Raw genomic sequence first — 72089 nt, forward strand, 5'->3', positions numbered from 1 at the left:
TGTTGCACGTCGTTGGCATTTGTAACGTTGCACGATGTACCACAAGTGCCCAATAATTATTGATGCTGATTTAGTGTGTGAAAATATGCACATTTAAGTTTCTCTGCGCACTGAAACCCTTTTCCCTACACCTGAAGATAGGCTTCCTCTAGCCTTTTTATGAGCAACTTTACAAATATTTCTAGTGTGGGACAGGCCATTCAACATGTTTGTGAACACCCTCAAACACATACGTGAGAGGGCTTCACTGTATTGTGGTTGGCCATCGGCACCCAAAACTCACATTTTCCCATCTCAACTTTAAAGTTATTATAGTGTAAAATCCACCGACTGGCAGATTATCTGTAAAATAGGTGCACATTAAAATGCAAAAATTCCACAAAACGTATCAAGATATGGAAATAAGACGCTTTTTTGTAAGCACAGGGAGATACTCAAAAGCCTTTGTGGTCTCGTCCTTAGTCATTTTATCTTCAAATAAAATACAAATTGACTGTGAATTGAGAACTCTGTCACTGAAAGTAAAAAAGTTGTATTTTTGCAATGGATACTTTTATGATTATGCACTGTAATAAATTATTATTGATTACCCAGTCAGACCCAAGTCGTATTCATTACTTCTCATTTTCCGAGTTTAACCGAAGACTTGATTGTCTGCCACAGCTCACTTCACTGCTTCTTAATTTTAATTTGTTCCGATTGGTCACAGCAGTAGCACCTGGAGCAAGCGAAGAACTGGAGAAGCAGCATTCCGCGTGTCTCCTTGGCAACGAGAGACGTGGCCCCACGTGAGGTGATTAATGGCCTGCAGACTGCTGGAGAGGAGACCGTGGAAAGCATCATATTCTCAATACATAAGAGCTTATAACTCATAGAATTGCATACTCTATATATGCAACACACATAATTCGGGCATTTTGGTTTCTCTGTATTAAGCAATCGGTGACGAAAAACGTAAGGTAGAGGGCCCTCCTTACAAGACACGGCGAGGAGTCACTGGGATTCCTGTCCGACTATAGGCATGCAATTACTTCCTCTAATCTCCTCCCACAAATGACCCTCGGTTGTCATAACACCATGCTTTCTAAAAGCATTTGTTACACTGTTAAAAGCTTGCTAAGATTTAAAGCGCCTTTAACGGGAGACACCGTCAAACTCGGTCATTGCCAGATTCCATTGACTCGATAATGCACGTTACCGGTTTCGCAGTTATGTATTTATTTGTTTATGCCCGTGTTTTTATAAGCACGAAAGTGGCGTGGGACAATAGAGCGCTGTGCAGTGAAGATATCAAGCTGCTTAATTACTGCAGTCAAACATCGATACATATATAGAGAAAGTCACAAAACTGCAAAAATGTTATCATATATGCAAATAGCAATGGAATGGGCTTCAATGGTGACGGGTACAAAAAAACAAAGAGACTTGGCCGGAATGTAACAACGATACATGCATACGAAGGACAATTACAGAAATTATGAGCATATACAGCTGACAAGGGAATGGAGCTACACCAGGGACATATAGAAGATAGAAGGCCATAGCTGGATTGACAGATAAATGTTGGTTAGTCGAAACACAAAAGACAGAGATCAGAAATTATAAGGATGTCATAACAGGACATATTAGCTAAGAACAAGATAAAATCATCAATAAGAGAAGAGAAATAAGTATCAAAGGGAAGGGCAGCATGGTTGATGAAAGGGACAGACTAGGATGTACCCCATAAGTAATAATTGAGCCGAGAGGTTGATTAAAAACACAGACTTATCTTCTCTCATTCTTACTCATTGCAGTATATTTCCTATGAGGGCAAGTCTCACCCTGGAGACAGGCACCTACTTTGCTACACCACAAAAAAAATGCTCTGCCTCCTATGGTTACATAAGGGAACCCCGCCACTTACTCTCCTCTCCGTTTCCATCGGAGGTGGGTAACTTCTTCCCCAAAGTGCCTAGTGCAAAGCAGTTTGAGTGTGAGAAGTGCATGTAAGTGGGGTTTGCTTGGGAAAGTAGGATTTGAAAGAGGAAATGAAATGTGTTTATGTATTTGTGAGAGCAGCATTTCATTGATGGATGAGGGTGAGCCAGTGTATGAGTGAAAGTGGGAGGGTGTGTGAGAGAAATTAAGTCCTTTGAGAAAATGGTGAGAAAAGAAGGTTAGACTAGAGAATATATGTGAAAGTAAGATGTGAGAAAGGAGTGCATGCGATTTGATAGTGAGATGACAGTCAAAAAGAGTAGTGTGTTTGTGTTTCGTATCCTTAAACAACTATTAAATATCGCTAGTTTGTGGTGGCTCTTGGTGGATCGTCGGTTCACATGGTGCAGGAGAGTGGTGAAATGCTGTGAGGTTTGTGAAATAGTATCCAGCGGAACAAATTTACAAAAACATGGCAAATTTGTTCGAACAAGTGAAATGTTTCTGTGGGTGAATTTACCGATTTCGCATTTCAGTGAAGTGTTTTGCCCATCACTACTGCTGCCTTGCACAGTCAAATAGCGCAAGAAGCCATGCTCTCTCAAGCAATTAATAGATACACTGCTGCTCGCAACCTGGGTTTGATACATATTAACATCTGCAAGCAAGCTTCAGGAATGTAGACGTGGAACAAATAAATATTTGAAGATGGCTTCCTGTTGCAGATCGAGCATCTCTCGGTTCATGCGCTATTTGTCAATCTTTTTCTGTCACTGAAGAAGTCTGTCATTGTTTTCCGTCATGTGCCTAATTATGTAAAATAAAAGATACACTGTTATACTGTCTCTAAATAGATGCAATAAAAGCAAGTGTTCACTTCATATTCTTTATGGGACTCCAATCGCATAGTCGTGCAGCGGGTAGCTCCTAGAAAAGCACCACCCTGCAGCATGATTCCAAGTTTCAAAACCTGAGGCCACGCTGCTGGTAGCTGCGAGCCGCACGCGGCAATAGACCCTGCAATTCCAGGTGCTAAATAATACTCTCCATTCTGGCCCGGAAATACATGATAGCCATGAACTGGGAAGGTGATACTGGGCTGGAATGGGTAATTCAGGCCTGTAGCATCCCATCCAGGGACCTGGAAATTAGGGCGTTTGTAGCTAAATTGTCACAAGCTGGGGCATGGTAGTTGCAATAGTTCAACACAAGTGTTGCAAAAAAAAAAAAGTGGAATAAGAAGAAGTACACAAAATAAACAAGGTCTCTGTAAAAGATTTGACAGGCTAATTGCCAAATGCCCTAATTGAATAGTAACCCACAAGAGCGTAGGCTGGTGTACATTTCGGCCACAGCATCTCATTGCAAACATTCACAAACATCAGGCCACTAACATCCACTATGAGTTTGTTTTTACAATAGTGGGCCATTTTTATTTTTTACTTATGTGATGAGTAGTTGTAATTTATTTTTTATTGTATTTTTTGTGTTTCATTAGTTGATTTTGGCTTCCGAATGGCAGTATTTCTGTTTATAATATGATATGTTTTGATGTGCATAAATATACATGCTTTAAACTCTTGTGGTAACTCACCAAAGCTTGCAAGTTGTATGTTCCTTTCGGAAGCATGCACGCCTTGCTGGTGAGGTTTTGAGCCTTAGATTGGACTTTTTATACTTTTTTTGTAGCTAATTGCATATCTGTTTGGCACTTTATTGCAATGCCACTTGTATGTATCTTTATTTACGATTCTTCTTTTTCTGATTAAATACTTTAAGTAGCTTTTAAACTGTTATCAATCCAATTTGTGATCAGCTGCACTTTAATAAATTCCGCTATGGTTTCATGCGCATGTTGTTTGTTAGATTTCATGATGCATGTTGTGTGTTGCAACATACAACATGTCGCATTCCACTTGGAATACGTTCCATGTTGCACTGAACTATATAAAAATGTTGCAGCATTTTTCACTGCATGTTGTCTGTTAAACGGAGGATGTTACTTGTTATGTGGGATATCTTTATGTTGCATGTACCTCATTACACTTCATGTTGCCTATCATTTTACAACCTTCACCTTTCTTACTTGCTTTTGTGCTACTTTTTAGGTCGAGCCTAGCATTGCAGCGCGTGGGCTGCTTGCTTTGCGAGGCATGCAGTATTCAGTATAGCATAGAAGCTTCTTGGAAGCTCTGCCCACTCTCCGCCCATCTTTTTCATTGGCTTAGGTCCTAAATGCTGCCTTCCAATTGGTTTTAGGCTTGTTAGTCCCTCCTCATGACAGCCATGTCATCATTAGTATCCTTCCATGGCTACTGGCCCCTTTACTCCAAATACTATTTTCTTCCCTGTCTCCCCCCTGCCTCCTCCAGCAGTTTGTGACTTCTCAGAACCCCCACCCCCCCAACTCCCTTTCGAGCCATCTCACCATCTCACCTGCCCGCACTCCCATTTCAATGCAATAGGTCTCGCGTAAATGGGAGTCCTATTGCATTGCAAATGCTTGTTTTTTTTTTTGTCCCAGCACGAAGAAAAGAACAGCTGCTGCCTACTTCCGGGTCAGGGGAAATAGAAATAGCACAAGCAAACTGTTTGTATCAGTCATCTATTTCCTGGACAAGGAGCAAAGTCGCTCTAGCGCTCTCTTCTCTCTCTCTATCGTTATTCTCGATTTTGCCCTCCTCCTCGAGCAACCTATTCGAATACCAAAGGGCTGAACAGTAACCCGATCAGAGGGCCACCTGAACCCACTGTCTGTAGTGTGCCGGACGTGGCGGAGTTTTTCATGTGTACGTGAATGTCCACGTGATGCTAGTGCTGTTGTATTACTGCCAGTATCCTGTGATGGGAAGAAACGGCTGCTGTAATCATGACCCAGGTGAAGAAGGGAGACTTGGAGAACAGGAAGGAGAAGGAGCGAGACACAGAGCAGCGCGTTGGAGTGAAGAGCCCAATTGTGCCGGCCGTTGTGCAGGAGTCTATGCAAGAGGTGAGCACAGTCCTGTGTACCTAAAGTGCAAGCCCCACCGAGAGAGTGTGATCCCAGTTTACTTTAGCATTCTTTTATGCAAATTTGTGCTGTTACATGTATGGCTTCTTTTCAAAATCACACGGTATAGTGGAGTGCCATCTTCTCATAAGCTTGAGGTTTAAAATCCCAGAGTTTCTATAAAGAAGAGTGGCTGTAACCTGTGCTTAAACAAGCAGGTACTGTTCGGTACCGAGTATTTGCAATTCTTTAATTAGGGCGGGAGAATACCTGCACTTCTCAGCACTGCATCGATACATTTAATTAATGAGAGTGCCAGCACTTCTCAGGAGCAAAGAGATACTCTGAAGAGTAGATGCCCACACTCCGATATTTCCATTTAAAGCATTGGATTGTATAAATGTTGAAGCAGGTTTTGACTGTCAAAAAGGAGAACAGGATCTAACCCTGAGCATATGTAGATATGCGAGATAATCTCTCTCTGGTGCCAATAAATATTTAGATGATATCCTATTTTTTTCAGATGAATCAGAAGAATTGCTTCTTTATACAGTACACGCATAGCATTCGTAAGTTCACAAAACCTTGTGGAAAGAAGGTGACAGACCTCTTAGCCTGGATTATATTTTCAGAAACACAAGGATGCCCTAATGGGTCCTGATGGATGTTATACAACAACAACAATAATCATACTCGTCAGAGTAATTGTAACCTGCCCCTTCACCCCTGACTTTTGGCCTTCAATGAGGCTTGTTAATGTCATGAAGAATGCTTTGTCAGATGGCCCTTCATAGCTCTTAGTGTGTGGGGCTAGCAAGCAGCATAGTTTCAGATCTATTTGTCCTATCTAGAGGTGGGAGAACCTCAGAAGTAATGCCCTTGACGAGAATGATTAGACTAAAGATAATGAAGATTACCAGTAAATCATTAGGGCAGTAAGGATTGTCTTTAATTTGTGGCCATTGCTGCGAATAAAGGAGCTCCACATTTTTATTCACAAATCTCAATTTTGCCTTAAATAGTTTTTGCAGTTGCTGAGCACAGACAAAAAGATTCCACACAGCAGACATCCTGAAACCAAAAACACCTATAAAAATGTGTTGTCTCGGTTATAATCTGAGCTGTTGTTTCTTTTACAAGTGTCCCCTGGCAAAATATTAGCTGGCATGGCGCTGTACAGCCTAGCCCTTGCACTCTCACCTGAGCCTCTTCTCAAATGCCAGCTTTTTTATTGAGAATGTTAGACCGGACAGCCTTAGGGTGGTCTTTTCCTCAACTTTTTGCCTGCCTTCCTTCATTTTTCTGATCTTGTTTCACTGATATTAGGACCCTACACTTTACCACTGCTTACCAATGCTAAAGTGCTTGTGCTCCCTCCCCTCCTAAACATGATAATATTGGTTTATCCCCAGTTGGCATATTTAATTTACTTATAAGTCCCTAGTAAAGTGGTAACCCTGTACCAGGGCATGCAAATTAAATGCTACAAGTGGGCATGCAGTACTGATTGTGCCACCCACTTAAGTAGGCCTCAAGGCTCTGTGCATACATGTTAGGGCCCGATGGCACCATGTTCAGACGTTATGTCTCCTGGCTACACTTCAGGTCTGGTCAAGGATTCAGCGGTGTGTGCACACGTGTCCAACCTCCACGAAACACTATACAGGAATCTTTGGTGGTGTCCGATTTCAAGAGGAATATTGACTCTAGAGCATTTTAGATGCCACAAAGCACTCTGGGTTACATTCCAGGCAGTTCCCCAAAGCAGGGCTTCAAGCACTATGTTTGAGTTCCGCCTGTGCTCAGATCCTGCAATAATTAAACATCAACTTTGAAACGCATACCGGACGGGCCATATGTTCACGTCTTTAGGCAGCACGCTGATCCATTTCTAAACATGACTGTAAAAACCATTAAGAACAAGCATTTGCAATGCAATAGGTCTCGCATTTACACGAGTTTGAGCAATGCCTTTTATTTTGTTTTCATTTTTAAAACATAAATAAAAGGCATTGTCATTTACAATGCCAATAGCTTAAACTCACGTAAATGCGAGACCTAGTGCATTGCATTTCGTGTACGTTTATACCATTTTACTTTTTTTTTGCTTTGAATTATTTCAGTGTGCTTTTTATTGCATTACTCCTTAATGGTTGACCTGATTTAAGAAAGATTCTCTTATTTTTCTTTTCTTGAGAAGCCTAACTAATAATAACAAAAGAATCGCTACATTTTCTAGCCGACATTTGGAGTTATTATAGTTGCGACCTTGGTTTTTGAACCACGCCAATTTAATCCTAACATCGGCTAATAAGGTTATGCTAACACGGGTATTTGGAATACAATTTGTAACAAGGTTATGCTAATAAGGGCATACAGAATTCAGTTGGTAATAAAATTATGCAAATACAATTGGTAATTCGGTTATGCAGAATACAATTGTGAATAAAAGTAAATCAATATAAACCATTACATGGCATGCTGAAGATTGTAGACAATGTTGGTATTACTTAAACTGAAGAATTAAGAAAAAGGTAATAAAGGCTAATGGCTCATAAGAAGCATCACTGATAGAGATGAGTCTGACACAAATACAATAAGACTTGGCAAACTCAGTAGGTTTGACCTTTGCATCAGAAGTACGCATGCTGGACAAACCTCTGGCGCATTAACTTTGGCTATTCTTGTTTTTGTACTGGGGAGCAATCTTAGACAAAAGTAGCTAAGAAATGGATGATTGAAAAAAATTTGCTGTTATAATAAATTTGGCATTTATTGTTTAGACACTCTTGTCAGTGTTTTTTCTCTTAACCGCTCCAGGACCACTTGCCAACTGATCATAAACTGCTACTAACCCTCTCACTGATTCATTTCTAATGAAAAATAGTCCCTCATGGATTCCACTAGAGGCAGAAACACACACCCAAAAAGCCCACTGAAATACAGTGAGCATAAAATTCTCCTGTACGCCAACCCAAGATGAGATTGACAAGGAATCAAGCCAACAGCTGTAGTATCCAGAGCAAAAGAAGACGGTGGCTTATGGAGGCTGACTCAAAGCCCCTTAAAGTAAATATGCAATGTGTTTAACATGAATTGTAGAAGTGCCATACACATCACATCAAATCAAAAAGCAAGCACTTATACTTAAGGACTTGAGCAGCATTGAGTGTCTTTGAGGTGTAAATTGATCCAAAGAGTATTTTGTGTGTAAATAACACCTACCATTATTTTTCAAGGACACGGTATAAGCATATTTAGTAAAATATAGAGGCAATATGATTTCAAAATTGTTCCGTAATGATTCTTCCTTGTGGTAAGTTCTAGGAATGGGCTTGGTTCCTTATTCATTTACATACCCTCTGTTTCCGGATCATTGGATTCTGTCACGTCTGTATTCAATGTCAAAAGATTTCTTCCTACATAAGAAAGATGTAGCATCATATTTGTATCGCTCTAAGAACTAGATAGAAGGGAATATACTAATGACCAGTTTGTGAAAAGCTCACATTTCTCCTAATGATACTTGCCTTCCTCCTTCAACAAGATAACCCCCCAGGATCTGAATGCAGGGCATATTCCTACAGTGCTGCAACATCGTAAACCACTGGGTTAGATGAAGGTGATCGCGTCGGTGGCCATGGTGCCTGGAGGGGATCCATCCTGGTCGACCCCATAGGAAATAGAAGTACCATGGTGGCAGCATAGAGGGTCCCGAACGGGGCAACCCTTGGTCTGATCGTGCCCCCTTGTTACATGGGGAGCGGCGGGACCGATTGGGATCGAAAGTATCTGAAGGGTACTACCACAGCATTCGCTGGCTCAGTGGACACTAGACTGGACCTGCCTTATCTTCCCCTGCTCCAGCACATGGAACAAATCAATGCTGCTCAATAGATTTGGGGGGCCTTTTAGCCGGCCTCACCCCGAATGGTGCCCATTGCGGTCCTGTTGCACTTTACCTGGTTGGGGACCCGGCAGTGGTGACTAGGGGCCCGGCATGGGGAAGCATGATCCCAGTGATGCAAAACTAATATATAACTAGGACGCCGACTGATGCAGAATCGGGGAGCGACTTGCCCAGTAGTGAAGTCACATAGTCTGACTCAGATCTGGATGTTAAGACACTACTGACAGAGATGCAACACAGCCTATGTACTATTGTTATGATTACTTACTGGAAATCCTCATTACTCTTAGTCCTACTCGTCCTTGACCCAGTCATAACACATGAGGTATATTCCACTGCTAGAAAACGAAACAGGAAATGCTTTTTTTTGGCTCAACCCTCCTGTCAGGGAATATAATAGCGCAAAGCATTTCCTGACATACCAAGTACAACAAAGGCCTGACACATGCAGGGTGGATGGGAAACATGACTGGGTCGAGGACGAGTAGGACTAAGAGTAATGAGGATTACCATTAGTAATCAGGACATTACCTCTACGTCCCTCGTCCTCGACCCAGTCATAACACATGAGGCATACCAAAGCAAACACCCAAGTGAAGGCCTTTGGAACACTGAGAGAAAACAAATCAGGCAGCACATAGGAGATAAGCGCACCACAGTGAAACATTTAATGGCATGACAGAATCAACGGGAGCAACAGGCTTCACTGCACGCAAAACACCACACCCAAAATTCAAACATTCATTCAGAGCGCAATTCAACTTGTAATGCCTTCAGAAAGGTAGACTCAAAAGCCCAAGTCCCTGCGTGACAGATCTCATGCAAAGACAACTCATGAAAGGCAGTCGAGGAAGCTGAGACACCCCTCGTGGAACGGGCCTGCACACCTAAAGGACAAGGCAAACCAGAGTCTTGATAAGCCAAGGAAATAACGGACTTGATCCAATGACCCAGGGTAAGCCGAGAGGCAGCCTTCCCACCGCAAGCCAGCCCAAAAGTCACAAACAGACTGTCAGAAGAGCAAAAAGCCACTGACCGGTCCACATACACGGTCAAAGCATGCTTAATCAAGAGTGGGCAACAACTGATCTTCAGGTGAAGGATAAAAAGAAGGTAAGACCAACTTCTGAGAAGCATGACTCTTAGAATGCACTTCAGGCAGAAAACCAGTATCCAAACGTAAAATGACAGCGTTGTCCACAAACCTCAAAAAGGGTGGGGAACAACGCAAAGCAGAAAAATCACCAAACCTCCGAGCCGAGGTGACAGACACCAGAAAAGCCACCTTAAAAGACAAGGATTTGAGATCAACAGATAACAAAGATTTAAAAGGAGAGGACTGCAGAGCATGCAGGACCAGAGAAAGATCCCACACTGGCACGAAGAACGAACAACAGGAGAGGAGAGAGAAAAGATCTGGAACAACCGAGACTCCAACAGCCCGCCTGAAAAAGGGCAAGGAATCTGGATCTCAGAAAGCCTCAACAGCCGCCCACTGGCCCCGGAGGCTCAGAGAAAGTATAACCCGTACGGAACCCGTCCAATAAGAACTGTAGAATCTCAGGGACAGAGCAAGAAGTAGAGTACAGACCACGACCAGCACACCAGGAGTTGAAAGAAGACCAATGTTCAGAATAAGAAGACAAAGTAGACCTCCAACAATGACTACAGATGCAGGATCCGTGAAGGAGGCAGGAACACCTTGCCCAGAATAGAATAGAAATCTGCCCTTATAAACGACCTCCGGGTGGCAGCAAGAAGATAGCATTTCAGAAAATTCAGGAGAAAGGCGTGCCTTCTTGCGTACAAACTGTCAAATCCAGATGCTGAGACATCACCTGAGCAGAAGGGGCCTGCAGAAGCCAGTAGTCCAGGTAGGGAAACACAGACACCCCCAGGAGGTGAATGTGAGCCACAAGGGAAGCCCCCACCTTGGTAAAGAACCTGGGAGATGAACGCAGACTGAAAGGGAGGACACAAAATTGCCAATGATGGCCCTTCAGGCAAAACCTCAGAAACCGCTGGAACCCCAAGGCCACAGGAACATGCAGATACGCATCTTGAAGATCTAAGGTTGACATCCCCCAGCCAGACTGAATCAACGGCATCACAAGCTGTAGGGTCTCCATCTTGAAGGGAATCTTCCTGAAAAACTCGTTCAGAGGCCTGAGATTTATCCTGATCCGGAAGCAACCCATGGCTTTCGGCACAAGAAAGATGACAGAATACGTCCCTTGACCCCACTCCGACCGGGGGAAGGGAAAGAAACTCGATCTGGTAACCCCGCTCCAGAACATCCAGGACCAACTGTTCCATCGTCGAGAGATGCCATGTCGCCAGAAATAGGTGTAACCTCCCACCAACCTTTGGTATCACCCCAGCAGGTTCTCAACGACAGGCAGCATAGTCAGAAATGCTGTTTACCAGGACCGTATCGGGAGGAGGCTTCTTCTGAAACTTCTGCTGGAAAAGGCAGTCGAAAAGACTTAGCTGTAGAAAAGAATGTCTCCTTACACCACTGTTGATGCCGGAGAACAAGGAATGTTTCCATTCATTGAACACCCTTTGTAACTTCTCCTCAAGGTCTTTACCAAAAAGACGAGGACCAGTAAACCAAAATCGCAAAAAAGCCATGGATCGTTGAGCCGCATCAGTGTTCCAACCTTTCAGCAATAAGTTACTCCTGGCAGCAATGGACGCACCACAGCACAAAACCGAAGCACAAACAGAGTCAAATGCAATGTCAGAGAGGAACTCAGGCTGAAATTCCATGGACTCCAACAACTCAGATCACTGACCACCTTCCTGCATAGTGGCGAACAAGGTCTGGAAGTTGGACAACAAAGATTGTGCGACATATGCACCGTACACTCCAGAACGGATGGGAGATGTGACCTGCATAGACCTTTTTCAAAGAAGAATTGATCTTCTTATCCACACCATTCTTCAGGGCATTATCTTCAGCCATGGATGGACACCCCACCAGACTGGACACAATAGTGTCAACATGAACAGACTCCAGAATGGTATCCTCCATGTCCTGCAAGGGGTTTTGACATGAAGCAAGGCATCATAATGTGGTCAGGATCTTTCCATTCCTTCAAAAGCACGTCTATCACGAAAGGATGAATGGGCAAAGCCTTCTTGGCCTTATCCTTAGATGTGCTGGCAACCTCCTTATCTGGGAAACCCATATTATCACTGGCATGGGAAAGAAGGCCTGGCAGGATTTCCTTAGAGATACACTTTCCCTTAAGGTCCACTGAACCCAAGGAGGAACCATCGGAGGACTAAGAGCTGGAAATATCTGAGTAGAGGTCATGGCCCCCTCCAGAGCAAACACCAGCCATCTTTTTGTATGACTTCAGGAAAAAATGCTGGCACCCCCATAGAGTGAAGAAACATCATCGCGGGAGGTGCCGGGCCAAAGATCAGCAACAGCCCGCTGATCCCTTGGCGGGCTCCCTTCAAGGAAACCACATCCCGGCAACCCTATGCTGACTTGTGAGCATGCAAGGAGGGAAACAGGGCGGAAATGTTTGCAACACACTGGAACGCTGCAAAGCAAGTGTCCCAGAAACAGCACGACCCAAGGAAGGAAATGAGAAGGTAACCGATGCCCAACCAAGCTCAGCAAGACAGGCACACAGATCCACTAACCAAGTCCAGGAGGCCACCAACTGCGTCCCGACCCCAGCTGCTCCCAACGAAGGTTCAAAGGCACCCCAAGAGCCCAGCAAAAGAGGCAACCAGAAGACATCAAGAAGAAGGTAAGAGCCCTGCAATTTCCTAAGCGCCACCCCCCCGTCATGTCCACTGACAGGAAACAAAACAGGAAGTGCTTTGTGCTGGCTTATATTATATTATATTATATTATTTTATATTATATTATATCATAGCCCCTGGCAGTAGGATGGGTAGAGCCAAAAAGTATTTCCTGTTTTGTTTCCTGTCAGTGGAATCTACCTCATGAGTTCGGACTGGGTCGAGGAAGAGGGACGTAGAGGTAATGGCTCTATAACTGACACACTCATTAATTGGCTGAACAAAATAAGTGATAAATTGGAGAAACATGAGGGCCTCCTGGATAGAGTCAAGCAGAAAGTATCTGATATTAAAGATAATGGTGCAACTTTAAATGAACAACTGCTGCTGATGGGGAGGTTGATTGAGTTCATCAAAGTAAAAACATTATTACCTGGAGGCCCACTCCAGAAAAAATAACATCAGAATGTGGGGCTTACCGGAGTCCACTGACAGGGGGAAAATTGAGATCTAAATAGAGGACCTGCACCACTCACTCTTCAGCAGACACCTCATTACTCTCTTTTCAGCCAAGTGAGCACATTGCTTGCTTGGCCCCCAATCGTCACCTAGAGCACCTCGGGCACCCAATTATTGCCAGATTTCTCCAATTTAGAGACCATGAGACAATTCTGTGTGCTCTCCAGGGAGATGGAAGATATACAAAATAAGGGAAACAAGCTTTCTATATATTCAGACTTCATACTGGCAGTCCAGAGTGCCTTAAGAGACATTCTTCCTGCAAAAGAAAGGCTTATGAAAGCAGGGCTATCTTGCACCTTCGTGTATCCAACTGGGCTGCGGGTAATAGCCCAGGGGAAAATACACTTCTTCATGGATCTCAAGCTGAAATACGTGCACAAACACATCCAAAAATTCACAGCAGGTGGCAGACAAAATGTAGATGATCAAGACAGTCTCCTTTGCGACAATGATTAGCACTACTGGAATGATGCTGCTACTAATTAACACCCTCTACTACTGGCACAACCCTACATTGTAAGCTAGATGCCTCCTGCACTCACACATTTACACATGCCTCTTGAGTCCCGAGGCATGCCTTCCCTAGTAGACTGCATGGGTTGCCTTCTAAAATCTCATGCAATATGAGATACAAGCGCTCACAATTGCCAGTTTTCTGGAGAGTACGCCATCTTGCCCCCTTTCTTATAACAATTGCAACCCCTCTAGCATAAGCAGAGTATGTGGCGATATGCGCCTCTCCAATCCAAGAAGAAGCTCTACTTTGTGTCTTCTAAACTAAGCAAAGTTCTAACAGATCTTGCGAGGATCTCCTATACCTCGTACATTCCATGACATTAGTAAAATCTTGGCCATTCCTTCACTTGCAGTATTAGGGACAAGCCTCTCACCCAGCAGAGCAGTCAACACAGTTGCTCTAGCCCCACACCATAAAATATAAGAGTCTTGGCGGCTGCACGGTGACATCACAGTAAAAACAAGAACTGAATCGGTTCCTCCCCCACCAGTTTCAACTCCCCCAGCATGTTGATGGAACTTCCCATCCTTTGCACCCCAAAAGAGAAGTCAAGACTGTCTCACAGTGTAATAGGTTGTGCACGAACAGGAACCATCCCAGAGTCGCACAGGGTCACGCTAGATCCCCATCTCACAGAGGGGACGGTCCAGCATTGCCACCTTACAAAGCAGTGACGTAGTGTTCAAAGAGGAGGGGGGGCAGGTCGCATGTGAAGGTGATTTACCTTGAGTGTAATCCTGTATAATGTGATATTTCTGCAGTAATGTCCTCAGGTTACCATTTTGGCTATCACCCATTTGGCTTGGACATGTTTGTTATAAAAGTTGCAACTGTACTATAAAATCTCAGTACTGTGACCATACCTAAATATTACAAGCATCAGTAGAGCATTTGATTATGGTGTGCGAAGAGCTACTATATATATATACATATATATATATATATATATATATATATATATATATATATATATATATATATATATATATATATATATATATATATATATATATATATATATATATATATATATATATAGATATAGATATATATATATATATATTAGTATAAGTTAGGGGCAATGTGATTGTTTACCCATATGGAAACAGAAACATTAATTTCAAGAAATTTTGGAACTCAACTATCCCACCAATAGTCATCCTGAAGCTAATTAATTAATTTTGAATAGTTTCTAAAAACAATACAGGTGCCCACTGGGGCGTGATTAGCGATGCTTACTTGTTTTTCTTTAAGATCAGTAATTGCAATACAATTTTAATGAACACTGTAGCCAAAAGTGTTTCACCATAAAAAAGTGAATTTATTTGAACCACAATTCATAAGTAAAAGATCTTGTAAAAGAATGAATTATTCTGAGGCTGTTTAAATATTTTTTCTATTTTCACTTGGGTAAACAATCACCAAGTAAACTTAACATGGATTCCGCTATCATAACTAAGACTATTGTACAGCAGACCTCAGCGATGTCATGCACCGTCCCCGATCAGGTGTCCGAGTGCATCTGCCAAAAACACAGGAGTGATATATATATGTACGTATACATATATAATGCAGTATTACAGAGTAGTGGTAGTCACACTGTGGTTATATTTAGGGTTCCTAGAGATAGGAAGTCCTTGGATTTTGCCCGTTAATAACTCTGCACTCATTTGACAAATCTGCACTAAAATTCTCAGACCTATAACTTTTTCTACACTGGCAGATAATGCAAAGTTTCACAGTGATTTGTCAAGCTGGTGCACAGACAAAAGGGGGAATCCAAAACGTGTCTTTAACTCAATGTATTTCCCATAGACATTGTCCTCACATGTAGCAGCCAAACTGCCAGTAGGATTTCCATTAAACTTGGCAGGATTAAAGACTTTGGTGTGCAGATGATCCTTTTTGGCAGGAGAGGTAAGTAGGGCAAGAATTTTGAAAGTTATAAGGCATTTAAATTTGGTGATATATGTGGCCGCTGTAGCTTTATAAACTTTTGTGCTATTATGCAAAATGACCATGGTACATAGCGATGACAAGGCATTATGTGATTGGCCAAGGATTGCCTTTACAAAAGTCAAAGGCAGCTTAGTTGTTTTTAGTACACTTTGGCTGTATTCTGTGCTAGGTAAATATTAGGCTTATATTGTTTGCCTACATATAACCACTTAATTCTAGAGGTAATGGGTAGGGAACATCATCTAAAGTTTCCTATATACTTAAAAAAAAATGTATATGGAGTACCACAGTACTTCTTAGGACTTAAGAAAAATTATATATATATATATATATATATCCTCCAACAAACCGTCCAAGCTTTCAGGGGCGCACTCCCAGCAAACTGCACCATCCGGTGTGCCTCACATTGACATAAGCTCGCATTGCTGCTCCCGTTCACTCTCCACAGACCTGACGCGTTTTGAGGCTTCCTGCCTCTTTCTCGAAGGTCATTAGCATATTGAATCGCACAGGCGGTTCTCTTTCAAACATTTTATTTGCGCTGATTGGTTGCACGGTAGTCCTGCCGTGAGGGGCAGCAACATCCTATAAGTGAAAGGGAGGCCGAGGGTCGGAACTTATCAAGACCCTGCCACAGTACAGCAAACTGGGATTAATTCATCTTGCCTGCTGCTCTGGGGCCCACTAAGGGTGGAAAAAGGGCTTTTAATAAATTGAAATACAGCACAGGACCTACTATAGGTAATTAATATTTTTCTCTGGGGCTACAAAGCCCAACATGCAACGTGCGCACTCAGCGCGAATAAAATGTTTGAAAGAGAACCGCCTGTGCGATTCAATATGCTAATGACCTTCGAGAAAGAGGCAGGAAGCCTCGAAACGCGTCAGGTCTGTGGAGAGTGACCGGGAGCAGCAATGCGAGCTTATGTCAATGTGAGGCACACCGGATGGTGCAGTTTGCTGGGAGTGCGCCCCTAAAAGCTTGGACGGTTTGTTGGAGGATATATCTATATATACATTTTGAACCTGTTTTAAAACACAATGCTGGCAATGATTAAGGCATTCGCCGAAACGCGTCTGCCAGGTGTTTTAGTACTTACCTGTTGTACTGGTGGCAAATAAATCTTACCTGCAGTGGTCCAATAGCATGTGTCGGACCCGTTCTTTTAAGAGGCGGGACTGGTGGTGGATGTTAAGTGCAGCAGTCGACGCTGTACATCCGACACGCCTCTCGGTCAGGTGCTCCGCTTGATGTCGACAACTTCTGTGGTGTGCTGTGCGGAACGCGCAAAAGCGGCGCCCCCTCGCCCAAGACAACGTTCCTGGTACTAAGAGGAGAGAGCAGCAGATTACTGCTGATTTGGACAACTGCAGATGACGTTTACCGCCATGGTCCCCGCAAGGAGTGGATAGGCAGACTCATATGCTGGCAACTGCCAGGGCATTACTGAATGCACGGACTGGTTACTTAACCAAAGTTCGCGATGTGGGACTGTTTGACTCACACAGTGCGTGGGACAATATGGACTGCGGGACTCCAGTTACCAGCATACTTTGCGTTTACCATCGACAGAGATTGAAGAACTATCAAACAGTAAGCAAAGTTCCTGGACATTTTGAACCTGTTTTAAAACACAATGCTGGCAATGATTAAGGCATTCGCCGAAACGCGTCTGCCAGGTGTTTTAGTACTTACCTGTTGTACTGGTGGCAAATAAATCTTACCTGCAGTGGTCCAATAGCATGTGTCGGACCTGTTCTTTTAAGAGGCGGGACTGGTGGTGGATGTTAAGTGCAGCAGTCGACGCTGTACATCCGACACGCCTCTCGGTCAGGTGCTCCGCTTGATGTCGACAACTTCTGTGGTGTGCTGTGCGGAACGCGCAAAAGCGGCGCCCCCTCGCCCAAGACAACGTTCCTGGTACTAAGAGGAGAGAGCAGCAGATTACTGGTTACTTAACCAAAGTTCGCGATGTGGGACTGTTTGACTCACACAGTGCGTGGGACAATATGGACTGCGGGACTCCAGTTACCAGCATACTTCGCGTTTACCATCGACAGAGATTGAAGAACTATCAAACAGTAAGCAAAGTTCCTGGACATTTTGAACCTGTTTTAAAACACAATGCTGGCAATGATTAAGGCATTCGCCGAAACGCGTCTGCCAGGTGTTTTAGTACTTACCTGTTGTACTGGTGGCAAATAAATCTTACCTGCAGTGGTCCAATAGCATGTGTCGGACCCGTTCTTTTAAGAGGCGGGACTGGTGGTGGATATATATATATATATAGATATATATCAATCAAATGCCGAATCCTTAATCGAAAAACCAGCAAACTGGGGACTCAAGTTTCTTGCAAAAGGTGTTTATTTCCCTTGGCTTTAACAAACTCTACGCGTTTCGGGGACGCTCCCCTTGATCACGAGTGGAGTCTTTAGTGTTGTTGCTCATTTAAATACACCAATCATGTGACTAATGGAGGTAGATGACAGACTTTACAATTACATTCAGATCAAACACTTTTTCACTTCTCAAATTAAATCATCCTGGTGTTGTTGAACAAACAATTCTTCATATAAGCAACTGCAAAAATGGAAGAATGGAAATAAACCAAAAAGTCAGATTACTGCATGTATATTTATACATTTATATGCATTTATTTATATATATATTTTACCTACTGGCGGTCGCCAGTAGGTAGTTATAGTTAGGACCAAGTTTCCATAGGAAGAGCATTTTATGTTTTGCTTATAACTTTGGCGTTGTTTGATGAATCTTCATGACATTTGCCAAACGAATTCTTTGTTCATATCAGCTCCTGTGTGGAAAGTGTGGGGGTGATTCGTCAAGGGGGGGCCAAGAAAAAGAGGGGGTCCCAAAACGTGTTTTCTCCATGTTAATTTCCATAGGAAACTTTAGACAAGGCTACAGGTCGAACAGGTGAATGGAATTGCCCCAAATTTGGCAGGGAGAAGGGTCTTGGTCTATAAAGCATGCTTCTTTTTATTGGGTGTAAATCCGTTCAGTAGTTTTGGAGAAATATCAAAATTTACAGATATCGATATTTGGGAATTCTGCCATCTGATTGGCTGAGGTGTTACGAGGTTGATGCTTATTGGGTGCGAGCGGTTGCAACTAGGAAGTGTTGGCAGCCATTTTGTGATTTTATTGAAGTGAGTAAGGGGGAAAAAGGGCAAAAAGAGTAGGAAACAGGAGGATAGGAGCACTGTAACCTCTGTGGGGGAGTGCAAAGCGAAGTAGTCACACCTATCTGTCTGAAAGTGCGGTGTTGCTGAGAGTGACATGGTGCTGAGATGAGATGCTGCTACAGTCAGGTATGAAACTTAGAGCCTAAACCGGGAGGTCATTGCTGTAAAGTGATGTGCTCTGGTGTTTGTAGGATACCTGTGTAAGTAGTGTTAGTAGGCGCTTATACCACACAGGGAGTGGGAAGCAAACTACTGAGCTCTACCGTGTGTTTATACTATACTGGAAGTGGGAAGCGAAGTACTACGCCTACCGGTGTGAAGACGCAGGGATCAAACCGAGCTGATTGTTGTAAAGTGATGGGCTGTGGGCGCTGTAGCATACTGGCCGCTGTAGTAAAACTGTAAGTAGTGTTAGTATGCGTTTATACTATACAGGGAGTGGGAAGCGAACTACTCACCCCTACTGGTCTGAAGACTCGGGGATTAAACTGTGAGCTCATTGCTGTAAAGTGATGTGCTCTGTGTACTATTTCAATGTAAGTCATAGTACAATGTTAGTATGTAATGATACTATAATGTAAGTATGTAATGTTAGAATGTAGGGCTGTCATGAGGGGAATCTTGGGGAGTTTGTACATGGTGCTGGAGAAGACGGATGCCTTGGTGTCTGGTCCTGTTGGTGGCTGTTTAAGCTGTCTTTTTTCCTGCAATAAATCTACTTATCGGATCCACTGCTGTCTTCCTGTTCACTACATAAATTTGGCGATGAGCGGGAGAAGGTGAAAAGAAGGCAGCACTCACCAAGATTTTGTGCTTGCTTGCGTTGTGCTGAAGACCCGTTTTCTTGGTAAATCTGTTTCTACTCATCCCAGGGTCGTGTGCTGAAGACCCGTTTTCTTGGTGAATCTGTTTCTACTCATCCCAGGGTCGGTGGCTGATTGAACTATGTGATCCTACCTCTGGTAGGATTTATATTTTTTGATTTTGGGCTTCCTCTGCCTCTTCACTACACTCTGGTTGCTGTACCACACATGTGCAAGTAGTGTTAGTATGCGTTTATACTAATTCTGTAGTTATGTATGAAACAAAGCATCATGGTCCCATGGAGCGCCACCTCCCAGGAGCAGGTCATACAATGTCCCGGGGTGTGCAAGCGCGGGACATTTATGTTTGCTATTACAGGGCGGGAGCATTGCTTGCACCCTCTGATAGAAAAATCTTGTTTGCCTCGTTGAAGCGAGAGGAGGAAAACCTCGTATTGTTTCAATAAAGCGGAACCGGATGGTAAAAATGGAGGAAAAAAAATTAAGCGGGGGTCATCCATTCATTTAAATGAGCCCACTTGTGGGTAATGTTCTGGGGCCAATCCTATTATAATATTGCGGGGTCTCTGCAGCACTGGAGATCTTAACCTCACATGTAAATTAGGCACTGGAGGGCACAGAGACGTTTCGCAGACTAGGGGATCAACACCTCCCCGGGTATTGTTTACAAATTGTTCGGGGGGCTTCGAGGCTAACTCAAGACCGGGGATCGGCAACCTCCGGGGCTTTATTTAAAAATGCAGGGTGGGCCTCGCCAGTCCTTGAAGCCTCGGTGGCCCTAGGCAGTGCCTTATTGGTTCTGAAATCACACGGGCAGTACTCATGGTGTTATAAAGTGATACACTCATAGAACTCTTGCCGTTGTACAATTACCCAGGCTTCATTTATGTAATAGTCTGCTGGTTTATATTTGGTAGGTGCACTATTTAGTAGGTTAAAATTTACCCTACAACCTACTATTAACAGCCGATTTTCACAACAAACTACAGACAAGTGTTGTCAGAAAAAGAAGACCCATACACTCAGTTATTTATTGGTTAAAAAAAATAACTTTTATTAACACAACACAAATAAATGGAAATGTAACTTTATCTGAACAACAGTAAATCATGAAAGAAGTGGGTGGGACTCCTCCGGAAGCAGCGTACAAAACCTGCAAGAAAAAAAGAAACATAAGTATGTGTGCCATGTCAAAGAGAAAAGGAATGGTAGTGAGAATGAACGGAGGAAAGTGAGAATGGGGCAGAGAGTGAGTGGGTGGAAGGGAGAAGGGGAGGGAGAGTGAAAGGAACAGAGGGAGGAGGCGACAGAGCATCGGCCTACTGCACCCAGCCCTCACTGTTCACCTCCCGTCACCTGTGTGTCTGGGACGCTGGGGTCCACCTGAAAGAGTGCGGTCCAGCAAGTCCTTAAAATGAAACAGAGATATGAATGAGGCCAGAGATTACATTATTATCTATAGCAACATCGCTCGCCTGCACCTGTGCACCCAGGCTGCTGCACCCCAGCCCTTTTCTCCGCACTGTGCTCAATTGCAGCTCCTGCGCGCCGAGGCTTGACTGCTCACCTGCCACAACCGGTGTGCCCAAGGACGTGCCGGTGCGAGCTCCAACTCCGGGGTGCCGCTATCAGGGTGGCCCAGCAGGTCTCGGGTTGGGGACGGTGCCTTGATACCAAAATGAAAGGCGTCAGAATGCCCAGGGCATCATCATGGGGTGAGCACCCGCTCCGCCCATTTTGGCTCCACTAATCCAGTGTCTGAAAAGGGAGAAAAAATATATTGTTGGAAACGTCTTGAGGTAAATGAAGGTTTCTTTCAATTTTAATAGAGAACACCAGTTGAGTGCATCCTTCCTTCTTGAAGTATGATCTTTGAACTGTTAGTGGTAATCGTGGTTCAAAGAGGAGTTGGAGTGCACGAGAATACACAAGGTTAAATAATAATTTGTTATGCCAACGTTCACATACAAAGGAACAGAGCGCATGGTAGAAGAATAATGTGCGCGTGTAATGCAGTGGCATAAGCCTGTATGCATGTACACTTAGTAATCAGCTCACTACAGTGCCCCAAAAGCCAACGCCACGTGTCTGTAGGGCAGCGCTGCCCGCTGGCTCAGGCCTACAGTGCGGTCCAGCAGGTCCTTAAAATGAGATAGAGATGTGACTGAATGAGGTCAGAGATCACATCGGTACGCAGGGTAACATCAGTTGTTCGCACCTTTGCACACAGGCTGATGCACCACACCCCTCCCGCAGCACTACGCTCAACACGTGTCTGTAGGGCAGCACTGCCCGCTGGCTCAAGCCTACAGTACAGTCCAGCAGGTCCTTAAAATGAGACAGACATGTGACTGAATGAGGTCAGAGAACACATTATTAAGCAGGGCAATATTGCTTGTTTGTACCTGCGCACCCAGGCTGATGCACCCCACGCCTCCCGCAGCATCGCGCTCAATTGCAGCCCCTGTGCACTCAGGCCCCACTGCTCACCTGCTGTCATTGTTGTGTGTCCAAACACGATGGGCAGCAGTGTTCACAATTCAGGTGCAGTGTTGATTGCGACGATGGTGTATGCCTTTCTGGATCACTTTTTTTATTGCGCATTGTGATATGCGAGGTGGATGCGGCCATATCACATGAGGCAATGTAGAAGAACTGGGACATGTGGTGTCGCCGTTATCCTATTTATACGTACGCAAAATGGGCTGGGTTTGCTTACGCCAGGCGAGCGTAGGGGTGTGAATAATAGTTCCGGGGACCTGGGCGTTGTTCAGTTCCTGCCTGGCCAGGAAGTGTACTTATGTGTGTTTCTGTGGCAGTTTTGACGTCGCAGAATGCGCAATTTACATTAATGTAGCTTGTACCGGGAGGGCGGCAACTATCGCTAATGAGATGCTTTTCGAAAACATTGAATGGTCAACATCACATGTCATTGTCAAGGTTGTGGATATGCGCAGACACTCATGTCAATGGTGTGCGGTATTATTGTAAGTGTTTCTATCGCGAAGTGCACACATGTGAATGTGCTCGGATGGAGGGAGGATCAGCAGTGAAGCTACGTCATAAATAGTGATAATGTTCATTATAGTCAAGCAATGCATGCCAAACATGAATCTGAAAGTCTCACATATGACACACTACTAGACTGGTAAAGCCTGACAACAGAGAATACAGCAAAACAAATGTACACATTACTGTTTACTGCTTGTCACATGTGATCTAGGATGTGCACTCTGCCCGTGGCTGGTGATACCCTTCGGGCCGGCAATACCCAGACCGAAAGGCAGCACAATAATGTGCACACACACACACACCAGGGGCATTGTGTAACACACATTTGATTTTTGATGTAACGTTTGAGATGCATGGCCATCACACGTGGAAGACTAATGTACGGACCATGAATATTGATCAGGATGATTGTTGCATGTTGTGTGTTGTAGAAGATATGTGTACACAGCAAAAAATGTTTTCAAAAAAGCTCTCTAAGCAGAAGGGTTGTGTCTCATCAAACGCTGTAGAGAGAATGACTAAAGTGGGTGGGGTCCTCCAACTGTTACGATGGGAAATGTTATGAACTAATCAAATGCTTTTGATTAAGGTCACATGGCAATTGCGCATCGAGGCGCGAGGAGGCCGCACCCGACAAGATTTTGAGAAAACACATTCATCATAATATAAGTTTATTACAGTTAGAAATATATAAATGTTTAAAATATTTTAGATTATCGCTTGCTGTCATATACAGTTTAAAGTTATTTAGATATAGTTTTGAGACATTAAAAAAAATGAGGGAATGGCGTACCCGGCGCGACACCATATGTACTATGACGTAACACAGGGCCTGGCAGCGTGCACTTGTCGCATACGCAACGCGCAGTGGCCACGACCCCATACGTACATGACGTAACAAGTGGCTTGGTATTGCGTACCCATCGGATACCAACGTAGCAGCTGGCGCGAACTCAGGACGCGGTGCCACAAATCCATCAGATACGAAATGCGCAACCTTTACGAGTTTAGCAATATGGTGGATAGGAATCGCGTGGTACACTACCGCTATGGGAGTGCAGTTTTCTAAACAAAAAAAAAAAGATACACATATTTTTGGGGGAGGATATAAAACATTACTTAATTTGTAAAATTAAAAAAATAAGTATAATAGAGTTCCAAAATATTACAACAAAAAAATAGAAAAATATAGGTTTTATAAACATTAAAATATGAAATTAACATTTAAAAAACCTTTGAAATTCACTGAAAAAAACATAGGTTTTACAGACGTTATAGTTAGGAATTAGCATTTAAAAAACCTTTGAAATTCACTAAAAAAAAAACATAGGTTTCAGGGACGTTATAGTTAGTTGGACATTTGACTCATATAAAACCAGAGAAATTCGCCTGTTATAGTTAGCTGAGCTAACTATAACAATGCACTGCTGATGATGTCACATATTACATCACTCATGACATGGTCAGTGACATCACTAATGACATCACTGATGACATCTCAAATGACATCACTGATGATATCACTGATGACATCATCCACGTGATAATCTGATGCACATACTGATGCCCTAATATGAACTTTGATACACCCATTCTAAAATGCAGACTACAATTTTTGAAACTATACATACAACAATGCCATATACTACATACCACTCACTGTTTCCTACGTCTAGACATACATCCAGTCACTTATACATGTAGTTACTCATCAATAAAGTAGTATAATATGCACTCATACATCTATACATGCATCTATACATGCAGTCACACTCCACCGCTCATCCATAGAGTTACTCACACACCTAGTCAGTAATGCAAAGAATCAATCACATATCCATTTACTCATGTATACAGTTATACACACCAAGTCCGTTATTTATAGGAACGCCATATCACTTATTTATAGAGATACTAACACATATTACTGATACAAGCAGACACTCATTTATACACAAACTCTTCAAATAACTTACTCTCATGTATAGCAATTTATATACTCCAACACTCACATATAGTGCCTTAAAACATATGTAGTTAGTCACACATATACCACTAAGACATTCATTCACTCACCTACACACCCATACACACAGTAACTCATCCATACAGCCCTTCCCAGATGCGCTTTTGAATCTATACAACCAGTGAATCACCAATCAATCAATCAATCAGTGACACTTGTAAAGCGCGCTACATACCCGTAGGGTCTCAAGGCGCTGGGGGGGGGGGGGAGGGGGGGGTGCCGCTACTGCTCGAACAGCCAGGTCTTCAGCTTCTTCCTGAAGGAGAGGTGGTCTTGGGTCAGGCGCAGGTCGGTCGGGAGGGAGTTCCAGGTCTTGGCGGCCAGGTAGGAGAAGGACCTTCCTCCTGTAGTCGCTCTTCGGATGCGGGGGACGGCGGCGAGGGCGTGGTTGGCTGATCGGAGGTGGCGTTTGGGAGCGTGGAAGTTGACTCGGCTGTTGAGGTAGCTCGGGCCTTGGTCGTGTAGGGCTTTGTGTGCGTGGGTGAGGAGGCGGAAGGTGATTCTTTTGTTGACGGGGAGCCAGTGAAGGTCTCTCAGATGTCCGGAGATGTGGCTGGTTCGTGGGATGTCGAGGATGAGTCTGGCTGAGGCGTTCTGGATCCGCTGGAGTCTCTTCTGGAGCTTGGCGGTGGTACCGGCGTAGAGGGCGTTGCCGTAGTCCAGTCGGCTGGTGACGAGGGCCTGGGTGACGGTCTTCCTGGTCTCGGTGGGGATCCACCAGAAGATCTTCCGTAGCATGCGTAGGATGTTGAAGCACGCCGAGGAGACGTTGTTGACTTGCCTGGTCATGGAGAGGGAGGAGTCCAGGAGGAAGCCCAGGTTGCGTGCATGGTCTGTCGGTTTGGGTGCGGTGCCCACTCAGACATCTATGCACAGAGTCATACACCCCCCCACTCACCCATACAGACACTCAGAGACGCATACAGATACACAGACAACAAATCAATAACCCATACAGATACTCATGTAGCTATTCAGCAACCCATGCAGTTGCTTACACACCAACTGAGAGACTAATACAGACTTTCACATAGTGCAGTCACTAACCCATGCATTCAGTAAAACACGTTCAATCACTCACTTATACAGTCAGTCACGCACCTACTAAATAATCCCTTCAGGCACTTGTAAATGCATTAATTTTTCAATACACCTTGGCATAGATATATATGAAATATATATATATGAAAAATATTTAAACTTTACAGAAACACACAGTCACTGGATGATGTCATCAGTGATGTCACTGACCATGTCATGAGTGATGTAATATGTGACATCTTCAGCAGTGCATTGCGGGTGCGCGAGTTATAGTTAGCTCAACTAACTATAACAGGCAAATTTCTCTGGTTTTCTATGAGTCAAATGTCCAACTAACTATGACGTCCCTAAAACCTATGGTTTTTAGTGAATTTCAAAGGTTCTTTAAATGCTAATTCCTAACTATAAAGTCTGTAAAACCTATGGTTTTTTCAGTGAATATATATATATATATATATATATATATATATATATATATATATATATATATATATATATATATATATATATATATATATATATATATATATGCTACCAAATACACTGTACTAATAAATATAGAGTATTAAATTGTATTTTCAATGTTTTACATATTTAATTGTTTACAAAAAAATCTACTGAATAGCTACAAATTACTGCAATAGTTAATGTAGTGTGGCTATCAACTTCAATGCACTGTGTATGGAGGAGCACGTGATATAATCATTTGAAGGTATTGCGTAAATTATAAAATAAAGTTATAAGCACAACTTTAGAATGTCTAATATTTTGTGTAGTTTAAATTTGGTTTGTATATAAAGAAAGTTAGAGTGGTTGAAAGGTGGCATGTATATTATAAATTTAAGGTATGAATGAATGAATGAAATAAAATTTATAACGCGCAGAAACTTAGCCCAAAGGGCATCAAGGCGCCTAAATAATAGCAAGAATAGTCCTGCGATGCTAGTGATATGCTTTATTAAAGAACCAGGTCTTAAGGGCTCCCTTAAAAAGGGGCAAAGATGAAATAGCCTTGAGCTCAGAGGGGAGTGCGTTCCATAAACGCGGAGCACTCGATGCAAAGGCTCTTAGCTAGGTATAGCTAGGAAATGTTACTGCTGGGTTTGTATTGAAAGAATACAGTTTTCCTAACTATCACAAAGGTTTAACCTTTGATTTTTCACTATATATATATATATATATATATATATATATATATATATATATATATATATATATATATATATATATATATATATATATATATATATATATATATATATATATATATATATATATATATATATATATATATATATATATATTTGTCTTCCTTAGTTGATTTCCCATGCAGATTGCTTCTGCCAGCCGTGTCCTATCTGGGATCATCTCGACAGAAGTTGTGTAACCCTTGTTTCCCCCAATGTATGTTAAACCAGCCTCTGATTCTGTGCACACATACTGTTAGTCCCTATGGACTTCAATATTTCCACATTTTTGTTTCCCCTTTTTTCTATCTTTTCACTTTTTCACATTTGCACTCTTTTCACATTTTTTTGCTAGTGTTCTGATGACCGACGTATTTGCAATTGAGTTTTATAAGATCCTGGGATTGTTCATTTTTATCTCTTGCCGCCATGTTAATTTCTAAGGTGATGCATTTGAATATATTCATGAACATTTTGTATTTGGCTAATATTGCTGCTATGTATATATTCCATGCGATTGTTTGCACTTTGTACTATCATTGCGTACTTTGCACAACAATACCATTGCAGTTTGCATTTTAATTTGCGTTTGGCCCTCATGTCGATTTCCAAAGAGATGCACTGTAAATTTATTCATGAACAGTTTACATTTATCCAATATTGCTGCTATGCATATTGTGGAAATGTGGATTTTCCTGATCAGTTATGTCCCCTATCTTGGACCCCAACGGTTCTATATGCATGTTACAAGTACATGTATGTTCCCTCCAGTTCCAGTTTCTAAGACGCAAACATATGTGTGTCTACCGTCAACATGTTCTCTGTCAGATCCGCCATCAATGGGCTGGATATTCGATTCCTAAGTATGAAAGGCCACCGACTTTATATGGCTAAGTTACTCCATTTTTACAGTTCAGGCGAGTAGGCCCGATTCTGTCCTCAAAGCCTTTCCCTGCTCTCTGTCTCTGACAGCTTCAGCTTGAGCTCGCATCTGTATCCATGAACTTTGTCCTACTCCCTGTGCAGCTAACGGTGCCTGCCTCGGCCAGTTTTCGCCTGTCTGCCAAGAAGCTGTATTTCACCTTCGAATTATCTATTTTGCTCTCCAGCCGATGCATTCCTGCCTAGTGATTTAGGTAAACATTTCCTTTAGCTCACAAGCAAAGGACTCAGCCTTTCCGTCCTCCTGCAAGTGATTCATAGTCCTGTTGCCATGGAAAGTTTTCTGCCCCTCGCATCTCATATAGACACTTAGACGCTTGTACACGCACACAGTCAGTATAGAATAGATTCTGTCCGAGAGTTCTTCCTTGTGGATAACATAGTTCTTTAAACATAGGATGTTAGATATGATTTGGGATTAGGATGACTTGACCCCAGACTTCTCGTCTCCACATGTAGAGCTAAATGTCAAGTCCCCTTCACCCCCTAGTTACACGTCAATTACACGTCATGCTGCTGCGCGCGCATCTATGCCAAGTATTATCTTATAGATCCACCTATGTCTGATAATCCTAACCAATTATGTTTCTCTTATTCCTTATTACGCCTAGTTTCGATTATGTCACTGTCACGTCATTTTTCTTATCAAATGTTACGCCTTCTACATTCGTTTCATTGTAATGTACTTATTATAAAAATACATGTCTGTTAATAAATTATTGTACTTCACTTCCTGAACCCTCGTGGTGACGGAACCTGAAGGCCGCCACTCGAGTCGGCCATTTTGAATGGAATAAAGCCCATTAGAAACCTCTTATACCACGGATTCTGCCTCTTGTTATTTTGAGCTATTTACTTTAATTTAAGATTCCGCATGAAATTCAGTCCGGTAATATTTATTTTATTTACCACATAATGGCGCCCGAATAGGGACACTTTCTCATCTCACGCGCCGGCGGTGCGTTGCAGGCCCGGTCTCCTGCCACAGCTGGACGGACCATAAACGCGTACCAGCAGGATTTCCTGTAAGCTCCCTCCGGTCAAGCGGGGGCGACTGAGGCTGCGATCAACCCAGACGAGGCGGTGAGAAGTGCGAAGTATCCCGACCAGAGCCTAGCTGAGAGAGCAAGATCCGAGGTATACAGAGGCCCACCAGGTTTTCCGAAATTCCGACGTCCAGAGGGTCCGATGTCCGCAGTTATCGAGTCCTGTCCATTCTCTGAGGCCTTCCGTTTCAAGGAGCTACTCGGTGAGTACCATCGCCGGGGAGGCGTGTTGACGTGCACATAGGTTGTGCCGGTCAAGACGGATTTGGGTACACAAATCCGGTCTGCACTGTTTAGCAGTGTATATGTACGGTTTAGCCGTATATCAAGTATTCCGAAGTATCTAGTTATTGTCAAGAATTCTGCTTGGTGATTAGTTATGCAGACTGTCATCATTGTCGATCATTGTTATAATGTTCAATGTTTAATGTTTAAAGTATTCAGAAAATGTCTTGCATATTGTGGTATGAATGACTGTTCATTGTTCACTGTTCATTATTGTGTTTCTCGTATTAAGTAAGTTCAAGAGTAAGTATCAGATCAGTTGTCAATATGCCGCTCTTCTCGAAGTTAAGACAGATTACTACCAGAAAAGGGGTGCTTGAAGAAGCAGTTCCTATTCCTCCTAGAGACACTCCAGGACATTTCATGTACCATAAACATGGCATAGATGCCATATTGTTTCTTGATCTATGGGTAGATTATACCAAAGGATTACCGGAAAGTCAAAGGTGGCCCATAGCGGGAACCTGGGATGCAGAGTGCATCATGAAAGTGGAGGAAGAGTTATGGAAAAGAAAGGTCAGACAGTCACAGAAAGACGCTGTTGAGTTATGGCGTAAAGAATCTCATAGACGAACAGAAAAAGCACGTAGACAAGAAGAGAGGAGTAAAGAAAGTTCAAATAAAGTTCAAGAAAATCTATAAATTGAGGAAGGTATCCGAGTGAAATCAGAACAAGTAAATAGACAAAGAAATGCTCTTATGAATGGTATGTATCCCCTTCTAGCCGAAGGACTACCTAAGGCTGTTACGGAGGTGCCAAAAGACTTACCACCCCCATTATTTCCAATTAAGGTACATCCAAAGGGGCATCCCAGAACCGCAGAGGATGTTTTTCTTTCCTCATATCTAGACGATGCAGCCCCCGAGTATGCTAACGCCACACCACATAGACCGTCTGGCGGAGGGATTCAACGTCAGGATCAGGTATCTGTCCCCGTGCAACAGCAAGTCCCGATACAAGCATCGGCAAGCACATCTGTTTCCGCATCTGTCTCCGCAGTCGACTCTACAGGGGTATCGACACCCATAGTTGCCGTGTCACGTTCGACGAACCCTTTCACACCCGACGCCCCAGATGGGGCCACGGGAGGTGCTAGCAGTATTTTTACACCACCTAGAATAAATAAACTTGTTTTTCAAGAGTCAGCACATTCACGTACACCTAAGTTCGTAAATGAACGTACGCTTAAGGAACTTCTTGTAAATTGTAGATATGACCCCGTGGTTGGTAAAGAGGACGAAATGGTCCTGGCATCATTACGTATCAGACGAGCCGCAGAGTATTTAGCAAGGTTACCAGGGATGGCTACGCATCTAGATAACATATATCATTTTGTTCAAACAGGACGAGATCCAGGATGTATTAACAGAGCTATGGAATTCCAGAAAGTAGAGATACAAGGGGAACTGTTACGTTTCCTCATAAACTGTGTGATCAGAAATCAAGATCGTCCGGGGGTAGACCCGAATGCAATGCTTACTCTTACAAGATGGAGTCAGAATATATCAGAAGGGAGACACGATAAGCAAAATTGTATAATAGCCATGTGCCGAAAAATACGTAAAGAAATAGAGCGTATTCATGAAGAGAGATTGGGAACAGACGAGTTTGAGCAAGATGAAGTGTCCGAATCAGAGAATTCCGCAAGACAGTCAGAAACCATAGCCTATGTAGGCAGAGGAAGATCTTGTGAAAATACTAGATGTTTTTCTGATCCAATACACTCTGTATGTCCAAATAATAGCAGAACGTATCCGACGCCTGTAATAAATCTGAAGTCTCCTGAACATTCGTTTCAAGCCGCAGATAAAATACTACGAGAACGAAGGGGTTATCACCTCCTCGATTCCATGGATGAGCAAGAATTAGCCAGATCAGCCGTTCACTGGATTGTTAGTCCTGAAAAATACGGTGATGAGACCGTAGCACACACGTTTCTCAACCTCAGTACAGATGAACAACGTTTAGCTGGAATCTATATGATTCAGCAACTCCTCATATTATATAAGAGCCAACATGCTGATCCTGGTCCTTTACCTGATATATTAATGGAACTACTTACGTACAGATGGAGAGGTTCTAGTAACAAGCTAATTAAAGAGATATTAGTGTCACGTAAGCAGTACGTCCTTTTTGTAAATCCAGATTCTCTCTCCCTGCCCCCCAGAGAAAGAGCACCGTACTACATGGATAGACAAAATCCTCTACGAGAAGTGCACCCAATAAAAGGCGAAGACAATGAGTTTCACCGTGTATTTGTTTACACACCCAGATCAAAAATGGAATTATTAGAAATGAAAAAAGTAGTGCCCAGTCATGACAAAGACCCAGCGGGTTTCCACCGAGAAATTAAAGACATGTTACTGATGGGAGAGTACACCTTTCCTGATATTATGACGATTTTAAAAGTGCTTTTGCCTGCTGGCATATATGAAAAACTGAAAGAAAAAGAGTGGGAAGTGGGAGACCAAAAGATAGACTGGACAGCATTAGCAGAGGAAGAAAGGGGCCGAGCCGCAGGTTCAGGGCTCGGGGATAAAGTTAAACTATTACCAGGTTTACTAGTACAGGTACTGCCACGTTTATTAACTACAAAAAAGGAAGATTGGGGTGCAATCACAGCCTGTAAACAAAAGCAAGATGAAGACACAAGCGATTATTATGCTCGATTTGAAAAATGTTTTGGTATAAATAGTGGTATAAAAGCAAGTAGTGACTCATATCCACATTTATTTGTGACAAAATTAGTGGAAAATGCATTGCCTCCAGTGAAGAATAGAATATTGAAATTCGAGAGTACCTGGCAAAGTAACACTCCGTCGCAAATGCTACAAATGTTACAGTATCATCACAATAGAATTAGGGATGAACAAGAACACGAGCATAGACGCATGAAGGATACAAAAATGAAAATGCTAGTTTCTCAGACAGTACAAGCGGATGGTCACAAAAAGGGTGTGACACATTCTGGTGATTCTGCAGTTCCTGTAAAAGGAACCTGCAATTACTGTAAACAACTAGGCCATTATGTACACGATTGTCCAGTCCTGAAACGAAATATAGCTACAGGTATTGCAAAAGAGAGACCACGATTAGTTAGACAAGATCAGAATGAAAAAGGAGCTATGCAGCATGGACAGTCCGTGCCAGTTCAGCAACAGTCTATGCCAGCCTCACAGCAACCCATACAGTTTGTGCCAGCTGCACCACCGTTGCCTACTACTGCCACACAAACCACAACACAACAAATGTATCAGACTGCACAGTATGAATACCCTGAGTATCAGCGTTACGCATGAACCAGCCTAGAGAGGGAAGTTGACTTACCGCTTATCGAGATTCCGGTAGATCAAGAAGGACCTTATGTACATAGTGAATTATTAGGTCAAGATAGAAAATTCTTACTCGATACAGGGGCAAGTCGAACAACCATAAAAAGTAGTGAAGTTCCAGGGGCACCCCTCTCAGGCTCTAAAAATGTTTCCCTTGGTTTTTCAGGAAAACCTATTGTTAATGAAGTATCACAGCCTCTACCACTTACGATAGGACCTTTGACACGAACTACAGATTTATTGCTTACTAAATCATGCCCAGAAAATTTGCTAGGAATTAAAACTCTGAAAGCACTAGGAGCCATAATATGTTGTTCTCCGGAAGGAGTAAGATTGTTTTTACGTGATTTTAAAGGTCACTATGTATCCAGAGACATGGATTCCCGACTACAGAACTTACCAGCGCATCTATGGGCACAAGGCCCTACTGATGTTGGCTGCATGAACATTACACCCTATCGAGTTACATTGAAAGCAGGAGTGGTATTACCACGAATGCGACAATACAAGTTACCGCATGATGCTGTAGTGGCTTTGTTGAAAATCATTGATGAGCTAATTGCCCAGGGAGTAGTTGTAGAAACAGACTCCAATGTATGTAATTCACCGATAATTCCGATTCTTAAACGAACTGATCCTACTGCTCCCCCAGTGTACCGATTGGTTATTGATTTGCGTGAACTAAACAAGTGTATTGTACCACAATTCCCTGTGGTCCCTGATATATCATCATTGTTGACAGCAATTGATTCCGAAGCAACATTCTTTACTGTAATTGATCTCAAGAATGCCTTTTTCAGCGTCCCAATAGATCCGGAAAGCCAATACTTGTTCGGATTCAGTTTAAATGGGCGCAGCTTTAAATTCTCACGCGCTCCCCAAGGATTTACAGAAAGCCCCAGCATCTACAGCCAAGCACTGAAACGAGAACTTGACAGTATCCACATGCCAGTCAATACTGCACTGCTCCAATATGTCGATGATCTGCTGATCACCGCGAGAAGCGAGCCAGAATGTGAAAAAGCTTCTCTGACAGTTTTACATTTCCTAGCCGACAAGGGGCACAAGGTGTCCCCTTCTAAGCTGCAATTCTGTGTTCAGCGAGTTATTTATCTTGGTCACTCGCTGTCCAAGGAGGGAAGGCAGCTTACACCAGATCGCATCCAGTTAATTGCTAACATGTCAATACCCCAGACACAAAAGGAGGTGCGGGCTTTCATAGGCCTCACTTCATATTGTAGGCAGTGGATCCCTCAGTACGCATTTCTAGCGAAGCCACTCATTCAGTTAACCACACAGGAGGCAGCCACATCGACTGTTCTCCCTTGGACTCAGGAACATACACAAGCTTTTGAGAGCTTAAAGAAAGCTCTATGTCAAGCACCAGTTTTAGCAACACCATGTTATAGCAAACCTTTTACACTCTTTGTTACAGAACGCGAAGGTACTGCCTTGTCAGTACTCACTCAGGATCAAGCAGGATCACGCAAGCCATGTGCTTATTTTTCCAGTACATTAGATCCCGTAGCTCAGGCTTTGCCTGCATGCCTGAAATCAGTGGCAGCGACAGCTTTAGCAATCAGACAAAGCGATGCCATAGTATTAGGACACCCATTGACAGTTCAAGTACCACATGCAGTAGAGGTTCTTGTGAACCGAACACAAACACAACACTTGACCATAGCAAGACTTACCGGTTATGAACTGACATTGTTTCAACCACACATAGAGATCCGACGGTGTAATACATTGAATCCTGCTACACTATTACCTGTAATTGGAACAGACCCACTAGCTCATGATTGTGTTGAAATCATTGAAATAAAGACGAAACCTAGACAAGACTTGACAGACGTTCCATTGTTAGATCCAGACCTGACGTTGTATGTAGACGGATCATGCATGAGAACAAGTAAAGGAGATTTAGTGGCCGCGTATGCAGTCACAACAGACACTGAAGTTATTGAGACAAACTGTATAGATACTCTGTCAGCCCAAGCAGCAGAACTTGTTGCTCTAACACAAGCCTGTATTCAAGCCACGGACAAGAAAGTCAACATATATACTGATTCACGTTATGCATTTGGAGTCGTACATGACTTCGGAGTGCTTTGGCGGGAGAGGGGTTATTTAACTTCTCATGGAACACATATTCAACACGGGTCCCTCATTCATGCTCTGTTAGACGCGATTCATTTACCGACTGCAATATCGATTATGAAATGCAAAGCACACACGAAGGTTACTGATATCATTTCTCAAGGCAATGATTTAGCTGACAGAACAGCCAAACAGACTGCTCAGACTCGTACATCCGACATGACAAAGCCAATAGTTCAGACACCAACACAGTGTATGACAATTAAGGATCCCACACTTGATGTAATTGACATACAGACACATGCCACAGCAGAAGAAATAAAGAAGTGGACTGAACTAGGAGGGATCCAGACAGATCAAGGATGGATGACGAAAGAGAAATCCGTGTGGTTTCTCCCTGATTCCATGGTTCAAGTCATTATAGCTACAGTTCACAGTCCCGCACATTTAGGAGAGAAGGCTATGTTAGACAGCATTCAGCACATTTGGTTTAACAAACATTTGCGAGCAGCTGCTAAACAAAAAGTTCGTACCTGTATGATATGTTGTCAGTTTAATCCAGGAAAGAGTGTTCCCGTAGAGCAGGGTGGATTTCAGCCTCCTGACCATCCTTTTGAAGTCCTCCAGATGGATTATATTCAGATGGAACGTTGTCGAGGATTCAAATATGTCCTCGTAGTTGTCTGCGCTCTCTCCCGTTGGACAGAGGCGTATCCCGTATCAGATTACACTGCCCCGACTACTGCCAAGCAGCTAGTTCGAGAATTCTTCCCACGGTACGGTTTACCACGTGTTGTATATTCAGATAACGGTCAGCCTTTCTCATCCGAATTAATGAAACATGTCTCACTCCTGTTGGGATATCAGTGGAAATTCCACTGTGTCCGACACCCCGAAGCAGCAGGTCTCGTAGAAAGACATAACCAGACACTGAAAATCAGACTGTCCAAAATATGTAGAGAGAAAGGTGTCGACTGGATAGTAGCATTACCAGTTGCACTCTTTTACATGAGAATGGTAGCACACTCTAGAACAGGGCTATCCCCGTATGAGGTGATCTTTGGTAGACCACCGAATATGTGGGGGACGCCTATACCCCGTAAAATAACTGATGTTGACTGTAATATGCTGACAGATTACCTGGCTTCCTTGATGTCTGCACTACAATCTTCTCGTTCACAGGTAGCTGCAGCCTTTCCCGACAACACTGAGGCGAAACCCCATGACGTTGTTCCGGGTAATCTTGTCTTTGTGAGAAATTTCGACAGGAAGAGTCAATTGGAGCCCAGGTGGAAAGCACCCAAGTTGGTCCTGTTGACCACAAGAACAGCCGTGAAGATCGAGGGACGAAAGGGGTGGATTCATTCCAGTCACGTAAAAAAATTTCATGGACTACCTTCAGATATAGACACTGTGCCCTGCACTCCCTCACAGACTGATTCAAAACTTCCTTTTGTTGAACTGAATGACTCTCAGTGCTATAAACAGAAACTCAGGTCCAGATCTAAACTGTCGGACGATTTGATTGTTTAAGTCCTCTCCAAGGTGAAGCGGTTGAATCTGTCCCGACATGTATCCCTTAGGTCTGAATCATGTAGAGTCCAGAATCATAATGAAACGACATGCTTATTGTAAATTACTGCGTAACCACTGTATTGTGACATTATTAATTTTGTTTTTATTGAGTATTTTAGTAATTATTACGAGTATGATTTTGCATATGTATCATCCTGTTTCTAAACGTGTTTTCAATATAACTGATGAACATTCTTTTAGTGACCTACCGCCACATGAATTATCTTATAGACTTGCGCTGCGCAATAACACATTCATTAGTATGTTACATCATTCCCATCAGACTAGTAATGCGACCAATTGTTGGGTGTGTGGCCGACTCCCTCCCTATCAGAATAACAAAGGAGTTCTGCCTTTCTTTCCACATCCATTCACACACAATGGCTCCTGTGGAGCATGGTTTAGTTTATTAAATTCCATAGACCCAGACACAGCAGTTTATCAACAACATTGGATATGGGGAAATCTGAATCTAGTTTTATTCAAAGTCTGTCACCCTAATAAGGAGGGTCACCTCAGTAGAACAGGAACTGATTTAGAAAATGAAGTGTATAAATTAGGTAATTTTACACCTAATCTTATGATTTTGAATGTCAAATCCGAAGTTGAACTAATTCTGCCCACTATGTCAGTATTTCCAGTTAAGGGTGAATTATGTGTAAGAAAAGTTGGTTCCATACATATGGGCCATAGCCAATGCGTTACTACAGTAGAATATAGTGATCAAGGCAAATCTTCATTTAGAGCTTCTCGCCATTCCTACTTCATATGTGGTCAGACGGCATATATGCGTCTGCCTCTAGATTGGGATGGTACCTGTTACATAGCATTCCTTTTGCCACCTGTTTTCCTAGCTCCCCCTGATTATTATCGAAATGTTCATTTAGTACACAATAGAGAGCGAAGAGATCTCCCAGTTGTCGATTATACTGAGACATCATGGGACAAGTATGTAGATTTCAATAAAGGTATCTTTCTCTATATAGGTACTATATCAAATAGTAAGCTGATACGCAGACTCACCAAGACTCTTGAAGCTGTAGTAAACGAGACTATAGCCGCCCTAGGCAATCTGACAGAGGAACAATCAGTGATGAGAATTGTTGTTCTCCAGAATCGTCTTGTCCTTGACGTCATCTTGGCCGATAGGGGCGGAGCTTGCAGGGTCATCGGATCCAGCTGCTGCATTTTCATACCAGAAAATTCGCCATCTGTATATAAAGCTATAACACGCCTTCATAAGATTGTAAGCCAGATACACGAGAATCCAGGCACTTGGACGTGGTCCGGGTGGTTTTGGAGTGTGATATCAGCCTGGGGATGGAGAGTTCTATCCTTCCTAGGTATTGGCCTTCTTATGCTCTTCAGTTGTTGTTTATGCCTGCAATGTGGACCAGCGATTTGTGGTCTGTGTGCCACATCGTGTATTCCACATCAAGGTTTTCGCTCAAGATCTCGGAAGAAGAAAGAAGAAGAAATGATGCTCTATGAGCAAATCGATGGAATAATGAAGATTGATGTCTCGTGAAGGGCAAGAAGGGGACAAGGAGGGAATGTGGAAATGTGGATTTTCCTGATCAGTTATGTCCCCTATCTTGGACCCCAACGGTTCTATATGCATGTTACAAGTACATGTATGTTCCCTCCAGTTCCAGTTTCTAAGACGCAAACATATGTGTGTCTACCGTCAACATGTTCTCTGTCAGATCCGCCATCAATGGGCTGGATATTCGATTCCTAAGTATGAAAGGCCACCGACTTTATATGGCTAAGTTACTCCATTTTTACAGTTCAGGCGAGTAGGCCCGATTCTGTCCTCAAAGCCTTTCCCTGCTCTCTGTCTCTGACAGCTTCAGCTTGAGCTCGCATCTGTATCCATGAACTTTGTCCTACTCCCTGTGCAGCTAACGGTGCCTGCCTCGGCCAGTTTTCGCCTGTCTGCCAAGAAGCTGTATTTCACCTTCGAATTATCTATTTTGCTCTCCAGCCGATGCATTCCTGCCTAGTGATTTAGGTAAACATTTCCTTTAGCTCACAAGCAAAGGACTCAGCCTTTCCGTCCTCCTGCAAGTGATTCATAGTCCTGTTGCCATGGAAAGTTTTCTGCCCCTCGCATCTCATATAGACACTTAGACGCTTGTACACGCACACAGTCAGTATAGAATAGATTCTGTCCGAGAGTTCTTCCTTGTGGATAACATAGTTCTTTAAACATAGGATGTTAGATATGATTTGGGATTAGGATGACTTGACCCCAGACTTCTCGTCTCCACATGTAGAGCTAAATGTCAAGTCCCCTTCACCCCCTAGTTACACGTCAATTACACGTCATGCTGCTGCGCGCGCATCTATGCCAAGTATTATCTTATAGATCCACCTATGTCTGATAATCCTAACCAATTATGTTTCTCTTATTCCTTATTACGCCTAGTTTCGATTATGTCACTGTCACGTCATTTTTCTTATCAAATGTTACGCCTTCTACATTCGTTTCATTGTAATGTACTTATTATAAAAATACATGTCTGTTAATAAATTATTGTACTTCACTTCCTGAACCCTCGTGGTGACGGAACCTGAAGGCCGCCACTCGAGTCGGCCATTTTGAATGGAATAAAGCCCATTAGAAACCTCTTATACCACGGATTCTGCCTCTTGTTATTTTGAGCTATTTACTTTAATTTAAGATTCCGCATGAAATTCAGTCCGGTAATATTTATTTTATTTACCACAATATACTCCATGCAGTTGTTTTGCACTCTGTACTATTATTGCGTATTTTGCACAATACCATTGCCGTTTGCACTTTAATTTGCGTATTTTGCACACTTAGCAATTGCACTTTGTAACAGTACTGTTCATGCTCCTTTGCACCTTTTCATGTATTTACTTTCAGCAAGAGAAAGATCAATTTTAGCCCACATTAAAGTTTTTCTGTCATACATTTCTGGTGTAGTCATTACAATTATATTTGCATATTTTGTATTGATACTACTCACTTGGAGATTTTTTCTATGTCCTTCATCACAACCATCACATGACCTTTGAGTGCTATGTATATAAGGTTGTTAACAATGGCGTTTACTTTATGTGATCAAGGCCACCTTGTGGCCGAAACACGTAATGACGTGCTGTGTTGGTGCTGGTTCTAATTAAATTCCTCTGAAGCACGACTGGTGTCCGTGTGCTTTCTTCTTCGCCTACCTGGAAGTGGGAGAATGCGCCTGGTGTTTGTATATATATATATATGTATGTATATATATATATATATATTACCTACTGGCGGTCGCCAGTAGGTAGATATAGTTAGGACCTATTTTCCATAGGAAATCCGCAACATTCTATTCCCAATAACTTTGGCACCTCTTGACGAATCTTTGCGAAATTTTCAAAACTTTTGGCCAGCTCCCATCCGCTCCTATCCTGACAGTCTCGGGATGATTTGTGTAGCGAGGGCCGAGAAAAAAGGGGGTCCCAAAACGTGTTTTCCCCATGCAATTTCCCATAGGACCGTTAGCCGCAGCTACAGCCCGAACTACTGAACGGAATTACACCAAATTTGGCAGAAAGGTAGTCCTCAGTTCAGACTCGTGGTGTAAATCCATTCAGTAGTTCCTGAGAAAATCAAAAGTTAAATCACATATATATCTGGGCGGAGCCTACCCACACATCTCATCGTGAGATCTGATTGGCTGTCAGCACTTCATCCAAGAAGTGTTGTCAGCCATCTTGAGACCAATATACGTGACAGCACCTCATTAAAAAGCATTGCAGTTAATAGAAGGTTTTAAGACATTAGTTACATTATAAATCATGTGTTGATGGTAACATACTCATTTTAGGAATTGTGGTATGTTCTAAGGTGATTTTATCATGTGAAAAAGCCTTCTGCTGGGATATCATGAATCATATTTGAGAGAAAACTATTTTCTCATGCTTTTCCCATAGAGGTTTGGAAGGTGCTCTAAAAGATAAAATGAGAGCAAATTTTCAGTAAATTCACATTATCTTTCTCAGTCATGTGAGAATGAAGTCTGACATTCTTAGTAAAACATGTACATCCAACAAGAGCAGAGACTGTCAGTTGATTCCTTTGTGTTCTACTGCAGCTTCCCAGAGTGTTCCAAAGAACAACTAGAGCGCTAACAGTCCTACTTATGATAAACGTATGGCACACCTGAAGCCATCTTGATTGGAATAAAGTGGTAACTCTTAAAACATTTAATTTAAAAAGGAACAAAATGAGGGGGTTCATTTTGCCATAGAAAGTATGATTAGTGCTGCAGAAAGAAATATTAGGGAACATTTTGAGTGACTTCTCAAATCCTCTTCTATTTCATAAAAAAATTCTGACATGCAGACTGAAACATGCACTTTCAATACCAGCAGCAGACTTCCCTGGTGAGCAGTACCTTTACTACAGTGATCTAATGAGCAACTAGAATGCTAACATTCTGAATTTATGGCAAATGTGTGACACATCTGAATGCCTTCTTGATGCAATCAAATTAAAAAACTGAAAGTATTCCTACTGAGGAGACTGTAGTAAATGAGGAAATTAGGAAACTTCATAACAAATAAGTCTCCCAAGATGGCCACCAGGGACAAAAAAGCCCAAATGTAGCACAAATATCACCCAGATGTAGCCCAAGTATAGACCAATGACAGAATGTACCAGAGTGTTCAAAAGAACAACTAGAACGCTAACAGTCTTACTTATGACAAAAGTATGGCACACCTGAAGCCATCTTGATTGGAATAAAGTGGTAACACTTAAAACATTTAATTTGCAAAGGAACAAAATGAGGGGGTTCATTTTGCCATAGAAATTATAATTAGTGCTGCAGAAAGAAAAATGAGGGCACATTTTGACTTCTCAAATCCTCTTCTATTTCACTAAAAAATTCTGACATGCAGACTGAAACATGCACTTTGAATACCAGCAGCAGACTTCCCTGGTGAGCAGTAGCTTTACTACAGTGATCTAATGAGCAACTAGAGTGCTACCATTTAGAATTTATGGCAAATGTGTGACACATCTAAATGCCTTCTTGATGGAACCAAAGTAAACAAGCATTGAAAATGCAATAGGTCTCGCCCTCGTTTAAGTTAAAGCAATTCTGTTTGTAAGTAGGTGGCTTTTTAGCTTTGCTTTTATTAGTGTTTTTCAAACTTTCATGTACATAACATGCATATGCATGCATATATGTATATGTATATGTATGCATGCATTTATATTTGTATTTATATAGATATGCAGATTATATGTTTATATATGTATGTATATATATATATACACATACATATATATAAATGCATATGCATATATATGTATATATATGTGCATATGTGTGCGTGTTGAGAGAGGTAGAGAGAGGTAGAGAGGTAGAGGTAGAGAGGTAGAGGTAGAGATGTAGAGGTAGAGAGGTAGAGAGTAGTAGAGAGAGAGGTAGAGTGAGGTAGAGAGTAGAGGATGAGTAATAGAGAGTAGAGAGTGAGTAGTAGAAAGTAGTAGAGAGAAGTAGAGAGAGTACCAGAGAGTGAGTAGTAGGGAGTAGTAGAGTGAGTAGTAGAGAGTGAGAAGTAGAGAGTGAGTAGTAGAGTGATTAGTAGAGAGTAGTAGAGAGTGAGTAGTAAAGAGTAGTAGAGAGTAAGTAGTAGAGAGTGAGTAGTAGAGAATAAGTAGTAGAGAGTAGTAGAGAGTGAGTAGTAGAGAGTGAATAGCAGAGAGACTATTAGAGAGTAGTAGAGAGTAAGTAGTAGAGTGAGTAGTAGAGAGTAGCAGAGAGAGAGTAGTAGAGAGTGAGTAGTAGAGAGTAGTAGAGAGTGAGTAGTAGAGAGTGAGAAGTAGAGTGAGTAGCAGAGAGTAGTAGAGAGTAGTAGAGTGAATAGTAGAGAGTGAGTAGTAGAGTGAGAGTAACAGAGAGTGAGTAGTAGAGAGTAGTAGAGTGAGTAGTAGAGAGAGAGTAGCAGAGAATGAGTAGTAGAGAGTAGTAGAGTGAGTAGTACAGAGTGAGTAGTAGAGCGAGAGTAGTAGAGAGTAGTAGAGAGTGAGTAGAAGAGTAGTAGAGAGTGAGTGGTAGAGAGTAGTAGAGAGTAGTAGAGTGAGTAGTAGAGAGTGAATAGTAGAGAGTAGTAGAGAGAGAGTAGTAGAGAGTAGTAGAGAGTGAGTAGTAGAGTAGTAGAGAGTGAGTGGTAGAGAGTAGTAGAGTGAGTAGTAGAGATGAGTAGAGAATGAATAGTAGACAGTGAATAGTAGAGAGTAGTAGAGAGTGAGTAGTAGAGAGAGAGTAGTAGAGAGTGAGTAGTAGAGAGTAAGTAGTAGAGAGTAGTAGCGAGTGAGTAGTAGAGAGTAAGTAGTAGAGAGTAGTAGAGAGTGAGTAGTAGAGTGAGTAGTAGAGAGTAGTAGAGAGCGAGTAGTAGAGTGAGTACTAGAGAGTAGTAGAGAGCGAGTAGTAGAGAGCAAGTAGTAGAGAGTGTGTAGTAGAGAATGAGTAGTAGAGAGTAGTAGAAAGTGAGTAGTAGAGAGAATAGTAGAGAGTGAGAAGTAGAGAGAGTAAGAGAGAGTAGTAGAGTAGTAGAGAGTGAGTAGTAGAGTGAGTAGTAGAGAGTAGTTGAGAGCGAGTAGTAGAGGGTGAGTAGTGGAGAGTGAGCAGTAGAGAGTAGTAGAGAGCGAGTCGTAGAGAGAGAGTGGTAGAGAGAGAGTAGTAGAGAGTAGTTGAGAGCGAGTAGTAGAGAGTGAGTAGTGGAGAGTGAGCAGTAGAGAGTAGTAGAGAGCGAGTAGTAGAGAGAGAGTAGTAGAGAGTGAGTAGTAGAAAAGTAGAGAGTGAGTGGTAGAGAGTAGTAGAGAGTGAGTAGTAGAGAGAGTAGTAGAGAGCAGTAGAGTAGTAGAGAGTGAGTAATATAGAGTGAGTAGTAGAGAGAGTAGTAGAGAGTAGTGGAATAGTAGAGAGTAAGTAGTAGAGAGTGAGTAGTAGAGAGTAGTAGAGAGCGAGTAGTAGAGAGTGAGTAGTGGATAGTGAGTAGTAGAGAGTAGTAGAGAGTAGCAGAGAGCGAGTAGTAGAGAGTGAGTACCAGAGTGAGTAGTAGAGTGAATAGTAGAGAGTGAGTAGTAGAGAGAGAGTAGTAGAGAGTGAGTAGTAGAGAGTAGTAGAGTGAGTAGTAGAGAGTGAGTAGTAGAGAGAGAGTAGTAGAGAGTGAGTAGTAGAGAGTAGTAGAGAGTGAGTAGTAGAGAGTGAATAGTAGAGAGTAGTAGAGAGTGAGTAGTAGAATAGTAGAGAGTGAGTGGTAGAGAGTAGGAGTGAGTAGTAGAGAGGAGTAGAGAGTGAATAGTAGAGAGTGAATAGTAGAGAGTAGTAGAGAGTGAGTAGTAGAGAGAGAGTAGTAGAGAGTGAGTAGTAGAGAGTGAGTAGTAGAGAGTAGTAGCGAGTGAGTAGTAGAGAGTGAGTAGTAGAGAGTAGTAGAGAGTGAGTAGTAGAGAGTGAGTAGTAGAGAGTAGTAGAGTAGTAGAGAGTGAGTAGTATAGAGAGCGTAGCAGAGAGTGAGTAGTAGAGTAGTAGAGAGTGAGTGGTAGACAGTAGTAGAGAGTAGTAGAGTGAGTAGTAGAGAGGAGTAGAGAGTGAATAGTAGAGAGTGAATAGTAGAGAGTAGTAGAGAGTGAGTAGTAGAGAGAGAGTAGTAGAGAATGAGTAGTAGAGAGTAGTAGAGAGTGAGTAGTAGAGAGTGAGTAGTAGAGAGTAGTAGAGAGTGAGTAGCAGAGAGTGAGTAGTAGAGAGTGAGTAGTAGAGTAGTAGAGAGTAGTCAGTCAGTGTCAGTCAGTCAGAGTCAGTGTCAGTGTCAGTGTCAGTCAGTCAGTGTCAGTCAGTCAGTCAGTGTCAGTCAATCAGTGTCTGTCAGTGTCAGTCAATCAGTGTCAGTCAGTCAGTCAGTGTCAGTCAGTCAGTGTCAGTCAGTGTCAGTCAATCAGTGTCAGTCATTGTCGGTCTGTTAGTTTCAGTCAATCAGTGTCAGTGTCAGTCAGTGTCAGTGTCAGTGTCAGTCAGTGTCAGTGTCAGTCAATCAGTGTCAATCAGTCAGTGTCAATCAGTCAGTGTCAGTCAGTCAGTGTCAGTCAGTCAGTGTCAGCTAGAGCAGCTCTGCTGACCTGGTTCTCTCCCTCTAAAGCAGCTCTCCTGACCTGGTTTCTCTGGCTCTACAGCAGGTCTCTTGACCTGGTTCTCTGGGCTCTGCTGACCTAGGTCTTAGGCTAGAGAGCAGCACTGCTGATCTGGTTCTCTGGCTCTACAACAGCTCTGCTGACCTGGTTCTCTGGCTCTAAAGCAGCTCTGCTGACATGGTTCTCTGGCTCTAGAGCAGCTCTGCTGACCTGGTTCTCTCCCTCTAGAGCAGCTCTGCTAACCTGGTTCTCTCCTTCTAAAGCAGCTCTCCTGACCTGGTTTCTCTAGCTCTACAGCAGCTCTGCTGACCTGGTTCTCTGGCTCTAGAGCAGCTCTGCTGACCTGGTTCTCTGGCTCTAAAGCAGCTATGCTGATCTGGTTCTATGGCTCTAAAGCAGCTCTGCTGACTTGATTCTCTGGCTCTAGAGCAGCTCTGCTGACCTTGTTTCTCTGGCTCTATAGCAGCTCTGCTGACCTGGTTCTCTGGCTCTAGAGCAGCTCTGCTGACCTAGTTCTTAGGCTCTAGAGCAGCTCTGCTTACCTGGTTCTCTGGCTCTACAACAGATCTGCTGACCTGGTTCTCTGGCTCTAAAGCACCTCTGCTGACCTGGTTCTATGGCTCTAAAACAGTTCTGCTGACCTGGTTCTCTGGTTCTAGAGCAGCTCTGCTGACCTGGTCCCTTGGCTCTAAAGCAGCTCTGCTGACCTGGTTCTCTCCCTCTAAAGCAGCTCTGCTGACCTGGTTCTCTCGCTCTAAAGCAGCTCTACTGACCTCTATTCTCTGGCTCTACAGCAGCTCTGCTGACCTGGTTCTCTGGCTCTAGAGCAGCTCTGCTGACCCGGTTCTTAGGCTGTAGAGCAGCTCTGCTGACCTGGTTCTCTGGCTCTAAAGCAGCTCTGCTGACCTGGTTCTATGGCTCTAAAGCAGCTCTGCTGACCTGGTTCTCGGGCTTTAGAGCAGCTCTTCTGACCTGGTTCTCTGGCTCTAAAGCAGATCTGCTGACCTGGTTCTCTCCCTCTAAATCAGCTCTACTGACCTGGTTCTCTGCCTCTAGAGCAGCTCTGCTGACCTGGTTCTATGGCTCTAAAGCAGCTCTGCTGACCTGGATCTCTGGCTCTACAGCGGCTCTGCTGACCTGGTTCTCTGGCTCTAAAGCAGCTCTGCTGACCTGGTTCTCTCCCTCTAAAGCAGCTCTGCTGACCTGGTTTCTCTGGCTCTAGAGCAGCTCTTCTGACCTGGTTCTCTGGCTCTAAAGCAGCTCTGCTGACCTGGTTCTCTGCCTCTAGATCAGCTCTGCTGACCTGGTTCTATGGCTCTAAAGCAGCTATGCTGACCTGGTTCTATGGCTCTAAAGCAGCTCTGCTGACCTGGTTCTCTGGCTCTAAAGCAGCTCTGCTGACCTGGTTCTCTGGCTCTAAAGCAGCTCTGCTGACCTGGTTCTCTGGCTCTAAATCAGCTCTGCTGACCTGGGTCTCTGGCTCTAGAGCAGCTCTGCTGACCTGGGTCTCTGGTTCTAGAGCTGCTCTGCTGACCTGCTTCTTAGGCTCTAAAGCAGCTCTGCTGACCTGGTTCTCTCCATCTAACACAGCTCTGCTGACCTGGTTTCTCTGGTTCTACAGCAGCTCTGCTGACCTGGTTCTCGGCCTCTAGAGCAGCTCTGCTGACCTGGTTTCTCTGGCTCTACAGCAGCTTTGCTGACCTGGTTCTCTGCACTCACGATGCACGCACCCGACTTTGCGAAAATATATTTAAAAATAATATAAGTTTATTATAAGTACAAATATATTATTTTTATGAATATCTTAGATAATCTCTTGCCCTAATATGTATATTAAAGACACATACATATCATTTTGGAACATACATTTTTTTTGTGGGAGTCGCACACCCAGCGCGCCCCTGCACGTATAGGACGTCACGCGGGACCCGCAACCGTGCAAGCATCTCGAACCGCAATGTGCATGTGTCGCAAATGCACCGGAGCAGGAGTCGCAGACTTGTCGCATACCAATCGCGCACATCACGTAATATTAAATGTATAGGATGTAACTGAAAAACACGCAGCCGTCGCACACCGTACTCGGATCCTTCATGACTTTTCTAAAATGGCGGCTAAAATGTGCACCCCCACCGTGATGTGTTCGCTTTGAGTGCGCGACTCCGAAAAAAAAAAGAATTTTTTTTTTTTAAAGAAAATAATATAAATATATTAAAATAAAAAATGAAAACTAGCAAATTAATCAATATTTCAGTTTGATTTACTTTTGGATTTTTTTTGCAATTTTCAGAAAAATGTATAATGTTATTTATTGAATAATTTTTTTTATAAATAAACAGTTAAAAAACTGTAGAAAATCAGAACAAAAAAATAGGTATAACTACTATCACACTTAAAATTAGCATTTAAAAAACCTTTGAAATTCACTGAAAAAAAACATAAGTTTCAGAGACGTTATAGTTAGAAATTAGCATTTAAAAAAGCTTTGAAATTCGCAGAAAAAACCATAGGTTTCAGGGGTGTTATAGTTAGCTGGCCATTTCACTCGTACAAAACCATAGAAATTCCTCCGTTATAGTTAGTTCTGCTAACTATAACTCGCGTGCCCGCAATGCACTGCTGATGATGTCACATATTGCATCATTCATGACATGGTCAGTGACATCACTGATGACATCACTGATGACATCTCAAATGACATCACTGATGGCATCACCCACGTGACAATCTGATACACCTCATCATACACTAGTATAACCTTTCATCACTCAATGTAAAATACATTGTACCATATTTGAAACCATTGACACACCAATACCAGTTACTACATATCGACTCACTGATTCCTAAGTCTACATGCACAACTACCCATTCAACAAAAGAATCATTTATACATGCAGTCACTAATTAATAGAACACTAACAAATGCACTTATACACATATAGAGACATTGACACAACAGCAGTCATCTTAGTCGGTTATGCAGTCATCCTACTCACTCATGAAAAAAATTAATCACACTTACATTTACTCACTTACACAATTATCCAACAACACCTCATTTATTCAAACACATAGTAACTCATAGTTAATATGTTAAAAAATCACCATCACAATTATATACTCATTCATATAGTTACTGTCACTATCACTGATTCTTACACATACTTATTTATATACACCAACTCTCACATACAATGCCTTTTATTTTTTTACTTTGTTGAAGATGTACAACTAAAACATATATTCGCTCACCAACACACTAATAAATACACTCATTCACCCAAACAACTGTTTCCACATGCACTCTTAAACCTATACACCTAGTCAATCAACCATTCACACATCTATGCATAGAGTTACACACACACCATCCAACCACACACAAACTCAGTGTCCCATATAAATACTCACCCAACTAATCAATAACGAATATACACACTCATGTAGTTAGTGACCAACTGATGCAGCATGTTACAACAACAGAGACAGTGATGCACACATTCACATAGTTTAGTTACTAATCCATGTATTAAGTGAGACACTTTTAATTACTCACTTAAACAGATAGTCAGACAGCTACTAAATCCTCCATCCAGACAGTTATATATCCACTCAATCTTCAATACAGATTGGTATATATATAATACATTTTTACATTTCAAACTAAACAACATTCACTGTATGATGTCATCAGTGATGTCATCAGTGATGTCATTTGAGATGTCATCAGTGATGTCATCAGTGATGTCACTGACCATGTCATGAATGATGCAATATGTGACATCATCAGCAGTGCATTGTGGGCACGCGAGTTATAGTTCGCAGCACTAACTATAACGGAGGAATTTCTATGGTTTTGTACGAGTGAAATGGCCAACTAACTATAACACCCCTGAAACCTATGTTTTTTTCTGTGAATTTCTAAGGTTTTTTAAATGCTAATTTCTAACTATAACGTCTCTGAAACCTATGGTTTTTTCAGTGAATTTCAAAGCTTTTTTAAATGCTAATTTCTAACTATAACGTCTCTGAAAGCTATGTTTTTTTTCAGTGAATATATATATATATATATATATATATAAATATCACACAAGGAAACCTCCAACTTGGAAGCCCCCAACCCTGCCGGGCGGCCTCGGTAGCAGGGACGGAGCACCCTGTTAGTTTGCAACAGCAAGAATAGAAAATAATCTGAGGCCCAGTATCTGGCATGATCTGGCATTTATTTCAAAGTGCTCAGTGGCAGTATATATATTCACTGAAAAAACCATAGGTTTCAGGGATGTTATAGTTAGAAATTAGCATTTAAAAAACCTTAGAAATTCACTGAAAAAAACCACAGGTTTCAGGGACATTATAGTTAGTTGGACATTTCACTTGTACAAAACCAGAGAAATTCGGCCATTATAGTTAGTTCAACTAACTATAACTGGCGCCCCTGCAATGCACTGCTGATGATGTCACATATTACATCATTCATGACATGGTCAGTGACATCACTGATGACAACACTGATGACATCTCAAATGACATCACTGATGACATCACTGATGACATCATCCAGTGACTGTGTTTCTATAAAGTTTAAATATGTTTTATATTTATGCCAAGGTGTATTGAAGAATGAGTGGGTGTATAAGTGTCTGGATGGGTGATTTAGTAGGTGCGTGACTGACTGTATAAGTGAGTGATTAAATGTGTCTTACTGAATGCATGGGTTAGTGACCGATACAGACATTTACAGTTTAGTTTGTCAGTTGGTGTGTAAGCGGTTGCATGGGTTGGTGAGCAGCTAAATGAGGATCTATATAGGTTATTGATTGGTTGTCTGAGTATCTGTCTGAGTGTCTGTGTGGGTGGGTGGTGGTGGGTGACTCTGTGCATAGATGTGTGAGTGGATGATTCACTGGGTGTATGGGTTTAAGAGTGCATCTGTGATGGGCTGTATGGCTGGGTGAGTGTGTGTATGGGTGTGTTGGTGAGTGAATGGATACCTCAATGGTACATGTGTGAGTAACTGCATATGTGAAAGGCAGTATATGTGAGTGTTGGATTGTATAAATGACTATATATGAGAGTGAGTGATTGTGAGAGTGGCTGTATGGATCAGTGTGTGCTCGTATTAGTTATTGTATAAGAGTGTAAGTATGTGTTAGTATATGTTGGAATAAGTGAGGTGGTGTGTGTATAACTGTATTGGTGAGTAAATGGGAGTGTGATTGATTGTTTGCATAACTGACTAGGTGTGTAAGTAACTCTATGGATGAGTGGCGGTGTGTGATTGTCTGTATAGATATGTGAGTGCATATGATACTGTATTGAGGGTTGACTGCATGTATGAGTGACTATATGAGTGGATGTGTGTGTAGACCTAGGAATTAGTGAGTGGGTATGTACTAACTGGTATTGGTGTGTCTATGGTTTCAAAAATTGTAGTCTGTATTTTAGAGTGGGTGTATCAAAGTTTATATTAAGGTATGAGCAGGTGCATCAGATTATCACATGGATGATATCATCAGTGATGTCATTTGAGATGTCATCAGTGATGTCACTGACCATGTCATGAATGATGTAATATGTGACGTCATCAGCACTGCATTACGGGGGCACGAGTTATAGTTAGCTGAACTAACTATAACGGCAGAATTTCTCTGGGGAAATGTCCAACTAACTATAACGTCCCTGAAACCTATGGTTTTTTCAGTGAATTGTAAGGCTTTTTAAATGCTAATTTCTAACTATAACATCCCTGAAACCTATGGTTTTTTCAGTGAATTTCAAAGGTTTTTTAAATGCTGATTTCAAACTATAACGTCCTTGAAACCTATGGTTTTTTCAGTGAATTTCAAAGGTTTTTTTAAATGCTAATTTCTAACTATGCCTACAAAGGTAGGACATGTGAAGAAAGAGGAAGAAAAGCACAAAAAGAAGCAAGACAAATGCAGAAAGAAGCAACAGAAGTCCAGAAAGACGAAGAAAAGTGCAGGAAGAATCAAGAGATGTGCAAAAAGAACCAACAGAGCAGCAGAAAGTCCTTCTGTGCCCCCAACTTTTTGCTGGCGGGTTATGGTGGTAACTGACTCAGGCTAACCAGGCCTAGAGCCAGTGCTATGCTAGAAGACACTTAGAATACAGTGAAAACACCTACATACATTAGGGAACACTATGCATTGGGGCACCCCTGTGATTAGCATGACCTCCTCTGTATTTGCCATGAGTTAATGCCTGGGTCATTGCATGAGTACATGAGTAGTGACTGGATGATTAGAGTACTACAAGGAGTGTGCATGGTGATTTTATAAGTGCTTGGATTTTGGCAGAGTGATTGGATAAGTACATGGTGCTGGCTGGGTGATTAGAGGAGTGCATGGGTAGTGACAGGGTGATGGCTGGATTGCATGGGTACTACCTGGGTAATTGAGTGAATCAGTACTGTGTAGGTAGCTAGAGGTCTGCATGGGTAGTGCACAGGGGATTGTAGCAGTGCATGTGTTAGTGCCTGGGTCATTGAATAAGTACATGGGTACTGACTGGATGAAGAGAGTACTGCAAGGAGAGTGCATGGTGAGTTTATAAGTGCTTGGGTTTTGGCAGAGTGATTGGATAAGTACATGGTGCTGACTTGGTGATTGGAAGACTGCATGGGCAGTACACAGCGATTGTAGCAGTGCATGTGTTAGTGCCTGGATCATTGCATGACTACATGGTTAGTGATTGGATAATTAGAGTACTGCGAAAAGAATGCATGGTGAATTTATAAGTGCTTGGGTTTTGGCGCAGTGATTTTATAAGGACATAGGACTGGCTGGGTGATTGGAGGACTGCATAGGTAGTACCAGAGATATTACTGTACTGCATAAGTAGTCCTCAAGGGATTGCAGCAGTGCATGTGTTAGTGACTCGGTCATTGCATGAGTACATGGGTAGTGACAGGATGATTAGAGTGCTGCAAGGACAGTGCATGGTGATTTTATAACTGCTTGGGTTTTGGCGGAGTGATTGGATAAGTACATAGTGCTGGCTGGGTGATTGGAGGAGTGCATGGGTAGTGACAGAGGGATTTCTGGAGTGCATGGGTACTACCTGGGTAATTGGAGGAGTGAATCAGTCGTGTGTAAGTGGTTAGAGGTCTGCATGGGAAGTGCTCAGGGGATTGTAGCAGTGCATGTGTTAGTGCCTGGGTCATTGCATGAGTACATGGGTAGTGACTGGATGATTAGAGTGCTGCAAGGAGACTGCATGGTGAATTTATAAGTGCTGGGATTTTGGCAGAGTGATAAGATAAGTACATTATGCTGGCTTTGTGGTTGCAAGAGTGCACAGGGAGTGACAGAGGGATTGCTGGACTGCATGGGTAGTGCTCTGGGGATTGTACGTGGGCCATTGCATCAGTACATGGGTAGTGACTGGATGATTACAATACTGTACGTCGAGTACATGGTGAATTTATAAGTGCTTGGGTTTTGGCAGAGTGATTGGATAAGTACATTATGCTGGCTGGGTGATTGCAAGAGTGCATAGGTAATGACAGGCAGATTACTGGACTGCATAGGTAGTCCTCAGGGGATTGTAGAACTACATCTGTTAGTGCCTGGGTCATTCCATAAACACATGGTTAGTGATTGGATGATTAGAGTGCTGCAAAGATACTACATGGTGAATTTATAAGTGCTTGGGTATTGGCACAGGGTAATTCCCCCTGTCACTCCGTGAGCACTCTTCCAATCACCTTGTTAGCACCGTGTACTTATCCAATCACTGCTCGAATACCCTAGCACTTATACATTCACAATGTACTCTCTTTGCAGTACTCTAATCATCCAGTCACTAACCATGTACTTATGGAATGACCCAGGTACTAACAGATGTAGTGCTACAATCCCCTGAGGTCTACCTATGCTCTCCAGCAATCCCCCTGTCAGTCTTTGACCACTCTAGGTGTTATAGTTCTTGTACATGGTAGTGGCTGGGTGACTGGAGGAGTGCTCGGGGAGTGACAGTGTGATAGTGGGACCGCATGGGTACTACCTGGGGAATTGAAGGAGCAAATAAGAAGTGTGTAGTGGTTAGAGGACTGTATGGGTAGTGCATAGGGGATTGTAGCAGTGATCAGTTAATGCCTGGATCATTTCATGAGCACATAGATACTGACTGAAACATAAGCATACGGCAATGAGAGTGCCTGAGTGAATTTATAAGTGCTTGGGTATTGCCAGAGTGTTTGGATAAGTACATAGTCGTGGCTGAGTGGCTGAAGGAGTGCACAGGGAGTGACAGGGTGATTGCTGGACTGCATGGGTACTACCAGGGGAGAGGGGTGTGGCTTGCCTGGGGATGATGGCAGATGCGGTGCTGGTGCCAGGCTCTGCGAGCGGTGCTTCTGTCATGATCTGGGGAGCGGAGGCCACTCGCCTGGATGGCTGGGACAACTCCGGCAGTACTCTGCACCCTGGCTGAAAGGCTTAGAGGAGGTCCACGAATTTGCTGGTGAAGGTCCCCGGAGCCTATGGAGCGCGAGGTGAGGATGCGCCTTGCCCTGATGTGCCGACCTTGCTGGGACACACACTTCTCCACAGTGAGCGCTGACCGAGGTGAGCGGAGCACGCGGGCTCCATTCTCAAGCGGGGATAACCCGGAGGGCGGTGGAACTACTCCCAAGAGACGCCGGTAATTGAGACATCAGCTGTGAAGAGCGAGAGGACTACAAAGGCGGGAGAGTGACCCCTGGTGCTCTGGAGAGAGGTGCGCTCCTTGGACTTATTGAAGGGGCTCGAGGGAAAGGGCGTGGTGCGGCCCGGTACCGGGTGGAGGTGCCGCCATCTTGGAATCAGGCCTGTGGGGTCTATGCTGGGCCTGGCTGGAACATTGGAGGAGGTGGATTTTTTGCAAGGTCCTGACTGGAGGCATGCACCTAGAGCTGGCGGCGGAATGGAGGGAGGTAATTAACTGATTCTTGCCCGGGGCACCTGGCATTGAGCTGCAATCGAGTATCTGGTTTTGTTTCGTGTTTTGGGGGGTTTCCCAAGAGGAGAGCGATAACTACCCTGCACAGCCCCTATATTTATTGCACGGAACAGTGTCTGATTGGACTCGTTTTTGCTGATGCGAGGCTGATGGCACTTCTGCAGGGCCTTGAAGGCGGGCCCACTTCGTTCGGGAGCATGTAACCAGAGGAACCCTGGTACTGGTGGGTGTCCTCATACCTGTACGCGGAGAGAGGCAACCCAGGATACTTTGAGTTGCAATTGAGCATATCCACGTAGGGATCGTATTTCCCCCGCTACGAACTGATGCACCAACATGGGTAAACCCAGAGCCAAGACCACCCGGGCCGTACCGGACCCAGAGGACAGTGCGTCTGAGCCATCACAGCCGGGCCCAGAAGATCCCATCCAGAAGCAACTGAAACAAACCATTGACGCCATCACTGACACTAAAGCCACCCTCCAGCAGGACATCAGCACAGTGGCGGATGGCCTGGGTCTGTTACGCGAGGAGCACAAGAAACTCTCGGAGAGGGTTAAGGACACTGAGACCAGTCTGGCAGGAATTATGCTGGCGCAAAAAGTGACGGACCAGCAGCTGAGTGCCCTCACGGACAGTGTGAGTGTTTTAGAACATAGAGCCGTGGATGCGGAAGGACGCAATCGGAGGAACAACATTAGAGTGGTTGGCCTGCCAGAGGGAACAGAAGGAAGTGACATGGTGTCCTATCTAGAGCACTGGTTTAAATCCGAAGTGGCCCCAGAGGGGCTGACCACCTTCTACACATTGGAACAGGCCCATAGAGTACCTGCTAAGCCGCTGGCTCCGGGTAGGCCTCCGATACCAGTGGTGTCCCGCCTGCTCCACTTCCAGGATAGAGACTTACTGCTGCAGAAAGCGAGAGCGGCTGGACCCTTCACTGTGGACAATAGCAGAGTCACCCTGTTCCTGGACTATAATCTGGAGGTTCAAAGGAGGCGAGCCTCCTATCTGGAGATTAAGAAAGTGTTGAGGGATGAGGGGCTTTAGTATTCCTTAATGTTCCCAGGCCGCCTACGCATTGCCCTTGAAAACACCGCTTACTATTTTGACTCTCCCGCGGAGACGTGGGACTGGCTGGAAGGCTACAAGGGTGGGTTAATGAGTGATGTGAACCGTGAGGGGTTGAGGCCAAAGATCAAGGTCCCCGGGGCATGTATGCCTCGCAGGTCACGGAGGAGAGCCCAGAGGAAGCCTTCCTCGACACAAGCTGTAAAGGAACAAGCTGCAGCGCTACAGGCAGTGGCGTCACTGTCGCAGAACCGGAGTCCACCTCCAACGGACAACGAAGCTGGGTCTACTAAAGAGTTGGCAGCCAATGACTCAGACACGTCTCATAGTAGCAGTGTGAAGCTGCCTGTGGTAATACCTCAGAATGTGGATGACACTGTATGTTTGTATTGATAGACCAAGGTGGCTGTATTGCACTGAGAATGATTGCTCTCACACTGTTTATGAGGTCCCTGAGCTAGCTTTGATTAAGTACGGCTGGTGCCCTACAAACTGGGCATACGTCCCTAGACAGCTGCGCCCACTTATACCTCTGAACTAGTCGGAGGTTTCTTTGTAGTTTAATATAGTTTGGATGGGAGCTCATTTGGTAGTAACTGTCCTTGGGAGAGGGTGTTGTGCGGGGGCCTCGGTGTGGCACTTTTAGAAATTCAAATGGGCACTAGGCACAAGTTTCGTCATGGGATCGTTGATGGAATTAATATGCATATCGTGGAATGTCAGGGGCATGTGTACCATGGAGCACCGCCACAAGGTAGATGCTTATTTAATGCGCAGGGGGATCCTAATTGCCTTCATTCAAGAGACATACATCACGGGTCATGAGGGCCTCGCCCTGCAGCGCAGATGGAGGGGCCAGGTCTACCACACAGCTTACTCTGCCTTTGCTCGAGGAGTATTGATATGGTCACAGACCCAGAGGGTAGATATGTAATGGTGGTGGGCAGGCTCAATGGCAGGTATGTTGCGCTGGGCAGTGTGTATGCATCTAATATAGACCAACCGGCTTTCTTCACTCAACTGTCTGGGAAATTGGCGCCCTATCTTACTGGTGCTGTGATTATAGGCGGGGACTTTAACTCTGTCACTGATGTACTTCTGGATAGGTCACACACCCCTCTCCTTGCTGCACCTATTCATAAGATCTCTAAGGCCAGGAGGGACTGGCAGACCCTCTGGGGACTGGTTGATACGTGGCAGGCACATCACCTGACTGAGCGTGATTATTCCTTCTTTTCAGCGCTGCATGAGCTCCATGTTATGCCAAATGCTATACTATGTTCCCCAGACTTGCACGCCGCAGTCAAACACAATGAGTACCTCACCAGGACACTTTCAGATCATAACCCTCTGCTGGTACGGGTGCAATGGTCCCAGGCGCGCCCCGCAATCCCAACTTGGCGGTTAAACCCAGAGCTCTTAGATGATCCAGTCTTTCGAGAGGCGGTTGGAACTGGGATAACCCAGTATTTCCTTGAAAACACGGGTACGGCATCTTCAACCACTGTGGAATGGGATGCTTTTAAGGTAGTGGTGAGGGGTCTCTGTATTACCAACATGCTGGGGGTGCTAAAGATGCTATTGCAAGATATAGACTGTGGACCGGCGCCTACGAGAACGAGAATGAGACAGACGTGAGACTTTTGGTTTGGGTGATGCTTTCGTGGCCTGGACGGCATTGTTATATAGATATTCTGCAGCCCGACTTAAAATGGGTGGCTTGATTTTGAACGCGTGTGAGGTGAGTCAGGGGACACGGCAGGGATGACCACTATCCACTCTGGTATTTGCTCTGGCCATTGAACCTCTAGCGGCCCAGGCCCGGACGGGACGGTGATATTTGGGTCTTTGTGTGCATGGCCTTACTCACTACATCGCGTTCTATGCCGATGACCTTCTTATGTTTTTAGCAGACACGAAGGCTGCCCTCCTCGGAGCAAAGTGCTTACTCCGAGATCTTGAAATGGTGGCAGGCCTCAAGGTGAATTGGGCGAAGTAGTGCCTGTTCCCCACTGCCCCATTAGATGAGGGCCCCGTACTTACTGCTGGCGTGCACTGGGAATATAATTGTTCGACGTACCTGGGGACCCGTATTCATCATACACAGACGGATTTGCTTGAGGGCACTGTGGGTAGAGCCATCCGGGGCCTTCAGGGCAGCATAGAGTTTTGGGGGACATTGCCGCTCTCAGTAGCGGACCGGTTGGCCCTTCTTAAGATGGTGGCACTTCCTAGGCTCCTGTATTATTTCAGGACCCTCCCCATTTGGCTCCCTGCGTCGATTTTTAAGTGGCTTCAAACAATGATCACAGGTTTTCTCTGGTCTGCTGGCTGATGACGGGTGGCCCTGAAGACCCTCATGCACCCAAGATGGGAGGGGGGACTGGCGGTGCAAGACTTTGAGACCTATTATTTTGCGGCCCGGCTGCAATTGCTTACTCACGGAATTTTGGGGAGTGGGCGAGCGGGAAGGTGGGCGGGTGCCTGAGCAGATATTGTCTCGTATTATCTTGCAGCTGCCATTGCGACTTAAAACACTTCCTACTGAATCAAGAACGTTTTGGCTCTGCTGGAATAGGAGCTAGCGGAGAGCGCAGATTGCGCGCACCTATGCGCCTGAGATCCCTTTGGCCATGTGCATGACTTTACCACACGGGGGCAACTGGGAGGCATTAAATGATTGGGGTGAGCTGGGCCTGACTGCAATAGGGGACCTATTTGAAGATAATACACTTTTGCCATTTGAAACTTTGCGGGATCGACAAGATCTGCCTCGTGGGAACTATCTGCTTCATTCGGCCCTTGTGTCGGCCATCCAAAAGCACTGGGGAGGAGGGCTCTCTGAGCCACAGACCTCCATGGCTTGTCAATATGTAGTATTAGCGGCGGGAACCATTAAGGCAGTTACTTGTTTATACCGGCATATGACGCACAAGATGCTGACTCCACTGTTGGGGCTGAAACAGAAGTGGGAGGAGGACTTAGGTGGTGAGATCCCGGAGAACAACCGTTGAAAAGCACTAGAAATGCTCGCTTTCAGCTGATTCCATTTTTTATTTTGCATAGGGCATATCTTACTCCTGCGAAGATTAACAGGTATTTTAACATGACCACAGCACTCTGTCCGCGATGCAGCATGGAGGGTGCGGATTTCCGTCACATGATGTGGGACTGACTCAAGCTTGAGCCTTATTGGGAGGAAGTGGTGGCGCTAATATGCGATGTTACTGAGGGAGATATTGAACCTATTATAGGCCCCTGCTTATTCCACTGGTTACCCCACACCTCCAAGACCCGGATGTGGAGTCTTCGACTAGCGATCTGATTGGCTTGCCCTGACGGCTGCATGGTCAGTACATGCATAAATGAATGTAATGTCTTCCCGACTGCACTTTTTTTTTGTAGATGTAGAACTTTCCTGATATGCAATGTAATGTAATGTATGGTATCTGTATAGCGGACTGATGCACTATGCCCTACTGCTATCATAACATCCTGTTCTGTGTGCCACGCCAGGGGAGGGGAGGGGGAAGTGTGAGGGTGGGGGGGTATTTCTGTTTTATTTCTTCACGTGCGAAGCTCAGGCGTCATTTTTATTGTCCTCAGTGCTTCTTGATTGGTATTACTGTGACTGAATCGCACCACTCTGGGGGGTCGGTGTGATGCTTTGACTCCGTGAACTGCAGTACATAAATGCAGCCCGAGAATATCTCACTAGCATATGGGAGAGACCAGAGTTTATTACTGACAGATCGACACTTGACAAAAATTTGTATACTGTGTGTGCCAGAATGTTTTGTTTTGAAACTAATAAATATATTTTTTTTTTAAATGGGTACTACCAGGGGAATTGGAGGAGTGATTGAGAAGTGTGTAGGTGGTTAGAGGCCTGCATGGGTAGTACACAGGGATTGTAGTAGTGCATGTGTTATTGCCTGGATCATTGCATCACTACATGGGTAGTGACTGGATGATTAGAGTACTGCAAGGAGAGTGCTTGGTGAATTTATAAGTGCTTGGGTATTGACACAGTGATTGGATAAGTGTATGGTGCTGACAGGGTGATTAGAAGAGTGCACAGGGAGTGACAGGGGGATTGCTGGACTGCATGGCTAGCGCTCTTGGGATTGTAGCACTGCATGAGTCAGTGCCTGGGCCATTGCATGAGTACATGGGTAGTAACTGGATGATTAGAGTGTTGCAAGGAGAGTGCATGATAAATTTGTATGTACACATTTACTCATGCAATGTCCCAGGCACCAATACATTCACTGCTACAATCGCCAGAGCAGTGCCTATCCACTCCAGCATTCCCCCTGTCACTCCGTGAGCACTCTTCCAATCACCTTGTCAGGACTGTGTACTTATCCAATCACTGCTCTAATACCTTAGCACTTAGAAATTCACCATGTACTCTCTTTGCAATACTCTAATCATCCTGTCACTAACCATGTACTTATGGAATGACCCAGGCACTAACAGATGTAGTGCTACAATACCCTGAGGACTACCTATGCACTCCAGCAATTCCCCTGCCAGTCTTTGACCACTATAGGTGTTATAGTTGTTTGGATTAGTGCATGGTAGTGGCTGGGTGACCGGAGGAGTGCACGGGGAGTGACAGTGTGAATGCGGGACTGCATGGGTACTACCTGGAGAATTGAAGGAGCAAATAAGAAGTGTGTAAGTGGTTAGAGGACTGTATGGGTAGTGCATAGGGGATTGTAGCAGTGATCAGGTAGTGCCTGGATCATTGAATAAGTACATAGCTACTGACCGAAACATTAGAATACTGCAAGGAGAGTGCCTGAGTGAATTTATAGGTGTTTGGGTATTGGCAGAGTGTTTGGATTAGTACATAGTAGTGGCTGAGTGACTGGAGGAGTGCACGGGGAGTGACAGGGTGATTGCTGGACTGCATGGGTACTACCAGGGTAATTGAAGGAGCGAATGAGAAGTGTGTAGGTGGTTAGAGGACTGCATGGGTAGTACACATGGATTGTAGCAGTGCATGCGTTAGTGCCTGGATCATTGCATCTCTACATGGGTAGTGACTGGATAATTAGAGTACTGCGAGGAGAGTGCATGGTGAATTTATAAGTGCTTGGGTTTTGGCGCAGTGATTGGATAAGGACATAGGACTGGCTGGGTGATTGGAGGACTGCATAGGTAGTACCAGGGAGATTAATGGACTGCATAGGTAGTCCTCAAGGGATTGCAGCAGTGCATGTGTTAGTGACTGGGTCATTGCATGAGTACATGGGTAGTGACTGGATGATTAGAGTGCTGCAAGGACAGTGTATGGTGATTTTATAGCTGCTTGGGTTTTGGCACAGTGATTGGATAAGTACATAGTGCTGGCTGGGTGATTGGAGGAGTGCATGGGTAGTGACAGAGGGATTTCTGGTGTGCATGGGTACTACCTGGGTAATTGTGGGAGTGAATCAGTAGTGTGTAGGTAGTTAGAGGTCTGCATGGGAAGTGCTCAGGGGATTGTAGCAGTGCATGTGTTAGTGCCTGGGTCATTGCATGAGTACATGGGTAGTGTGGGAGCGTAGGCCGGATAATCAGACGAGGAGGCTGTATATAGTGTGATGCTCGACGTGTTTTATTGGAGATGACAGGTTTTAGGCCACTTAAAGACTTTATAGAGCTGTCGTCTTTCTCTTCGGGCTCTTCGGTTTTCCCTGGTCCGTCTTCGGAGTTCTCTTCCTGTTGGTATTCTCCTGGTCCTGCTTCAGAAGCCACTTTCCTTTGGTTTTCTCCCAGGACGTCGTCGGAAGTCTCGCCCCCTTGGTTTTCTCCCAGACCGAAGGGTATCCCACGGAGGCTCATAGGAGAGAGGAAAATAAGGAGCCGTCAGATACTTTCTTATAGATAAGTCACGGGCTTATTTGACCGTCACCGCACCACCGTGGTTGAATGTGAAGCCCTCTTTTAAAAGAAAGGGGGGGGAACAGTTGTCACAGGTGGGGTATCGGGTAATGGGAAGGGGATCAGGGTGGGGTGGTTGGTTTGGTTCAATAGGTCGACTGGGAGTGCCCGTTAGTCTGAAGCCCCCGTTGTTCCTCCTCCCCTGCTAACACAGATCCCCAACACAACTACAGGCGGGTGAAGAAAAGACAAGTGCAAACATAAAGAATAATTCCCTGGGTCAGAATCAAGTCCCTCCCTTCACTCTGATCATGCACCTCCCGCCTCCCGCTACCCGTTCACCCTTGCTCGTGGCTACTCACCGGCCCTGCCGCAACTCTCCTGAGTTGCGGCCGCTCTCCAGCCTCTTCCGGTGGGGACCACCAATCTTCGTACCACTTCTCGTCCTCTTCTGGGTACTCTTCGCCTTCGGTCTTCGTCCCGTCCTTATCTCCGTCCTCTTTGTCTCCGTCTGCTTCTCTTCCGCTTCTCGACTCCTTCCGCACTCCGTCCGCTTCCTCCTCGGCTTTGCGAGTCCCGGCCCTTTTCACTTCCGGGACCTCATTGCTTCCGGGGTCGATCCCTCCTTTCTCCATGCCCTCGGTGCTGACGTCATGTTCCTGTGAATGTAGAGGACAAGGGGGGAATGTTATCCTGCCCGCGATCTTCTTGATGGACCTTTGGGGTCGGGTGGCGGCTCTCACGGGTCCCATAATCCCGTGTACATGGCGGACCCCCACGGGTGAGTGACACTGGGGAACCGGTCCCTTCTCACAGGTAGTGACTGGATGATTAGAGTGCTGCAAGGAGACTGCATGGTGAATTTATAAGTGCTGGGATCTTGGCAGAGCGATTAGATAACTATAAGCCGCCCACACAGGTTTATTTTTTTTTTAAAACAAGCCCCGGGGGGTGGCGGTCTCCGGGGCAGCGGGGGGGCCATGTGTCCCCAAGAATATTTAAGAAAAGCCCTGGGGGGTGGTGGTCCCTGATGCTTGAGGGGGCCTTGGAGGCTCCCCACAGATTAATAAAAATCAAGCCCCGGGGAGGTTTGGTCCCCAGGGCTGCAGGAGGGCCGCATGCCCTCCCGCATATTATCAGTCACATAGCCCCAGGGAGGTGGCGGCCCCCGCTACATAAATAAATTACCCCCAGGACTTGGTCTACCAGGGGGCTTTGAAATCAAATTGCAGGAGACCGCGTTTAATTTTTTTAAACCAATTTCGGACGGATTCGCGTACCAGCACGACCCTGCCCGTATTTTTTATTTTTTTTAAATGCTTTTTTTGGGCCTGGAGGTCCCTATGGGAACCCCTGAGCAGGCCTGGGGCGTCAGGATGTTTTTACCCTGCCCTTTTTTAGTGTTTTTAATCTTTCTCTCACCTTTTTATTTCTCTCTCCATCCAAGGCACATGATGGCTGCCAACACTTCCTGGTTTGGAGTGTTGGCAGCCAATTAGAGCCAAGCTCATGCTCGGAGGGGTTAGGCTCTGCCCAGATATCAAAACTTTTTATTTTTGGAATTTCTCAGGAACTACTGAACGGATTTACACCATTTAACAAAAAAAGGGCTCTTTCTGAACCAAGGGCTACCTTTTTGCAAAATTTGGTGTCATTCCGTTCATCAGTCCGGGCTGTAGCTTTGTCTAAAGGTTCCTACGGAAAATTACATGGGGAAAATGCGTTTTGGGACCCCCCTTTTTTCTCGGTCCCCGCTTGACGAATCACTTTGACACTTTCAAAACAGGAGCTGACCGGAGTGCCCCACTAGTTTTGAAAATTTCGCGAAGATTCGTCAACCGGCACCAAAGTTATTGGGAAAACAAAAAATGATTCCTATGGAAACTAGGTCCTAAATATAACTACCTACTGGGGACCGCCAGTAGGTAATATATTTATAGATATATATATATATACATATATAAATATATGTAAAAATCCCCTGCTAACACCGCCGTGCTGCAAGGATAGCCCGCACTACAGGTTAGTCTAAGATGATTCTTTATTTTACGGCAGACGTGTTTCAACCAAACGGTCTTTCACAAAATGTCTAAATATATATAGATATATAGTCCCTGAAAAATCCAAAGGTTACAGAGATGTTATAGTTAGGCTCAGGTTCCACTCGTACAAAACCACAGAAATTCAGCAGTTATAGTTAGATGAGCTAACTATAGCTAACGTCTCCACAATGAACTGCTTATAACCTCACATTACATCACTCATGACATAGCCACTGATATCACTGATGACACCTCAAATGACAGCACTGATAACATCACTGATTATATCATCCACAGTATCTCTGATGCACCCGCTCACGCCCCAACCTCTAAGTTTAAAAAAAAACAATTTCCTATCTCTAACATCCCTGTAACCTGTGTTTTTTTTCACTGATTTGAAAGGTTTTTAAAAAAAATGCTAATGCCTAACTATAACATCCCTGACACCTCTGTTTTTTTGTTGAATTTTTATGTTTTTTTAACTAGTTGTCGCTTTTGCAGAGTGGTGGAAAAAGGGAGCTGGGCCTCAGAGCAGCTCTCAGGAATCCCACTGTATAGGACTTATGAGAGGTACCAGGAGGGTTTCATGGCCCCCAAGGGCTCTCAGGAGTAAAGTGGACTTCATCCCCTAATCAATAGTGAACCACAAGCCACATCTGCAGAGTGGTGGGGATGTAGCGTGGCCTCCAAAGACCTCTGAGCAATCCGCTGTGTGGGACTTATTGTAGATGACAGGAGGGGTAGTTGGCCCCCAAGAACATTCTTGGGGGCCAATTACCCCTCTGTTACCTCCAGTAAGTACCACACCGAAGAATTGCTGAGACCTGGTAGGAGGCCACACACCCTTTCTCCACCACTCAGAAAATTCACCTCCTGGTGCATTACTAGTAGGGGGGTAAAGACCCCTTGGGTATTGGGGTGCTTGGGGTCCAACTACCCCTCCTGTTACCTCCAGCAAGTCCCACACAGTGGGTTTGCTGAGCGGATTTTAGTGGCCATGCTCTCTTTCTCCACCACTCTGCAAACGCACCTCCTGGCGCACTACTAGTTGGGGGTGAAGGTCCCTTGGATCTTGAGGGTCCTTAGGGGTCAATGAGCCCTCCTGTTATCTCCAGTCAGACCCACACAGCTGGATTGCTGAAAGGTCATCAGAGGCCACACCCCCTTTCTACACCACTCTGCAAATGCACCTTCTGGAGCACTGCTGCTTGGGGGAAGAAGTCTGCTTTAGTCCTGAGGCCTTCAGGAGGAAAGGGGACCTCATCCTATCAGCAGTGCACCGAGAGGTGCATTTTTGCAGAGTGGGGAAGAAAGGGGCCGTGGCCTCTGACCATCTCTCAGCAATCCCACAGTGTGGGGCTTACTGGAGATAACAGGAGGTCTTCAGCCTAAGAGATCCATTTCCCAAGGCCAGCGCTTTTTTTCAAAGTTAAAAATAAACAAGGCGGGGGCCATGCCACTCCCCTCTCGGGCCAATTTCGGCCATGGAGACGCAATCCTCCGAGGCCCAGCCTGTAGTGTGGGTGCCCTGGTCCCACTCAGAACACCCACATTTTTCAGTGCTGGGGATCATGGCGGGAGTCTGAAGGCCCTTGCGGTCCCTGCTGGCTCCCCAGCTCCTGCGGGAGCCGGCATTACTTTTAGACACAGGGAGCTGCTAACATGCAGCTCCCTGGATCTCAAAGCAATGTGTCTGGTTCTCCACTCACTTGACAGTGGCCAGGGAAACAGACATGCTCTGCTTTCAGCAAGCAATAGCATTTTCTGCTCTCGCTTGCTGAAAGCAGAGCTGAGTTTGCTATGGCCCGGGGGCACCCCAAGACATTGCTAGAACTGCTCCGGGGGCGGCTGGTGGTCCCCAGGGCCATGTATGGTTCCAGAGGGGGGCCCCCTACTTTCTTCTTTTAGGGCTTGCCCCAGTAAGGTGGCAAGCCCAGAGGCTGAGAACGACCCTGGAGGAGGGGCCACCTGGCCCCCCTCTAATTTTAGAGTTTGGCCCGGGGCCAGGGGTCTTTGCACTGCCCCCTATAGATTTCTGTAAATAGCCCCGGGGAGGTGGCGGTCTCTGGGGCCACCAGCATACATATTAAAAGTGCCCTAGGGAGGTGGCTTTCCCCGGGGCTTTGATCAGCCCTAGGAGGGGAGCCCCATGTGCCCTTCCTATATTTTGGATGAGCCCCCAGGACCTGGCCCACCCATGGGTTATTTAAAAGCATGTGCTTGTTTTTTCGTTTTTTTGCCACGCATTTGTGAATATCATGATTTTGCAGCAATTCTTTTTTTTAACGGATTTGCACTAAAAAACAAAAAGCATAATCTGTAGAACAACGTCTACCTTTCTGCCAAATTTGTTGTGATTCCATTCAGTGATTCGGGCTGTAGTTGTGTTGACAGGTTTCTATAGGAATTAACATTGCAAGCTCACCATTTTTTCAACCCCATTTTTCTCCGGTCCTGCTTCACGAATCCCCCCAAAACTTTCCATGTGCAACACGAATTACCGGAGCAATTATTTGGGAAAATTTCATGAAATTTCGTAAAACGGTGCCAAAGTTATAAGCAAGTCGAAAGCGCTTTATCTATGGAATCATGGTCCTAACTATAACTACCTACTGGCGACTCAGCCTAGTCCCAAAACTAAGGTCAGAAGAAAAAGAAAAGGGAGCAGGGTAGTAATAACCTGGCTCTAGTCCTGTGGTCTCCTTGGGACCCCGCCAGTGCAAAAAAGCATTTGTTTTAAAAAATATGAAGTTGCAAATCTACAGCCTTATTTAGTTAATGGAGCGGGACTGTGCAGACCCCCTTCCTGGGGCGATTTGAAGGCCCGAGGACCACCACCTCCCCAGGTCTAAAATTTACATTTTAAAAAGTGCCCACGCGGACCCCCTGACCCTAGGGATCACCCCCTCCCCGTGACCAAGACATATTTAAAATTGGGAGGGGGGCCCTGCGACCCCCTCTCCTGAACCATTCCCAGCGCTAGGGACCACCACCTCCTCGAGGCCGGCCCGTGCATTGTACAGAAGGGGGGCTGCATGGTCCCCCTTCTGGAGCATGCAATGACCCTCTGGACAACCACACCCCAAGGCCGGCCCTTGCTATGTCCCAGGGTGCCCCCCACTGAGACATAGCAGTTTGCTTTTGCTTTCATCCAAGCAAGAGCAAACACTAACTCCGCTCCCAGCAAGTGGCAGCTGTCAAAGTGCTCCCACTTGCTGATAGCGGAGTTTTCATTTTTTTAGCCCCAGGGACCACCACCTTTCCAGGACTTTATTTGATATATTGGAGGGGGGGCCACGTGGACCCCCCTCCATTAGGCAAATTGAGCCCCAGTGACCACCACCTCCCCAGGGCTTTATTTTATCAACAAAGGGAGGAGGGCATGCGGCTCCCCCTCTTGGTGCTATACCATGCTGCAGGGACCACCACCTCCCTGTGGCTACATTGAAAAATAAGCAATGGGGCCTCGTGGACCCCCAGGACCTCCAACTCCCTTAAGCCTATCAAAAAAATAATACTAGGAGGGGGGCCATACAGCCCTTCTCCCTGGGCTGATTTCAGCCCCGGGAACCCATCCCTCAGGACCTGTCCAAACTTCAATGTCCCAAGCAGATTTTGGTCCCAGGGACTCCATCCCCCAGGGCCCAACCATTTTTACCTGGGTGGGGCCAGGGCACCCAGTGTGCTTTGATGGGGACCGCTGGGGACCCTGAATGCCTCTGCAGTCCCTGCCAGCTTCCCACCGCCTGCTGGAGAAGGTATTGCTCCTGCACGTAGGGAACTGCTAAATATGCAGCTCCCTGGATTAATTATGCTATCAACCAATCAATCAATCAATCAATCAATCAATCAGGGGTTGGTAAGGTGCAGCTACTCTCCTGTGAGGGTCTCAAGGTGCTGAGGGTAAGGTGGGTGGCTCCTTTGAGTGCTCAGATCATCTGAAGTGCCAGGCCTTGAGGTCATTATTGAACTGGAGCAGTGTGGGGACTTACCAGAGGTAGAGTGGGAGGTCGTTCCAGGCCTTGGCTGCGAGTAACGAGAAGGACTTTCCTCCCATTCTGGTCTTGTAGATGTGTGGGATGGTGGCCAGAGATAGGTCAGCTGATTGGAAGTGTCTATTGGGTGCGTGGAAGGAGAGGCAGCTGTTTAGGTATGCTGGTTTGATGTTCTGGAGGGCCTTGTATGCGTGAGAGAAGAGCATGAATGTTATACTTGTTTCAATGGGAAGCGAGTGGAGATCGCTGAGGTGTTGGGTGATGTGGTTGTGACAGGGATGTCCAGGATCCGTCTGGCTACGGCGTTTTGGAAGGTCTGAAGTTTGAGAAGTAGTTTCTTGTTGATTCCGGCGTAGAGAGCATTGCATCAGTCCAGTCTGCTACTTATGAGGGCGTGCATGACCGTTTTTCTGGATTCGGGTGGGATCTATCTGAAAGTCTTTTGGAGAACAAGGCATTGATCTGAGGGTTCATCCTGAGTATTGAGTCTTGTATGATGCTGAGGTTTTGTGCATGGTCCATGGGGGTGGGGGGTTTCCGAGGAAGGGGGCCACCATGTGTTGTCCCATGCAGAGGGGGTGAAGCCAAGGATGAGGACTACTGTTTTATCTGAGTTGAGTTTGAGGCAGCTGTGCTTCATCCAGGTGGTAACGGCTTTCATCTCTTCTTGGAAGTTGTGCCTGGTGATATTGGGTTCTTTGGTGAGGGAGAGGATGAGCTGGGTGTCGTAGAGCATAGGAGATGATGTTGAGACTGTGGTTTCTTATGATGGCTGTGAGGGGGGCCATGTAGATGTTGAAGAGGGTGGGGCTGAGAGAGGATCCCTGCGGCACTCCGCATCTGGTCTCTGTTGGTTCCAAGAGGTTGGGCGGGAGTCTGACTCGTTGAGTTCTGCTTGTGAGGAATGAGCTTCCCTGCCCACTGAAACAGATGAAAACTCTGCTATCAGCAAGTGGGAGCACTTTGACAGCTGCCGCTTGCTGGGAGCGGAGTTAGTGTTTGCTCTCGTTTGGACGAATGCAAAAAGAACTATTGATGGACAGAATGCAGAACAATGTCATACATTCACCCCAGTACAGAGATCTGGGCCTAAATCCATAGTTTTTTTGCTAATCATGCCATTCCAGTTTGGACCCAGCCATATGCAAATCAGTCTTGACCCTGTGCCCTATGGGAACAATCCAGCCCGAACTGCCAGACCAGGTCCTCCCTGGACTGAAAACAAGCATCCTAGGACCAGTTTCGGGGTTTCACCCCTCTTCAGCCAGGATAGCTTGATTCCAGTGGCATGGAGAACACGGGACTCACATCTGAGCATACCCGTCCCACTGGGGTGACAAATGCAAAAAGAACTATTGATGGACAGAATGCAGAACAATGTCATACATTCACCCCAGTACAGAGATCTGGGCCTAAATCCATTGTTTTTTTGATCACCATGCCATTCCAGTTTGGACCTAGCCATATGCAAATCAGTCTTGACCCTGTGCCCTATGGGAACAGTCCAGCCTGAACTGCCAGGCCAGGTCCTCCCTGGACTGGAAACAAGCATCCTAGGACCGGTTTCAGGGTTTCACCCCTCTTCAGCCAGGATAGCTTGATTCCAGTGGCATGGAGAGCACGGGACTCACGTCTGAGCATACCGTCCCACTCGGGGTGACAAATGCAAAAAGAACTATTGATGGACAGAATGCAGAACAATGTCATACATTCACCCCACTACAGAGATCTGGGCCTAAATCCATCGTTTTTTTGCTCACCATGCCATTCCAGTTTGGACCCAGCCATATGCAAATCAGTCTTGATCCTGTGCCCTATGGGAACAGTCCAGCCCGAACTGCCAGGCCAGGTCCTCCCTGGACTGGAAACAAGTATTCTAGGACTGTTTTCGGGGTTTCACCCCTCTTCAGCCAGGATAGCTTGATTCCAGTGGCATGGAGAGCACGGGACTCACGTCTGAGCATACCTGTCCCACTCGGGGTGACAAATGTAAAAAGAACTATTGATGGACAGAATGCAGAACAATGTCATACATTCACCCCAGTACAGAGATCTGGGCCTATATCCATCGTTTTTTTGCTCACCATGCCATTCCAGTTTGGACCCAGCCATATGCAAATCAGTCTTGACCCTGTGCCCTATGGGAACAGTCCAGCCCGAACTGCCAGGCCAGGTCCTCCCTGGACTGGAAACAAGTATTCTAGGACTGGTTTCGGGGTTTCACCCCTCTTCAGCCAGGATAGCTTGATTCCAGTGGCATGGAGATTACGGGACTCACGTCTGAGCATACCTGTCCCACTCGGGGTGACAAATGTAAAAAGAACAATTGATGGACAGAATGCAGAACAATGTCATACATTCACCCCAGTACAGAGATCTGGGCCTAAATCCATCGTTTTTTTGCTCACCATGCCATTCCAGTTTGGACCCAGCCATATGCAAATCAGTCTTGACCCTGTGCCCTATGGGAACAGTCCAGCCCGAACTGCCAGGCCAGGTCCTCCCTGGACTGGAAACAAGCATCCTAGGACCGGTTTCGGGGTTTCACCCGTCTTCAGCCAGGATAGCTTGATTCCAGTGGCATAGAGAGCACGTTTGGACGAAAGCAAAAGCAAACTGCTATGTCCTAGTGGTGGGTACCCTGGGACATAGCAAGAGCCGGTCTTGGGAGTGGTTGTCCAGAGGGCCATTAATGGCTCTAGAAGGGGGACCATTCAGCCCCCTTCTGTACAATGCACATGCCGGCCCCTAGGAGGTGGTGGTCCCTAGCGCTGCATATTGCCCAGAAGAGTGGCTGCGGGACGCCCTCCCAGTTTTAAATCCTTGAAGGGAGGACCCGTGCACTCTGTCCTTGTCTTTTTTTATGTCCACATGCCCCCTGTACCTGGTCCACCCAGGGGCTATCATGGAAGCATGCCGATGTAGCCCCAATGGGCTTGAAACCCAGTCAAAGCCAGTGATTTCTTTTTTATTATGATTACGTACCCTTGGGCAAGGGTTAGTCCCCATTTGGGGGTTAATATTTCATTTTGATTATTTCTGCCCCACCCTTGGGGGCAGATTGGCCTTATACTTTTAGACCCATCTGCCCCCAAGGGGTCAGAAACCCCTTGACCACCAGGGATTCTTTTTATCTGATGCAGAATGTTATGAGGAGTGGCTCTTTGGGCAAGGCTCGCTCCCCTTGTGGGGTTGAATGTTTTGACCGTTTCTGCCCCAGGGCAGATCAGTCGTATACTTTTAGGCCCATCTGCCCCCAAACAGGGTAGAAGCCCCTAGACCACCAACGATTTTATTATATTTGGTGCATAATGTTTTGGAGAGCGGCTCCTTGGCCAAGGGTTGCTCCCCTTTTTGGGATGGGCATTTTGGCAGTTTCACCCCTCCCCAAATGGTGCAGATCAACCATATTTCTAGGCCCATTTGGCCCCATGGGAGACAGAAGCCATTAGACCACCAGGGACAGTTTGTGTGTGAAATGTAGTTCAGCTGATGGTCTGAGTGTTCTGGCATTCGGCTGGCTGTGTGTGGACTGGCGCTTGGCTGGAGGTGTGTGTGGCTGGTATTTGGATGGTGATGGGCAGATTTCACAGTGTTTGGTAATGTTAACTGTTATTTTTTGTCATCATTTGTGATTGTAATGTTTTATTTCTCCTTTTTATTCTAGTGCAAGGGTTGTGTTTTTCATGTGCTTGCGATTTCTGCACTGGTAGCTCTGCAGTTTGTGTTGTTGCAAGTGTTAGGTAAGAAAAGGATTTTATATTGTTACCTCCAAATGAGGTTTTTTGGAAATGCTGTAATAATAGCAGCCGGTTTAGCTTCTGTTTCAATGTGTGTGAAATTTTCCTTGTATTTGTGCACAATATGTATAGTGTTTACCTTGTGTGTCATTTTCTTTCTTGTAGGATAGAATTAGTACTTGCTGTTTCGGTGCAGAGTAGGTGCTGGTGAGTCTAGCTGTCTTTGGTAAGTGAGTGGTATTGCTTTACAGTATATAGGTCTTTGTGTGCATTGATTGACTTTACCTTGCCATTGGTATATGCTAGTAGTTTTACTTTTTGTTTTATAAATCCACGCCTTGTCTATTACTTAGAGTATGCAGTGCTGGGTATTGTTGACTTGTTTCTCAAGTTACTTTTCTTGGAAAGGATTATGGTTAGCTGCAGGATGACCACTCAGCAGGTTGTTGGTATGCTTTTTGAGTCTTCTTCTGACCATGATTATGAGGCTGACTCTGCATCTGAGGCAGAGGAGGAAGTCCAGGATTCTGGTAGGGAATTTTCTGTCCTGGACTCATCTTATGATGAAGCCACTCTCAGTGCGGATGAAGTGCCGCTTTTAGAGGAAGGCACTGATGTGCCAATAGTGCAGCAAAAGGCATCTGGATTTCAGCCTGGGGCTGAAAGGCTTCCCATTGGAGGGGCTGGACTCTGGGTTGCTCCAAACATGGTGCAACTAGTGTTGCCTACTTTTAGAGGTGTTGCAGGGTGTAGAATAAATACTGAAAACTTTTTTGTCTATAAATTTCTTTCAGTATATGGACAATGTATTTCTGGAAGAGATTGTTGAGCAGACTAATTCACATGCTGAAAAGTATTGGAGGGACAACAGTGCCAGACATTTTACTCAGGAGACCAAGGTGAACACTGAGTGGTAGGAGATTTGTGCCAGCACAATGATCCCACACAGACATGTGAGGAAAATATGTTTTTTAGCTAAATTTCAGGTCTGTTTGGGATACTGGATAGGAACATTTTGGGGGATCCATGCTAGCCACACTTCCCTGGACTCCCCCGGGTTTCTAGTTTTCAGAAATGTCTGAGTTTGGTAGGTTTCCCTAGATGGCCGCTGAGCCAGGACCAAAAACACAAATGCCTCCATGCAAAAACTCTATATCTTGTTCCCATTTCGGAAAAACATAGGCTTCCTTGATATGTATTGTTCATTCTTAATATTTTACCAAATTAATTGCTGTATACCCGGTACACAATGGAAAACCATTACAAGGTGCATTTTAGTTATTGGCTTGGGGTGCCTCGGATTCTTGGTAAACCTACAAGTCCAATATATCTCCACAACCAGATGGGTCCAGTGGAAAGAACAACATATTGCTTTAAAAAATCTGCCATAGTTGAAAGAAGTTACAGGTGAAAATGTGGCACAAATGGCTGTTTTTTTCACTCAATTTCATAACATTTTTATTTCAACTGTTACTGTCTATAGGAAAACTCTGAAGGATCAACACAAATGACCCTTTGATAAATGTAGAATTCTGTCTTCATTTCAGAAATGTATAGCTTTATGGAATCCATTATTATTTTTATACTTATTTTTACCACTAACTGAAAGGAGGTTGAAAGCACAAAAAATATGAAAAATAGGCATGTCTCAGTAAAACGCCAAAAACGTGTAGAGGATTTTGCTTTTCTGACAAAGTCTGCCTGTCCCTAAAAGCTGTGAAGCTGCTTTCTTCTGCAGCACTTTATTTCGCATTTTTCACAAAAAAACAAAATATAGCTGTATTTTTCTAATTTCTTGGTCCCCTCCAGCGTACTCCACATACCCTGTATACCTTTAGGATGTTGGGAAAAAGGCACAAATTTGGCTTGCATACCTTTTGTGATCAAAAAGTTATGGGCGCCTAAGCGCGAACTATCCCAAATAGCCAAATAAAGCCTTGGAACTAGGAGAGGAGGGAAGGGGGGCTAGCAGCGAAGGGGTTAGGCACTGTATTTATATTTTAAAAAAAAGGTTTATTTGAAAAATGAAATATATGGAAATAGAATATTTTTGTTTAGAAGAAAACCCATGCAAAATTAAAT

The sequence above is a fragment of the Triturus cristatus genome, chromosome 6 (genome assembly GCF_964204655.1).
Source record: "Triturus cristatus chromosome 6, aTriCri1.1, whole genome shotgun sequence".
NCBI classification, from domain to species: Eukaryota; Metazoa; Chordata; class Amphibia; order Caudata; family Salamandridae; genus Triturus; species Triturus cristatus.